General features: G+C 35.7%; 3 protein-coding genes across 8 annotated transcripts; 1 reads left to right on the top strand and 2 right to left on the bottom strand.

Annotated features, from left to right (window-relative positions):
• The first annotated feature begins 292 nt into the window (after positions 1 to 292).
• On the top strand, positions 293 to 40,308 carry LOC117342018. 4 transcript variants are annotated; one of them, XM_033903962.1, is made up of 12 exons: positions 293 to 479; positions 5,355 to 5,444; positions 22,024 to 22,065; positions 25,950 to 26,051; positions 26,351 to 26,474; positions 26,904 to 27,254; positions 28,177 to 28,512; positions 29,345 to 29,665; positions 30,831 to 31,190; positions 35,409 to 35,560; positions 36,586 to 36,757; positions 37,244 to 40,308. In XM_033903962.1, exons 1-10 carry the CDS (start codon positions 477 to 479, stop codon positions 35,522 to 35,524), a joined length of 1,845 nt encoding a protein of 614 aa, XP_033759853.1. In that variant the 5' UTR covers positions 293 to 476; the 3' UTR covers positions 35,525 to 35,560; positions 36,586 to 36,757; positions 37,244 to 40,308. The 4 variants fall into 4 exon arrangements, with proteins under 4 accessions (XP_033759853.1, XP_033759855.1, XP_033759852.1 ...); XM_033903961.1 differs by lacking the exon at positions 293 to 479 and adding an exon at positions 504 to 619; XM_033903964.1 differs by lacking the exon at positions 22,024 to 22,065 and having other exon boundaries at positions 294 to 479.
• Positions 40,309 to 44,335: 4,027 nt separating this feature from the next.
• On the bottom strand, positions 44,336 to 47,888 carry LOC117342019 (G-protein coupled receptor 4-like). The gene is made up of 2 exons (XM_033903965.1): positions 47,018 to 47,888; positions 44,336 to 45,846 (listed from the first exon to the last, which is right to left on the bottom strand). The coding sequence occupies exon 2, from the start codon at positions 45,785 to 45,787 to the stop codon at positions 44,681 to 44,683; it is 1,107 nt and encodes a 368-aa protein (XP_033759856.1). The 5' UTR covers positions 45,788 to 45,846; positions 47,018 to 47,888; the 3' UTR covers positions 44,336 to 44,680.
• A 2,917-nt stretch (positions 47,889 to 50,805) lies between these two features.
• Positions 50,806 to 60,163, bottom strand: LOC117342343 (2'-deoxynucleoside 5'-phosphate N-hydrolase 1-like). Of its 3 annotated transcripts, XR_004535794.1 has the most exons (6): positions 60,098 to 60,163; positions 58,247 to 58,398; positions 56,646 to 56,714; positions 55,179 to 55,289; positions 51,829 to 53,544; positions 50,806 to 51,728 (listed from the first exon to the last, which is right to left on the bottom strand). XR_004535794.1 is itself a non-coding variant. In XM_033904483.1 (5 exons), the coding sequence occupies exons 2-5, from the start codon at positions 58,377 to 58,379 to the stop codon at positions 53,438 to 53,440; spliced, it is 420 nt and encodes a 139-aa protein (XP_033760374.1). In that variant the 5' UTR covers positions 58,380 to 58,398; positions 60,098 to 60,163; the 3' UTR covers positions 50,806 to 53,437. The 3 variants fall into 3 exon arrangements, 2 of the variants coding, with proteins under 2 accessions (XP_033760374.1, XP_033760375.1); XM_033904483.1 differs by having other exon boundaries at positions 50,806 to 53,544; XM_033904484.1 differs by having other exon boundaries at positions 50,806 to 53,544; positions 56,646 to 56,711.
• Between the last annotated feature and the right edge of the window lie 785 nt (positions 60,164 to 60,948).

Raw genomic sequence — 60,948 nt, 5'->3', positions numbered from 1 at the left:
CACAAAATCGTTTAACTTTTGTTATTGAAAACCGGTACCGTCGTAATATGCATTTAACAGTGTAGGACTTCTCATTAGGCCATATATACACACACATGTGTACAGAACAACCATAGCTTCATAGCTACAACCGCAGTCACCCGTAACGCGCTGTCTTTACTTAGGTAGCTTAACATAACACTAATATACAAACATTCTATAAGTTTGAGGTACCACAGACGAAATCTACCCCACTTTTAGAGATTCATAATCATAATCATGTTATAGAAAAACAGATAAATAGTCGTTTCCAGGTTTTGTACTGTTATCACTTCTGTAGGTAAAGCTAACACGTGTTATAACAAATAACTGTATACTGATTGGTTAGACAAGACTATCATGTTCTTTGTGATGATATTCACTTCCTTGTTCGGTGCTGTGTGTGTAGACCATTTTTTTGGAGTCTTTGTACAGTTGGAGCGCACTGGGTATTCTGAATGGTACGTAGGTATATATACAATAGAAATAGATTGTATATAACAAACTCGCTCGGGTAAGACGACACTAGGGTGGATTAAACACATGCAGAACCATTTACATGGTGTGCATACCCGGTGTCTGTTCTGGGTGTTTATGTGAGGTAAGTGTTCTATTAGCATTATATACAACGTAGAAACAGGAATTACGGGTAGAAATGGCGTATTACTGTAGTATAATCGACAGTTAAAAATTAATGTAAGTAATGGTGTTTGGCTAACCTGTACATGCCCCCGTCTGATTTTGTCTTACAATGACAGTTTTTTCTCGTATAGTTTATGATCTACATTGCATATCTCTTTAAATTACCAACACTCCAATTGTACTAGTGCAAGAACTCCTTTGTTTCCTTGTTTTATGCATTATATGTTCTTGTCATGTAATAGCAGTGTTAAAGACAAATGCCTGTAATGTTGTTTGCACAGCAGATAGTAATTGAACGTTATAGTTTACATGTTAATTATTTCAAGGAATTTCCGGTTGTATGACCACATATAGGCATGATTCCCAATCTCGATCCATAAACATATGCTATACGTATGATAATTATGATACATATAAAATAATATATACATGTATGTAGTATGCTATACGTATGATAATTATGATACATATAAAATAATATATACATGTATGTAGTATGCTATACGTATGATAATTATGATACATATAAACTAATATATACATGTATGTAGTATGCTATACGTATGATAATTATGATACATATAAAATAATATATACATGTTTGTAGTATGCTATACGTATGATAATTATGGTACATATAAAATAATATATACATGTATGTAGTATGCTATACGTATGATAATTATGGTACATATAAAATAATATATATACATGTATGTAGTATGCTATACGTATGATAATTATGATACATATAAAATAATATATACATGTACGGACTGTAGGTTGGGAATTGTGGTGCTGATCCATTTTGTGATCAACTGTTGGATTTTAATACTAGGAATTGTTTCTATATATTACATGCATATGTATGTTTGGACAGTGTTTCTCTTAACAATGGATTTTAATACTGGGAATTGTTGCTATATTGTGTATGTATGTTTGGACAGTGTTTCTCTTACCAATGTCAAAATAGGCCAACTAAACCTGTCCTCGGTTAACAACAAGTATATAGTGAATATGTGTATGTAATAATATAGTTATATACAATTAGTCGATTCTTTAGTGCTGTTTGTGACGATGATATAACCAGGAAGTAAATGCCTAGTAGGGGATAGTCATGCAGCCATTGTAAATGAAAACTGACTTTTGTATGTAAGAGCACGTATCAAACTGATGATTTTACTTCCTTGTACATGTACATTGCAACCCTTTTAGATTGACCTCTCGTGGTAAAATTGTAAAACACATGAAGGACACACATTATTGTATCATACTTTTTAATTGTTAGATGGAAATACCCTCCATGTTTAAAACTCTCTTTAACTCAGTATTGCTCAATACCACATTTTAGTCCAATCCTGTCATCTTTCACAGTTTTGTAGGTGGCCACCTGAGTGTAGTCTTACACTATCAAACTATCAAATTGCGTCCAACTCGAGATTGTATCGTATTAGAAGGATGATCATGATTTCAAGATAGTTTTTTATATGTATTTTGAGAAATTTATTCACAAAACAATTAAACGTTTACGTATGTTGAATCGTTACATGACACTTCCGGGTAGATAGTCATTATATTTATTCGTTGGATGACGAACACACCCAATTGACGTCGGAGATGGTTTGTATTGATAGATAGTTTCTCAATACTTTCCTGTTGTTTTATATCAGTTTAGATTTGAATTCTACTGTAGGTTAAGTATTGTTATTTTCTGTTGTTTTATATAAGTTTAGATTTGAATCATGCTGTAGGTTAAGTATTGTTATTTTCCTGTTAGGTTTAGATATGAATCATGCCGTAGTTGAAGTATTGTTATTTTCCTGTTGTTTTATATAAGTTTAGATTTAATCATGCTGTAGGTTAAGTATTGTTATTTTCCTGTTGTTTTATATAAGTTTAGATTTGAATTATACTGTAGGTTAAGTATTGTTATTTTCCTGTTGTTTTATATAAGTTTAGATTTAAATCATGCTGTAGGTTAAGTATTGTTATTTTCTGTTGTTTTATATAAGTTTAGATTTGAATTCTATTGTAGGTTATAAGTATTGTTATTTTCTGTTGTTTTATATAAGTTTAGATTTGAATCATGCTGTAGGTTAAGTATTGTTATTTTCCTGTTGTGTCAACACCTCTGTATGTCGGTTACATTAGTACACAAAGTAATGTTTAACTTAGGATCTCATTCTAAAAAAACATTTGGGAGACTTTGACAGTTGACCAGTTTTTAGTCTCTCAAAGCAAGCTATTCTATTTAATTATCAATACAATGTTTTATATATAATTATACAAACCATTCTATTTAATTACAGTATCAATACAGTGTTTTATATATAATTTTATGACGCATTTGTGACTGAAATGGTGATACATTAGTATTGAGGTAAAATCAACTGAATGAGGGACTGGAAAAGGGGTCGGTGTAAAATCGCTATTGCCATCGTTTAGGTTAACGATGCAAGCAAAATCTGTTACTATTTCAACATGCCTATATAGGTAATATCACATATAGTCATCATGAAGAGCTCAGAAATCCAACGCTCTGGATTGCAAGGTTTTTCTGTAGGAATAAGGCATAGCAAGCGATACAAATCCCCTCGCGCACAAGCAGTGTACTCGTTTTAAAATTCTTCAGTTAATTTGATCCGAGTCCTAATTGTTCAGAGTGTTAAATATACTCGCCCAGTATATGATGTTTGATATAGATTTGTCCAAAGTGGAGTTACCAGAGCACAATTGTACACACGAACGCAAGACCCCACGAACGGAACAACATGCATGTATCTCATTCCTGACTTTGTAGCGATGGGATATTTAACCTGAGATTCTTTCATTCCTTTATAACGACAAACAACTGTGTAAAGAAAATGTGTTACATAAAATTATAAAATTATACAATGATGAAATAAGGGTGGTTTGATCTGACGTTACATATTGTTTTGTTGTGCGAACAGTTACCTTACTATTTCAGTTATAAAGGATGTCAGTATGTTATGGCATTTATTCATCGAGCTATGATAATCCAGTACTTAAAACAATATGCAAGATATCTTTTTTGAATTAAATAAGATGTCTTATATACTGTATGCGATATCGTATAGACTAAATGAGATATCTTAAATAATTAATTAAATAACTTATCTTCTTTTTTAAAGATATATTGTAAATGATATCGCATAAAATAGATAAAATATCCTATTTATTATAAAATATATCATAAGGTTCACAACATATATACCTTATAAAGAAAATTCAATGATATGTCTGATATAATAAATAATATATCTTATATAAGTTGGTTAAGTACTGGGTCAACCATGAATAACAACTTGGTTTGTAGTAACACATTTACACCTAGTACTCTTTATCATCCTGCCTTACAAAGAATATCCTTTTATGAGATATCTTATATAATGTAAAATCTAATGCGAAATTTCATGAAAGATTGGTCTCATAGACTCTTAATGTGCTATCTTATATAGACATAATATACCTTATATGATTAATAACGGCGTCAACATCACCGTACCATTATCCATTAATGACACCCAAAAGTACTAAATAAACTGCCAATATGGACTGAATATACCCATACATGTACTTTACTCCTCCATGTCTCATTACAACAGTGTTATCTCCCCTGATCTACTTAAATCTACAAGAAATCAAAACAATTAAATGTAATAAATGGATACTTCACATGTATTAATAAGCGTTATATACAATGAACCATGTCTGCCAGGATTTGTGAAATCACTTAAATAAAAAAAAATAAAAAATCCAATTGCGTTGATAAGTTATTTATAACACAGTGGCTGAGCTCAATTGTTTAAAGACATAAGACGAACAATTTTCCTATATGAACCATCTCGTTTCTGACAAATGTTGTGAATTTAAGATGAATGCCTTATCATTAACACGAGAACTAAGTAATTGATGTCGGTTATAGTCAGTTAGAATTTAAAACCAAATATTTCTGATTTATTAACCTCCGTATTTGATCTGTAATCCCCAATCATGTCTGTGACGTCATGGTTATAAAGGTGTATTGAATGTAAATACAAACGCATGTAAGTAAACATGTCATAAATGTTATTGAATGTCGCTAACTGCAGTACACCTATACAAATACTCTGGAACACGAACAACCCACAGAGTCAGACAAATACTCTGGAACACGAACAACCCACAGAGTCAAAGACAGTCAATCCGAATTCTATCGCGTTCTCTTTCATACACTCGCATGTACAAGTGCATGTTTCTTCATTAAAAAAAGGTCGGACACAATAAGCTCAGATAACAGTATGCCGATGTAAAATTAATATAGACTTGTACACCATGTCTAGTTTATACCTGGCTAAACATTATCACTTGGTCTGTACCTAGCCAAATTATTTGATGACTAGACATGCCAAAGTACATAAAAAATAAGTAAATCTAGTTTGATTGATGGTGAAAAGGTAAAATATGAAAACAGCATTAAAGCTAGATAAATCTATTATGATTTCAAAGCGATATGTTTCTGTATTGTCAGTTGTTAAACAATAACAATAAAGTTTATTTTAATTGATAGTTGAATTTGTTTTAGACGTCGTAGACTGACGATGTATCCCAAATCTAACTACAGATTTGTATGGCTTCAAACTAGATGTATACATAGTAATAAAATGTCCATGTTACTTTTTGTTTTATTCCAGGACAAGCCTTATTCTATACTAAGAGGAGTATCGTATGCTAATAGCCACAGACAACTACATCACGCGTCCTCCTCGGATATGGCAACCATGGTACGTATTAACCGTTTATAAGTCCATTGGATGTTAGGGGACCGTTAAGGAATAAATCTTACATGGCTCTGTACTGTGGGCAAGTATATTTCAACCTAAGAGTACCGCGGACAGCGATATCTTAACATGAGATTACCACGGACATGGATATCTCAACATAAGAGCTTGGCTGACCCTTACACGAGGGTTGAGATGTCCGTGTCAGCAGTATAGGTCCAGATAAGAGTTAACAGTTTGGCTGACCCTTACACGAGGGTTGAGATGTCCGTATCCACGGTTTAGGTCCAGATAAGAATTAACAGTTTGGCTGACCCTTACACGAGGGTTGAGATGTCCGTATCCACGGTTTAGGTCCAGATAAGAGTTAACAGTTTGGCTGACCCTTACACGAGGGTTGAGATGTCCGTATCCACGGTTTAGGTCCAGATTAGAGTTAACAGTTTGGCTGACACTTACACGAGGATTGAGATATCCCGTCCACGGTTTAGGTCCAGATTAGAGTTAACAATTTGGCTGACCCTTACACGAGGATTGAGATGTCCGTATCCACGGTTTAGGTCCAGATTAGAGTTAACAGTTTGGCTGACCCTTACACGAGGGTTGAGATGTCCGTATCCACGGTTTAGGTCCAGATAAGAGTTAACAGTTTGGCTGACCCTTACACGAGGGTTGTGATGTCCGTATCCACGGTTTAGGTCCAGATTAGAGTTAACAATTTGGCTGACCCTTACACGAGGGTTGAGATGTCTGTATCCACGGTTTAGGTCCAGATTAGAGTTAACAGTTTGGCTGACCCTTACACGAGGGTTGAGATGTCTGTATCCACGGTTTAGGTCCAGATTAGAGTTAACAATTTGGCTGACCCTTACACGAGGATTGAGATGTCCGTATCCACGGTTTAGGTCCAGATTAGAGTTAACAATTTGGCTGACCCTTACACGAGGGTTGAGATGTCTGTATCCACGGTTTAGGTCCAGATTAGAGTTAACAGTTTGGCTGACCCTTACACGAGGGTTGAGATGTCCGTATCCACGGTTTAGGTCCAGATTAGAGTTAACAATTTGGCTGACCCTTACACGAGGGTTGAGATGTCTGTATCCACGGTTTAGGTCCAGATTAGAGTTAACAGTTTGGCTGACCCTTACACGAGGGTTGAGATGTCTGTATCCACGGTTTAGGTCCAGATTAGAGTTAACAATTTGGCTGACCCTTACACGAGGATTGAGATGTCCGTATCCACGGTTTAGGTCCAGATTAGAGTTAACAGTTTGGCTGACCCTTACACGAGGGTTGAGATGTCTGTATCCACGGTTTAGGTCCAGATTAGAGTTAACAATTTGGCTGACCCTTACACGAGGATTGAGATGTCCGTATCCACGGTTTAGGTCCAGATTAGAGTTAACAATTTGGCTGACCCTTACACGAGGGTTGAGATGTCCGTGTCCACGGTTTAGGTCCAGATAAGAGTTAACAATTTGGCTGACCCTTACACGAGGGTTGTGATGTCCGTATCCACAGTTTAGGTCCAGATTAGAGTTAAGATTTTGGCTGACACTTACACGAGGGTTGAGATGTCCGTGTCAGCAGTATAGGTCTAGATAAGAGTTAAGATTTTGGCTGACCCTTACACGAGGGTTGAGATGTCCGTATCCACGGTTTATGTCCAGATAAGAGTTAAGAGTTTGGCTGACACTTACACGAGGGTTGTGATGTCCGTATCCACGGTTTAGGTCCAGATTAGAGTTAAGATTTTGGCTGACCCTTACACGAGGGTTGAGATATCCCGTCCATGGTTTAGGTCCAGATTAGAGTTAAGATTTTGGCTGACACTTACACGAGGGTTGAGATGTCCGTGTCAGCAGTATAGGTCCAGATAAGAGTTGAGATTTTGGCTGACCCTTACACGAGGGTTGAGATGTCCGTATCCACGGTTTATGTCCAGATAAGAGTTAACAGTTTGGCTGACCCTTACACGAGGGTTGAGATGTCCGTATCCACGGTTTAGGTCCAGATTAGAGTTAACAATTTGGCTGACCCTTACACGAGGGTTGAGATGTCCGTATCCACGGTTTAGGTCCAGATTAGAGTTAACAGTTTGGCTGACCCTTACACGAGGGTTGAGATGTCCGTATCCACAGTTTAGGTCCAGATTAGAGTTAACAGTTTGGCTGACCCTTACACGAGGGTTGAGATGTCCGTATCCACGGTTTAGGTCCAGATAAGAGTTAACAGTTTGGCTGACCCTTACACGAGGGTTGAGATGTCCGTATCCACGGTTTAGGTCCAGATAAGAGTTAAGATTTTGGCTGACCCTTACACGAGGGTTGAGATGTCCGTATCCACGGTTTAGGTCCAGATAAGAGTTAAGATTTTGGCTGACCCTTACACGAGGGTTGAGATGTCCGTATCCACGGTTTAGGTCCAGATTAGGGTTAACAGTTTGGCTGACCCTTACACGAGGGTTGAGATGTCCGTATCCACGGTTTAGGTCCAGGTAAGAGTTAAGATTTTGGCTGACACTTACACGAGGGTTGAGATGTCCGTATCCACGGTTTAGGTCCAGATAAGAGTTAACAGTTTGGCTGACCCTTACACGAGGGTTGAGATGTCCGTATCCACGGTTTAGGTCCAGGTAAGAGTTAAGATTTTGGCTGACCCTTACACGAGGGTTGAGATGTCCGTGTCCACGGTTTAGGTCCAGATTAGAGTTCACAGTTTGGCTGACCCTTACACGAGGGTTGAGATGTCCGTATCCACGGTTTAGTTCCAGATTAGAGTTCACAGTTCGGCTGACCCTTACACGAGGGTTGAGATGTCCGTATCCACGGTTTAGGTCCAGATTAGAGTTAAGATTTTGGCTGACCCTTACACGAGGGTTGAGATGTCCGTATCCACGGTATAGGTCCAGATAAGAGTTAACAGTTTGGCTGACCCTTACACGAGGGTTGAGATGTCCGTGTCAGCAGTATAGGTCCAGATTAGAGTTAAGATTTTGGCTGACCCTTACACGAGGTTTGAGATATCCCGTCCACGGTTTAGGTCCAGATAAGAGTTAACAGTTTGGCTGACCCTTACACGAGGGTTGAGATGTCCGTATCCACGGTTTAGGTCCAGATTAGAGTTAAGATTTTGGCTGACCCTTACACGAGGGTTGAGATATCCCGTCCACGGTATAGGCCATGTTTGATTATTTTTTTTACATGCTGCACTTAATCATAGCGTTATCATGAAAATGTTCGTCGAAATTGATAACTTATCAATTTGCGACGTGGTTAGGCTACATAGAATGATGACGTTACGCTATTGTGAGTGGTGTTATAGTGCGTGTCAGCTGTCTTTACTTACCCTTTATAAGACCGATTTATCCCATCCTTAGCAACCACGGGATCTTCATGGGAAGTGAGAAATCGCTATCCAACTCTATAAAGCCTAATGGTTATAGTCCCGGAAAACAAACGAAGGACATATACTTTCAATCTATTGTTCTATGACGACTTCTGTGTTAATAAATAATTGATAAGTTAACGAATAACATAAACTAAACATACAGACTGTAGAACGATGGCTTCGGTGTCTCAGCCAGTATATCAGTATAAATGTCAGTCACAGCCAGTATATCCGTATAAATGTTAGTCACAGCCAGTATATCAGTATAATGTCAGTCACAGACAGTATATCTGTATAAATGTCAGTCACAGCCAGTATATCAGTATAATGTCAGTCACAGACAGTATATTCGTATTAATGTCAGTCACAGCCAGTATATCTGTATAAATGTCAGTCAAAGTCAGTTATCGGTATAAATGTCAGTCACAGCCAGTATATCAGTATAATGTCAGTCACAGACAGTATATCTGTATAAATGTCAGTCACAGCCAGTATATCAGTATAATGTCAGTCACAGACAGTATATTCGTATTAATGTCAGTCACAGCCAGTATATCTGTATAAATGTCAGTCAAAGTCAGTTATCGGTATAAATGTCAGTCACAGCCAGTATATCCGTACAATGTCAGTCACAGCCAGTATATCAGTATAATGTCAGTCACAGACAGTATATCTGTATAAATGTCAGTCACAGCCAGTATATCAGTATAATGTCAGTCACAGCCAGTATATCTGTATAAATGTCAGTCACAACCAGTATATCTGTATAAATGTCAGTCACAGCCAGTATATCTGTACAATGTCAGTCACAGCCAGTATATCTGTATAATGTCAGTCACAGCCAGTATATCCGTACAATGTCAGTCACAGCCAGTATATCTGTATAAATGTCAGTCACAACCAGTATATCTGTATAAATGTCAGTCACAGCCAGTATGTCCGTACAATGTCAGTCACAACCAGTATATCTGTATAAATGTCAGTCACAGCCAGTATATCTGTATAAATGTCAGTCACAGCCAGTATATCAGTATAAATGTCAGTCACAGCCAGTATATCCGTACAATGTCAGTCACAGTCAGTATATCAGTATAATGTCAGTCACAGACAGTATATCTGTATAAATGTCAGTCACAGCCAGTATATCAGTATAATGTCAGTCACAGCCAGTATATCAGTATAATGTCAGTCACAGACAGTATATCTGTATAAATGTCAGTCACAGCCAGTATATCAGTATAATGTCAGTCACAGCCAGTATATCAGTATAATGTCAGTCACAGACAGTATATCTGTATAAATGTCAGTCACAGCCAGTATATCTGTATAAATGTCAGTCACAGCCAGTATATCAGTATAAATGTCAGTCACAGCCAGTATATCCGTACAATGTCAGTCACAGTCAGTATATCAGTATAATGTCAGTCACAGACAGTATATCTGTATAAATGTCAGTCACAGCCAGTATATCAGTATAATGTCAGTCACAGCCAGTATATCAGTATAATGTCAGTCACAGACAGTATATCTGTATAAATGTCAGTCACAGCCAGTATATCAGTACAATGTCAGTCACAGTCAGTATATCAGTATAATGTCAGTCACAGACAGTATATCTGTATAAATGTCAGTCACAGCCAGTATATCAGTATAATGTCAGTCACAGCCAGTATATCTGTATAAATGTCAGTCACAACCAGTATATCTGTATAAATGTCAGTCACAGCCAGTATGTCCGTACAATGTCAGTCACAGCCAGTATATCTGTATAAATGTCAGTCACAGCCAGTATGTCCGTACAATGTCAGTCACAACCAGTATATCTGTATAAATGTCAGTCACAGCCAGTATATCTGTATAAATGTCAGTCACAGCCAGTATATCAGTATAAATGTCAGTCACAGCCAGTATATCCGTACAATGTCAGTCACAGTCAGTATATCCGTGTAAATGTCAGTCACAGCCAGTATATCGGTATAAATGTCAGTCACAGCCAGTATATCCGTGTAAATTGTCAGTCACAGCCAGTATATCTGTATAAATGTCAGTCTCGGTCAGTATATCTGTATAAATGTCAGTCACAACACGTATATCTGTATAAATGTCAGTCACAACCAGTATATCCGTATAAATGTCAGTCACAACACGTATATCCGTATAAATGTTAGTCACAGCCAGTATATCAGTATAATGTCAGTCACAGCCAGTATATCTGTATAAATGTCAGTCACAGCCAGTATATCCGTATAAAAGTTAGTCACAGCCAGTATATCGGTACAATGTCAGTCAGAGCCAGTATATCCGTACAATGTCAGTCACAGCCAGTATATCTGTATAAATGTCAGTCTCGGTACGTATATTCTTATAAATGTCAATCACAGCCAGTATATTCGTAAATTGTCAGTCACAGCCAGTATATCTGTATAAATGTCAGTCACAGCCAGTATAACCGTACAATGTCAGTCACAGCCAGTATATCCGTATAAATGTCAGTCACAACACGTATATTCTTATAAATGTCAATCACAGCCAGTATATTCGTAAATTCTCAGTCACAACCAGTATATCAGTATAATGTCAGTCACAGCCAGTATATCTGTATAAATGTCAGTCACAACACGTTTATCCGTATAAATGTCAGTCACAGCCAGTATATCGGTACAATGTCAGTCAGAGCCAGTATATCCGTACAATGTCAGTCACAACACGTATACATGTATTCTTATAAATGTCAATCACAGCCAGTATATTCGTAAATTGTCAGTCACAGCCAGTATATCTGTATAAATGTCAGTCTCGGTCAGTATATCTGTATAAATGTCAGTCACAACACGTATATCTCTATAAATGTCAGTCACAACCAGTATATCTGTATAAATGTCAGTCACAACCAGTATATCTGTATAAATGTCAGTCACAACACGTATATCTGTATAAATGTCAGTCACAACCAGTATATCTGTATAAATGTCACTCTCGGTCAGTATATCTGTATAAATGTCAGTCACAACACATATATCAGTATAAATGTCAGTCTCGGTCAGTATATCTGTATAAATGTCAGTCACAACACGTATATCAGTATAAATGTCAGTCACAGCCAGTATATCAGTATAAATGTCAGTCTCGGTCAGTATATCTGTATAAATGTCAGTCACAACACGTATATCAGTATAAATGTCAGTCACAGTCAGTTTATCCGTATAATGTCAGTCACAACACGTATATCAGTATAAATGTCAGTCACAGTCAGTATATCCGTATAATGTCAGTCACAACACGTATATCCGTATAAATGTTAGTCACAGCCAGTATATCCGTATAAATGTTAGTCACAGACAGTATATCCGTACAATGTCAGTCACAGCCAGTATATCAGTATAATGTCAGTCACAGTCAGTATATCTGTATAAATGTCAGTCACAGCCAGTATATACGTATAAATGTCAGTCACAGCCAGTATATCTGTATAAATGTCAGTCACAGCCAGTATATCCGTACAATGTCAGTCACTGTCAGTATATCCGTACAATGTCAGTCACTGTCAGTATATCCGTACAATGTCAGTCACAGCCAGTTTATCTGTATAAATGTCAGTCACAACCAGTATATCTGTATAAATGTCAGTCACAGCCAGTATATCCGTATAATGTCAGTCACAACCAGTATATCTGTATAAATGTCAGTCACAACCAGTATATCTGTATAAATGTCAGTCACAGCCAGTACATGTATGTCTGTATAAATGTCAGTCACAACACGGATATGCGTATAAATGTCAGTCACAACCAGTATATCTTTAGAAATGTCACTCTCGGTCAGTATATCTGTATAAATGTCAGTCTCGGTCAGTATATCTGTATAAATGTCAGTCACAACACATATATCAGTATAAATGTCAGTTTCGGTCAGTATATCCGTATATATGTCAGTCACAGCCAGTATATCCCTACAATGTCAGTCACAGCCAGTATATCTGTATAAATGTCAGTCACAGCCAGTATATCTGTATAAATGTCAGTCACAGCCAGTATATCTGTATAAATGTCAGTCACAGCCAGTATATCTGTATAAATGTCAGTCACAGCCAGTATATCTGTATAAATGTCAGTCACAGCCAGTATATTCGTATACATGTCAGTCACAGCCAGTATATCCGTATAATGTCAGTCACAGCCAGCATATCCGTAGAAATGTCAGTCACAGCCAGTATATCCGTATAAATGTCAGTCACAGCCAGTATATCCGTAGAAATGTCAGTCACAGCCAGTATATCCGTATAATGTCAGTCACAGCCAGTATATCTGTATAAATGTCAGTCACAGCCAGTATATCTGTATAAATGTCAGTCACAGCCAGTATATCTGTATAAATGTCAGTCACAGTCAGTATATCCGTATAATGTCAGTCACAGCCAGTATATCCGTATAAATGCATGTCAGTCACAGCCAGTATATCTGTATAAATGTCAGTCACAGCCAGTATATCTGTATAAATGTCAGTCACAGCCAGTATATCTGTATAAATGTCAGTCACAGCCAGTATATTCGTATAAATGTCAGTCACAGCCAGTATATCCGTATAAATGTCAGTCACAGCCAGTATATCTGTATAAATGTCAGTCACAGCCAGTATATCTGTATAAATGTCAGTCACAGCCAGTATATCTGTATAAATGTCAGTCACAGCCAGTATAGCTGTATAAATGTCAGTCACAGCCAGTATATCTGTATAAATGTCAGTCACAGCCAGTATATCTGTATAAATGTCAGTCACAGCCAGTATATCTGTATAAATGTCAGTCACAGCCAGTATAGCTGTATAAATGTCAGTCACAGCCAGTATATCCGTATAAATGTCAGTCACAGCCAGTATATCTGTATAAATGTCAGTCACAGCCAGTATATCTGTATAATGTCAGTCACAGCCAGTATATCAGTATAAATGTCAGTCACAGCCAGTATATCTGTATAAATGTCAGTCACAGCCAGTATATCAGTATAAATGTCAGTCACAGCCAGTATATCTGTATAAATGTCAGTCACAGCCAGTATATCTGTATAAATGTCAGTCACAGCCAGTATATTCGTATTAATGTCAGTCACAGCCAGTATATCTGTATAAATGTCAGTCACAGCCAGTATATCTGTATAAATGTCAGTCACAGCCAGTACATCCGGACAATGTCAGTCACAGCCAGTATATTCGTATTAATGTCAGTCACAGCCAGTATATCTGTATAAATGTCAGTCACAGCCAGTATATCTGTATAAATGTCAGTCACAGCCAGTATATTCGTATTAATGTCAGTCACAGCCAGTATATCTGTATAAATGTCAGTCAAAGTCAGTATATCCGTATAAATGTCAGTCACAGCCAGTATATCAGTATAAATGTCAGTCACAACACGTATATCTGTATAAATGTCAGTAACAGCCAGTATATCTGTATAATGTCAGTCACAGCCAGTATATCTGTATAAATGTCAGTCACAGCCAGTATATCCGTATAAATGCCAGTCACAGACAGTATATCTGTATAAATGTCAGTCACAGCCAGTATATCAGTATAATGTCAGTCACAGACAGTATATCCGTACAATGTCAGTCACAGTCAGTATATCTGTATAAATGTCAGTCACAACCAGTATATCCGTACAATGTTAGTCACAGCCAGTATATCCGTACAATGTCAGTCACAACCAGTATATCCGTATAAATGTCAGTCACAGCCAGTATATCCGTACAATGTCAGTCACAGCTAGTATATCTGTATAAATGTCAGTCAAAGTCAGTATATCTGTATAAATGTCAGTCACAGCCAGTATATCTGTATAAATGTCAGTCACAGCCAGTATATCCGTATAAATGCCAGTCACAGACAGTATATCTGTATAAATGTCAGTCACAGCCAGTATATCCGTACAATGTCAGTCACAACCAGTATATCCGTATAAATGTCAGTCACAGCCAGTATATCCGTACAATGTCAGTCACAGCTAGTATATCTGTATAAATGTCAGTCAAAGTCAGTATATCGGTATAAATGTCAGTCACAGCCAGTATATCTGTATAAATGTCAGTCACAGCCAGTATATCTGTATAAATGTCAGTCACAGCCAGTATATCAGTATAAATGTCAGTCACAGCCAGTATATCCGTATAATGTCAGTCACAACCAGAATATCTGTATAAATGTCAGTCACAGCCAGTATATCAGTATAATGTCAGTCACAGACAGTATATCTGTATAAATGTCAGTCACAGCCAGTATATCTGTATAAATGTCAGTCACAGCCAGTATATCTGTATAAATGTCAGTCACAGCCAGTATATCAGTATAATGTCAGTCACAGCCAGTATATCTGTATAAATGTCAGTCACAGCCAGTATATCCGTATAAATGTCAGTCACAGCCAGTATATCAGTATAATGTCAGTCACAGCCAGTATATCCGTATAAATGTCAGTCACAGCCAGTATATCTGTATAAATGTCAGTCACAGCCAGTATATCCGTATAAATGTCAGTCACAGACAGTATATCTGTATAAATGTCAGTCACAGCCAGTATATCTGTATAAATGTCAGTCACAGCCAGTATATCCGTACAATGTCAGTCACAGCCAGTATATCTGTATAAATGTCAGTCAAAGTCAGTATATCGGTATAAATGTCAGTCACAGCCAGTATATCTGTATAAATGTCAGTCACAGCCAGTATATCTGTATAAATGTCAGTCACAGCCAGTATATCTGTATAAATGTCAGTCACAGCCAGTATATCAGTATAATGTCAGTCACAGACAGTATATCTGTATAAATGTCAGTCACAACACGTATATCCGTATAAATGTTAGTCACAGCCAGTATATCAGTATAATGTCAGTCACAGACAGTATATCTGTATAAATGTCAGTCACAACACGTATATCCGTATAAATGTTAGTCACAGCCAGTATATCAGTATAATGTCAGTCACAGCCAGTATATCTGTATAAATGTCAGTCACAGCCAGTATATCTGTATAAATGTCAGTCACAGTCAGTATATCCGTAAAATGTCAGTCACAGCCAGTATATCCGTATAAATGTCAGTCACAGCCAGTATATCTGTATAAATGTCAGTCACAGCCAGTATATCCGTACAATGTTAGTCACAGCCAGTATATCTGTATAAATGTCAGTCACAGTCAGTATATCTGTATAAATGCCAGTCACAGTCAGTATATCTGTATAAATGTCAGTCACAGCCAGTATATTCGTATAAATGTCAGTCACAGCCAGTATATCTGTATAAATGTCAGTCACAGCCAGTATATCAGTATAATGTCAGTCACAGTCAGTATATCCGTAAAATGTCAGTCACAGCCAGTATATCTGTATAAATGTCAGTCACAGACAGTATATCCGTATAAATGTCAGTCACAGCCAGTATATCTGTATAAATGTCAGTCACAGCCAGTATGTCAGTATAATGTCAGTCACAGCCAGTATATCTGTATAAATGTCAGTCACAGCCAGTATATCTGTATAAATGTCAGTCACAGACAGTATGTCAGTATAATGTCAGTCACAGCCAGTATATCCGTATAAATGTCAGTCACAGCCAGTATATCTGTATAAATGTCAGTCACAGCCAGTATATCCGTATAATGTCAGTCACAGCCAGTATATCTGTATAAATGTCAGTCACAGCCAGTATATCCGTATAAATGTCAGTCACAGCCAGTATATCCGTATAAATGTCAGTCACAACCAGTATATCCGTATAAATGTCAGTCACAGCCAGTATATCTGTATAATGTCAGTCACAGCCAGTATATCCGTATAAATGTCAGTCACAGCCAGTATATCAGTATAAATGTCAGTCACAGCCAGTATATCCGTATAAATGTCAGTCACAGCCAGTATATCCGTAAAATGTCAGTCACAGCCAGTATATCTGTATAAATGTCAGTCACAGCCAGTATATCTGTATAAATGTCAGTCACAGCCAGTATATCTGTATAAATGTCAGTCACAACACGTATATCTGTATAAATGTCAGTCACAGCCAGTATTTCCGTATAATGTCAGTCACAGCCAGTATATCTGTATAAATGTCAGTCACAGCCAGTATATCTGTATAAATGTCAGTCACAGCCAGTATATCTGTATAATGTCAGTCACAGCCAGTATATCTGTATAAATGTCAGTCACAGCCAATATATCTGTATAAATGTCAGTCACAGCCAGTATATCTGTATAAATGTCAGTCACAGCCAGTATATCTGTATAAATGCCAGTCACAGTCAGTATATCCGTATAATGTCAGTCACAGCCAGTATATCTGTATAAATGTCAGTCACAGCCAATATATCTGTATAAATGTCAGTCACAGCCAGTATATCTGTATAAATGTCAGTCACAGCCAATATATCTGTATAAATGTCAGTCACAGCCAATATATCTGTATAAATGTCAGTCACAGCCAGTATATCTGTATAAATGTCAGTCACAGCCAATATATCTGTATAAATGTCAGTCACAGCCAATATATCTGTATAAATGTCAGTCACAGCCAGTATATCTGTATAAATGTCAGTCACAGCCAGTATATCTGTATAAATGCCAGTCACAGTCAGTATATCCGTATAATGTCAGTCACAGCCAGTATATCTGTATAAATGTCAGTCACAGCCAATATATCTGTATAAATGTCAGTCACAGCCAGTATATCTGTATAAATGTCAGTCACAGCCAATATATCTGTATAAATGTCAGTCACAGCCAATATATCTGTATAAATGTCAGTCACAGCCAGTATATCTGTATAAATGTCAGTAACAGCCAGTATATTCGTATTAATGTCAGTCACAGCCAGTATATCTGTATAAATGTCAGTCACAGCCAGTATATCCGTACAATGTCAGTCACAGCCAGTATATTCGTATAAATGTCAGTCACAGCCAGTATATCCGTATAAATGTCAGTCACAGCCAGTATATCTGTATAAATGTCAGTCACAGCCAGTATATTCGTATTAATGTCAGTCACAGCCAGTATATCTGTATAAATGTCAGTAACAGCCAGTATATTCGTATTAACGTCAGCCACAGCCAGTATATCTGTATAAATGTCAGTCACAGCCAGTATATCCGTATAAATGCCAGTCAGAGTCAGTATATCTGTATAAATGTCAGTCACAGCCAGTTTATCTGTATAAATGTCAGTCACAGCCAGTATATCCGTACAATGTCAGTCACAACCAGTATATCCGTATAAATGTCAGTCACAGCCAGTATATTTGTATAAATGCCAGTCACAACCAGTATATCCGTATAAATGTCAGTCACAACCAGTATATCCGTATAAATGTTAGTCACAGCCAGTATATCCGTATAAATGTCAGTCACAGCCAGTATATTCGTACAATGTCAGTCACAGCCAGTATATCCGTATAAATGTTAGTCACAGCCAGTATATCCGTATAAATGTTAGTCACAGCCAATATATCTGTATAAATGTTAGTCACAGCCAGTATATCTGTATAAATGTCAGTCACAGCCAGTATATTCGTACAATGTCAGTCACAGCCAGTATATCCGTATAAATGTCAGTCACAGCCAGTATATCAGTATAAATGTCAGTCACAGCCAGTATATCTGTATAAATGTCAGTCACAGACAGTATATCTGTATAAATGTCAGTCACAGCCAGTATATCTGTATAAATGTCAGTCACAGCCAGTATGTCCGTACAATGTCAGTCACAGCCAGTATATCCGTATAATGTCAGTCACAGCCAGTATATCCGTATAAATGTCAGTCACAACACGTATATCCGTATAAATGTTAGTCACAGCCAGTATATCAGTATAATGTCAGTCACAGACAGTATATCTGTATAAATGTCAGTCACAACACGTATATCCGTATAAATGTTAGTCACAGCCAGTATATCAGTATAATGTCAGTCACAGCCAGTATATCTGTATAAATGTCAGTCACAACCAGTATATCTGTATAAATGTCAGTCACAACCAGTATATCTGTATAAATGTCAGTCACAGCCAGTATGTCCGTATAAATGTTAGTCACAGCCAGTATATCAGTATAATGTCAGTCTCAGCCAGTATATCTGTATAAATGTCAGTCACAGCCAGTATATCCGTACAATGTCAGTCACAGCCGGTATATCCGTACAATGTCAGTCACAGCCAGTATATCCGTATAAATGTCAATCACAGCCAGTATATCCGTATAAATGTCAGTCACAGCCAGTATATCTGTATAAATGTCAGTCTCGGTACGTATATCTGTATCAATGTCAGTCACAACCAGTATATCTGTATAAATGTCAGTCACAGCCAGTATGTCTGTATAAATGTCAGTCACAACACGTATATGCGTATAAATGTCAGTCACAACCAGTATATCTTTAGAAATGTCACTCTCGGTCAGTATATCTGTATAAATGTCAGTCTTGGTCAGTATATCTGTATAAATGTCAGTCACAACACGTATATCTGTATAAATGTCAGTCACAACACGTATATGCGTATAAATGTCAGTCACAACCAGTATATCTTTAGAAATGTCACTCTCGGTCAGTATATCTGTATAAATGTCAGTCTCGGTCAGTATATCTGTATAAATGTCAGTCACAACACATATATCAGTATAAATGTCAGTTTCGGTCAGTATATCCGTATAAATGTTCGTCACAGCCAGTATATCCGTATAAATGTCAGTCACAACCAGTATATCCGTATAAATGTCAGTCACAGCCAGTATATCTGTATAAATGTCAGTCACAACCAGTATATCAGTACAATGTCAGTCACAGCCAGTATATCCGTACAATGTCAGTCACAGCCAGTATATCTGTATAAATGTCAGTCACAGCCAGTATATCTGTATAAATGTCAGTCACAGCCAGTATATCCGTATAAATGTCAGTCACAGCCAGTATATCCGTATAAATGTCAGTCACAGACAGTATATCTGTATAAATGTCAGTCACAGCAAGTATATCCGTAAATTGTCAGTCACAGCCAGTATATCTGTATAAATGTCAGTCACAGCCAGTATATCTGTATAAATGTCAGTCACAGCCAGTATATCTGTATAAATGTCAGTCACAGCCAGTATATCTGTATAAATGTCAGTCACAACCAGTATATTCGTATAATGTCAGTCACAACCAGTATATTCGTATTAACGTCAGCCACAACCAGTATATCTGTATACAATTCGGTCACAGTCTGTATCCGTATAAATCTTTCTCAGATGAATTTTGCTAAACAGGCATCGGACTGTCGGAATGAACAAGTAAGCTGAAATATGTGAATGGTGTCAACAAGTTAAATTATAATATGGGATACTTACGAAGTCAGTATAAACATTATTTATTTCGAAATAACTGTAATATACATGTATGTACATTGCGATCCAGATATTCATATAATCTATTATACGATTTGTCTCTAAGATCATGCCGGTATCAGGCCGACCATCACTGCGCCATTGAAACATTCTTTTGATGAACTTGGATGTGGCGCAGTGGTATAAGCTGTGAGTACATGCTTTCCGGCTTGGCAATTGGATGTCGTAGATCGTAAATTCAAAGCCCGGTTTGGGCACGAGTCATAAAATTGTCTTTCTTCGTCATTTATGTTACTATGTGATAAATATATATATATATATATATGTGTGTGTGTCAAGTAGTAATAACGACAGTACAGACAAGTAAATTGTCAAATTTTCGAGGCAATCTGCCCCTTTATCAAGACACAGGTAAATTACATACGATCACATATAGACATAATACATGGAACAGTTACACAAATATAGTAGGTATAAACAACAAAAAGTATCATAATGTTGTAAAAATGACCCCCCTCGGTCGATACTAAATTCGCCGATGGCCTATCATGATTAATAAGGAAACATCTTTGTTGGTGTACAGATGCTAAAAGTAAATGAATGAATGAATGAATGAATGAATGAATGAATGAACAAATAAATAAATAGATAAATAAATAATATAACTTAAAGGTTTAACAGAAAAGCATCGCGGGTCGATTCGATGTGATGGCAGCGCGTGTTATGTCATGAGTGTTTTTGTTATTGTTTTTTTCCCTCGATATGTACATTTCGGTTTTCTGTTAAACCTTTAAGTTATATTATTTATTTATTTATTTATTTATGTGTTCATTCATTCATTCATTCATTTACTTTTAGCATCTGTACACCACCAAAGATGTTTCCTTATTAATCATGATAGGCCCTCGGCGAATTTAGTATCGACCGAGGGGGGTCATTTTTACAACATTATGATACTTTGTGTTGTTTATACCTACTATATTTGTGTAACTGTTCCATGTATTATGTCTATATGTGATCGTATGTAATTTACCTGTGTCTTGATAAAGGGGCAGATTGCCTCGAAAATTTGACAATTTACTTGTCTGTACTGTCGTTATTACTACTTGACATATATCTATTTCTAGTAATACGCATCCAACATTTGTTTGTTAGGATCCAGTACCTATATTGGTTTATACCGTCGTTATTACTTACTAGACCCTATATATATATATATATATATATGTATAGGGTCTAGTAAGTAATAACGACGGTATAAATAATATATATAATATACAATGTATATATATTAGAATAATACAAACGCAAGTAGCATTTCATTTGGGAATAACGTTACACTGAAATATCGAATAATGAATTGTTATCACCTAAAACAAAACAGCCGCGTATCTGATTAAAATACATATCTTCGATACGCTTACGATATAGCGTAAACGTAGTGAAGGTATGTATCTTAATCAGATTGGTCGAGTAGATTAATAAAATAGGAGAATAGAGTAACTCGAATAAGTTCGTGTACTTCACCAAGCCTCGATCGACTGTAGAGGGGCCTTCAATTGATATCGTAAATAAAATCTTTTATCATTCTTGCAAACCAAACATATCATGTTGTATAGACTTTACATGAACGTGTGTGTTGTAAATATGTCAGCGTTTGTATGCAGTGACTCAACTACAAAAAGGTACAAAGTCTGTTTTAGGTAACAAATAATGTAGTCGATGTCGATTCTATAATTTAGGTAATATGTTTTCATGATAACCAAGACAAAATTTATTTGAACTAACATCTGTGAAATGTATACTAAGCATACGTACGTTCATTAAGATACCAACCTTAGAAGCCAGATTGGCTGACCAACGTCTCCAGGTAAGACATTCTTAAGCTTCAATTTTGCATTTCATAGGATTTTATTCTTTTTGCCTGTTTTATCACTTCTGTTACCTCGTATTCTTTTGGTTGTTTACTTTTAACTTGTTAAAAACTTTTTAAAATAATATTGTTGTGTCTATATATATTATCTAATAACACAATATACAAAGCTATAACAACTGCATGTATATTGCCTGTCATAATTGCATAAGATGTCTCGCGACGTATACTACATTGGTCATGCGTCACAATATTTCGAATGTACATGATACAAGAAACTTCATATAACGTCTCATACAAAATAATGTACATATAAACAAAGAACATTAGCTTGTGCGAGCTATTATTGCGACAAACATAAGTATGTTAACAAATTCAGACAACGTACATATACAACAAACACTATTTTAAGAGATGTCACTGATAAATAAAAGAATATTAAAGTTCCCCATACATTAAATCATTTGAAATAAACACTTAAATATATCACAAGTATCATTTCAGACTAGAGTTTATACAATATAAGTAAGAGCATTACCCTTGAAATGGAAAATCATTTCACTAGATAAAAGGAATCAAATGTTATCTTGAATGCTTTAAAACAGTTAATTTCTAATTATAAATTAAGATTGTAAAATTAATAGCACAGGGAGCAGGTGATTGGTAATACCCTTTCTATTAAACTCACTTTCCTTATTCTATTCTATAGTCAATAATCTGGCACCTACTTCTCTTATCGACCTACTACATGTACCAATGTATATTGGCAACATAGCTCCTTATAATTTACGAAATGCAGATTTATTTAGGGAACAACACTTTCGTCTACAACTATCAAAAAACTCTTTCTTTCCTTCTACTTCAAAACTGTGGAATGACTTAAATAACACTATAAGAAACTCGCCTACTTTAAGTTCCTTTAAATCTAATCTAAAAAAATCTATGACAGTAAACAGTATATATGACAAGCATTTTATCAGCTATGGTCCTCGAAAACTAAATATTCTACACAACAGAATAGGAAATCGAGCAAGTGCACTAAGCTATGATCTTTTTAGAGCCAATCTCGTTGATTCACCTGCTTGTCAATGTGGAAATCCCTGTGAAGATTCCCATAATTTTTTCCTTAACTGTCCCCTGTACAACAACTTAAGAGGAACTCTTATTGCTGATTTAACCTGGTACGGTCCTGTTAATGTAGATGTACTTTGCAATGGTGACACGAATATTTCCTCAGCGCCAAAAATCGTCAAAGTTGTGCAAAACTTCTCGAGAAGGTCGGGAAGATTCGACTAATTATCTCTTGGTAGAACTTGCTGACTAATCCCTTTGTCATTTTTGTATGTCAATAAATGTTTAAACTAAACTGGCCTATGCACACTAAAATTAAAATAAAGTAATAAATTCAATATAAAAAAAGTTTTCATCTAAATTAATTTATTTACTAATTACAAGTTTAGATAGAATAATTAGTAGCTCAAAAAGCAGGTGATGAAATCTCCTATCTACCAGACTCTCTGACGTAATAGATAAATAATTACATTATTAAATGAATTATTAATTGAACATTTTCTTTATGAGATAAGATGTAGAAAGTGAAAATGTAAAAAAATGAAATGTCCACAAGCTTTCTGGTATAATTTTCAAGATTGAGAGGATTGTTTCTGATACAATTCAGATCAATACAACTTAAGTATCACTATTACACAATAACACAATTATATTTGTACTTAATTTAGATTATATAAACATAAACACAACTAAAAAAGCAATGTATAATTTGTAAACAAGTAGAACCACATAACACTAAATACATGCCTGTCTTCCTCAGTTTGATCAATAAGCAGGTCTTACGTATGAGGTTCGTATTGGTTTAGTTTAGTATTGTTTTGGGAGGCTGTGGTATGTTTGTGCTTTGGTTGTGTCAGCGCGGAACTGATGTCGACTTTAAAATGCCATCTCAATGAAGTATCCTGCCGAAGACATCCAGCAGGAACCCCACCCAGTCACATTATACTGACAACAGGTGGACCAGTCGTCCAACTCCTAAAACTGTTGAGCGCTAAGAAGGAGCAGCAACTACCATCTTTATAGTCTCCGGTATGTCCCGCATGGGGACAGAACCCAAAGCCTTCCTCACAGGGGCGAACGCTCAACTAAAGGCCAAAAGTGAGGCAGTGTCAAGGGAGACATTAGGAGAATAATGTTACTAGACAGAAGAGAAAAGATAAGATTTCAAATGTAGTCGCCTTTTACGATATCATGCAATGGGGGCAGCAGGTAGGGCTACCATTTTACACCCTACCTGCAGGACAGATGTAGGACAGTTTTGTATTGGATGACGACTTGACATTTGTAAACTTTGTGAGATCACTTAAAATTGGAGGTAGAAAACAACAATTACAATGTAAATAAGATTTTAAATCACATTAAAGGTTGACAGGTATGATAACATTTGATGTACCACACAGGAAAACAGTTTCAATTTAACATTATGATTATATCATCAATTTCCCTAGCACGTAGTTTGCTCATTGTGGTATGTATCACCAAGCTTCTAGTATTTTTAGTTTGCTTGCAGTTTGGTTACTTTTATATGAATACAATTGTTATTCTATATAAGCTGAAATATATCTAGCTAATATGCTCATAACCATGCATGTAGTTATTAAAATACGGCAACACGCACCGTGTTTGTTGATCGTCATATGATTGTGCATATTTTATTTCACATTCGCTCACATATATACTTGCACACCTGTGGATATATTTTACACATTAATACACCCGTATATATTCTACATACGCACACACACGCGTGTTAGTTTAGTTAATATATATATATTACAGACGTAGTTATTGAAATATAGATATATTTAACCACATATTCAGTGGATACGTCGATATGTAATCGTTAACCTGATCAGCTGGTGTAGGAACAATATAATATGTAATCGAGAACCTAATCAGCTGGCGTAGGAACAATATAATATGTAATCGAGAACCTAATCAGCTGGTGTAGGAACAACATAATATGTAAATCGTTAACCTAATCAGCTGGTGTAGGAACAATATAATATGTAAATCGTTAACCTGATCAGCTGGTGTAGGAACAACATAAAATGTAAATCGTTAACCTGATCAGCTGGTGTAGAAACAGCAGAATATATAAATCGTTAACCTGATCAGCTGGTGTAGAAACAACATAATATGTAAATCGTTAACTTAATCAGTTGGTGTAGGAACAACACAATATGTCATCGCTAACCTAATCAGCTGGTGTAGGGACAACATAATATGTCATCGCTAACCTAATCAGCTGGTGTAGGGACAACAGTATGTCATCGTTAACCTCATCAGCTGGTGTAGGAACAACACAATATGTCATCGTTAACCTCATCAGCTGGTGTAGGAACAACACAATATGTCATCGCTAACCTAACCAGCTGGTGTAGGAACAAAAACAATGTAATCGTTAACCAGATCAGCTGGTGTAGGATAACAGAATATGTAAATCGTATAAGGATTCTCGGGTATTAGATTCAGGTTGTATTTTATTATAACCCGAACTTAAGACGTAGAAGGAACACCGATGCTATACGGGGACCCTAGGTTAGCCGCCTCCCGTTATTACCCCATGCGATTAATATGATCGATATTGGTATCAAGCTGTATTTCCGTTTGTTTAATCCTCGTTGTTCTTCATATTTAGTGACATGGAAATAAAATGTGTTCATATACTTAGTTTAGTATGACCTGCGTGTTAAATATATAATCTTTAAGAATATCTTAGTAGAAAGTATGGTGGAAAACCGAATATGAGAAGGTAGTTTTATATTTTATTTATGCTAATTCATAATTATTATATTTTGTTATATTAGCAATTTAGCGGGGCAGCAACAGGTGGTTCACCAATCGAGATGAACGAGAGAGACAGGGGACCGATATTGTCAGACGATACCCCACCTCCAAAGGAAGAAGAGGTCGGTCGTAAACGCTATGGCTAATTATATATAAAGTTCTGGAAATTATAAATCCAGATTAGAATCAAACATCTTTTTTTGTTTTCTTTAATTTTCTGAGTTAATCATCAAGTACCATCCCTGTTATGTATTTTTCGTGGTCCGTTATAACACGGTTTACATGTAAACAGATGTCTAGGGTAACAAATAGAAGATACAGATAATACTCAAGGCTATAGGAATGACATTATGGTGTATTTTAAAACGCAGTGTATCTAAAGCGGTTTATTCGTAACAATATTTGTTCTTTCTTTTTACAGGGAATGTCCTGTCGGAGAGTGTGTTCATTTGTAGTTATCATACCAATGATTTTTGGAGTTATCGCCCTTGTCGTCATTGGGATTATATATTTACCTGAGCCGACCAACCCGCCACCCACACAAAGTATGAAACGTTTACGTTATCTTTAATGTCACCTATAACTCCCCTTGTCGTAATACCGTTTTCCCTTTCCTTATTTGGTATGCGATCGTCAAGCTGACATTAAATGTGAGTTTGAACCTAATTAGAAAGTAGAAAGAGTTCTCATTGGTGTTTTTCCTGGAAATTATGAAACGGATACCCATTAACAATTTCTCTATTAAATGCATTTTCAAAGATTTTTCTATACTCACAAATAAAAAAAAAACGGAAACCCTTACAGTATCATTGTGGCATTATAGCACTACACGTTTTTATCACCATGTGGATTGAAAGCTAAATAAGCTATAAATCACTCGATTATCACGTCAAATGTTAGGTTGCACATGTTTATGTATATGTATGTATAAATCCATTCATTTTAGATATTTAATGCTTCCGGGAAATATTTAGTTCCAGAAACTATGCCATTTTGTCTTGGATCCATCTCCCCGAATTCTACCTCTTCCGCACAGTCCGACTGCCCACGTCTAGCAGCGAGTGTCGCCCTTGACGTGTCTAAAGTAATGATATACTCTCCCGGAAATCTGACAGTGGTCAATTCGTCCCTCTCTCTGTCCGGAATCACCAACACCACTGTGGCCGGGCTGTGGACTATCAACTGGTCGGATACTACAGGGAAACTGATCGTTTCACCAATTCAAACGGCTTTGACTTGTAACATGGAAGGAACATATTTATTTCAGTACCTTAGCCGTTCGGACGACCTAAAATACTACCAGCAGTTATCTCTTACTTATTTGGGTAAGTCAGTTCAGACGACCTAAATACTACCAGTAGTTATCTCTTACTTATTTGGGTAAGTAAGTTCAGACGACCTAAAATACTACCAGCAGTTATCTCTTACTTATTTGGGTAAGTAAGTTCAGACGACCTAAAATACTACCAGTAGTTATCTCTTACTTATTTGGGTAAGTAAGTTCAGACGACCTAAAATACTACCAGCAGTTATCTCTTACTTATTTGGGTAAGTAAGTTCAGACGACCTAAAATACTACCAGTAGTTATCTCTTACTTATTTGGGTGAGTCCTTTCAGACGACCTAAATACTACCAGCAGTTATCTCTTACTTATTTGGGTGAGTCAGTTCAGACGACCTAAAATACTACCAGCAGTTATCTCTTACTTATTTTGGTGAGTTAGTTCGGACGACCTAAAATACTACCAGCAGTTATCTCTTACTTATTTGGGTAAGTAAGTTCAGACGACCTAAAATACTACCAGCAGTTATCTCTTACTTATTTGGGTGAGTCAGTTCAGACGACCTAAAATATTACCAGCAGTTATCTCTTACTTATTTGGGTGAGTCAGTTCAGACGATCTAAAATATTACCAGCATTTATCTCTTACTTAATTGGGTGAGTCAGTTCAGACGACCTAAATACTACCAGCAGTTATCTCTTACTTAATTGGGTGAGTCAGTTCAGACGACCCAAATACTACCAGTAGTTATCTCTTACTTATTTGGGTGATTAACTCAACAGTTTCATTGTTGGAATTCGTGAAATTCCATGGAATGTTTTTAACGTTGGATTGCTTCAAAAACTTAATTTGGTTCAATTTTCTGTGGACACACATTACATTGATTTCTATATATATGCTATAAAATTACTGTATTTCTGCATCTGTTTACTTTATAACGATACCTTTGACGTATAATTTGTAGGTAATCTAGCGGATGTACAGATAACCGCACAACCATATTTGGAAGGAAATGGTGCCAGCAAATCCATATATCTCCGTTGTTCAATGAGAACCGGATGTCATCACGGAGTTATTGTCCCGGAACTTAATAAAGGAACCGATACGTTGTTTATTGAGGACGCGTCGTGCAGCTATAAGTTCAATAACTCCATTGGAGGTGAGGTCACTTGTACGACGATTATTGACGAAGACGTGTGGGTCTCCAAAGATGAAGTTGTATGTGCCTTGAAGCCAGAAGACGGAGTGCACAAACAAGTCCAAGCAGGGAGAATTATAACTAGTGATGTAGACCTCACAAGTAAGTTGGAAAACTGTAATAAAATTAACAAGAAATATCTTTAAAAAAGATAAACGGCATAGTTTTAATGGCGGTTATAATGTAAATCTACTGTTGAAATAAATCAACGAACTAATGCGTTTAAGCACGGATAATAAAATTATATCAGTTTGAATCATTTTTGGTGATAATAAGACTGCATTTGAATCAGGAATATAATGTTATCAATGTGTCATTTGAAAAGATACATCCACTTATTCAGCTTGCATTCGATCTTAACTTTGTTTCGTTTTTAACTGCATATCTGCATTTTGCATTTACCGCTATATTGACCAATCACATACTTCATATTGACCTGTAATGCCACCTGTCGCGTCATATCCGGGGCAAAAAGAATATTATACGGCTATGCCTAAAAATATATAACTCATTTTGTTTAAATATCGAGTCAATGAATCTTCTCACAATATTTACAGCCAGATTAAGATCCATGCCTTATGTGGAGGAAACAATAGATCAAATTGATTAAATCACTGCAATATTCAGTACGCTACATAGAAAGTGGTTACACAACGAGTGGACGATGTACAGTGTAAATAGTATTTCTGTCACTCAAGTTAGATATTTTTCATAAGTTACAAAATAAGAGCTTTAGCGCACTCAACCATCGTGTCAGCCAATGAAAACAAGTTTAGAGTTTACCACGTGGAGTACAAGACGTCTGTTATTCAACAGTTGTAATGTACATTTTTACTATATAATGTGCCTAGTTACGTATTTTATCTAACTTGATAATGATTTAAGTATTTCCACTTTTATTTGGTTTTAATCCGTCCTTTGTTTTCTATGTCAGATTATTGCAGTGCGGTTTCATTCACGATCGGCGAGTCTGGGCATATCAACTGTCGGAAGATAACAGACGGAAATATTGACATCGTGCTGTCGAGGAAAGGACACTATTTTGGTGACTGGACAAAACTGGTTACTATTTCTGGAGAGGGAAGCGGCAAAGCTCTCGATGACCGCCTGACATTCAGTGCAGTTAAATCTGCGGACATTATTGATATCAATATCACGATATCAGAGGTTCACTGCGGTGATAAAGGACAGCTAGCCCTGAACTACTCCGACGGCTCGAGTACTAATATAGATATTGATGTTAGTCCCAAGTCAGGTAAGAAAAAATGCAAATTGAACAAACGAAATACATGTGTATATATATTTTAAATGGCTTCATAAACTTTATTCCTTTCTAAATAATATTCAACAGATCAATAGTTTTTCCTGACCTATAGCATCTATGAGTATCATTGCGTACAAAAATCTACATGAACAAAGATGAATTGATAGCCAAGCGATAGCTTACCGAAATTGACCATATTTTAGTTTAAATGAGTACATGTACGTACGTACGGGTTTTTTTGGCTTTTAAACACATTTTGATTATATACAGAAAAAAAATCATGTACAAAACACTTTTTTGTCTGAGAATGAAACAGGGGAACACAAAACACTACTGTGTACTGGTACATGGTCATCAAAATAGGTTGGGTGTTCAGAAAGTAAGAGGCCGTATTATAGATTTTACTGCTTCGTGCGAGTAAAAACTCGTACTTAGACGGTTCTATAAATAACGAGGCACGTGTTTAACGAGCATCGTTAAAAAAGATATCCATGTAGGACATGTCATCGCTGGTACACTGTTAATATTGTAACCGCAAGAAAGTATGCAACCATCATGTTATGTTGACATTTGGATTTCTCTTCTTTGTCATTTTTTACACGGTGTTTAATCGAAATAGTTAGAAACCCGGATTCGGCCTTAATTAACATCACGGGTGTCGTCAATGAAGCATGACTCGCTTACTCTTTAGGAGCACCTGGTCGTATTCTCGTTGTACTTTTTCAAGGTTTCCATGTAAACCACTTTTTCACATTTTGACCTCGTTTTTTTCTATATCGGGTTAGAATAAGGGTTTCGTCATCTTGTCGGTACTCTCAGTTGTTTTTATCTTCGTTTTATCGCTTTTGAGATAGAATAAGGGTTTCGTCATCTTGTTGGTATTTTTACCTTCGTTTTACAGCTTTTGAGATAGAATAAGGGTTTCGTCATCTTACCGGTATTTTTACCTTCGTTTTACAGCTTTTGAGATAGAATAAGGGTTTCGTTGTTATGTCGGTATTTTTACCTTTGTTTTACAGCTTTTGAGATAGAATAAGGGTTTCGTCATCTTGTCGGTATTTTTACCTTCGTTTTACAGCTTTTGAGATAGAATAAGGGTTTCGTTGTTATGTCAGTATTACAGTATGTACATATAATGTTATTACGTCTATACCAGGTGTTATTTCACAAAATTGTCCAGCATCAGTGACTGCCCAACTCCATGCCGCCAACAACCTCCAACTAGTCTGCTCCTGGTGTCCCGGTCATAAGGTCGATGAGGTTATTGTGAATCACACGAAGACGACCGAGGGCGTTACATCAGAATTACAGCCATTCCCAATCTCCTTCTATTTGGATCAACTACAAGTATACAAAACACAGAACCTGACAATACAATTTACTCAGGAGTATGGTGTAATGAGAGTGGTTATAAACCGACTTAAAGGAGTTGGATGTAAATATGGAGACGACTACACCGTCACCCTCCGCTCACCTGAAGGATCATCTACCAGGAATATACGTGTTAACATCACAGGTAAATATTATATATTATAGGTGTTCATTTAGCATCAAGGATGTAAGATCGCGCATAGGGGGACACAGAGGATGTTATCCACAAATATAGATATTGTGGTATACAAGTGTTAAACTAGTGTTAAACTAGAGTAGTAGTGTTGTCGGTATACAAGTGTTACACAAGTGTGGTAGTGTTGTCGGTATACAAGTGTTTAACAAGTGTGGTAGTGTTGTCGGTATACAAGTGTTTAACAAGTGTGGTAGTGTTGTCGGTATACAAGTGTTACACAAGTGTGGTAGTGTTATGGGTATACAAGTGTCAAACAAGTGTGGTAGTGTTGTAGGTATACAAGTGTTAAACAAGTGTGGTAGTGTTGTCGGTATACAAGTGTTAAACAAGTGTGGTAGTGTTGTCGGTATACAAGTGTTAAACAAGTGTAATAGTGTTGTCGGTATACAAGTGTTAAACAAGTGTAGTAGTGTTGTCGGTATATAAGTGTTAAACAAGTGTGGTAGTGGTGTCGGTATACAAGTGTTAAACAAGTGTGGTAGTGGTGTCGGTATACAAGTGTTTAACAAGTGTAGTAGTGTTGTCGGTATACAAGTGTTAAACAAGTGTGGTAGTGTTGTCGGTATACAAGTGTTAAACAAGTGTGGTAGTATTGTCGGTATACAAGTGTTTAACAAGTGTAGTAGTGTTGTCGGTATACAAGTGTTAAACAAGTGTGGTAGTGTTGTCGGTATACAAGTGTTAAACAAGTGTGGTAGTGGTGTCGGTATATAAATGTTAAACAAGTGTGGTAGTGTTATGGGTATACAAGTGTCAAACAAGTGTGGTAGTGTTGTCGGTATACAAGTGTTAAACAAGTGTAGTAGTGTTGTCGGTATACAAGTGTTAAACAAGTGTGGTAGTGGTGTCGGTATACAAGTGTTAAACAAGTGTGGTAGTGTTGTAGGTATACACATGTTAAACAAGTGTGGTAGTGGTGTCGGTATACAAGTGTTAAACAAGTGTGGTAGTGTTGTCGGTATACAAGTGTTAAACAAGTGTGGTAGTGTTATGGGTATACAAGTGTTAAAACAGTGTGGTAGTGTTGTCGGTATTCAAGTGTTAAACAAGTGTGGTAGTGTTGTCGGTATACAAGTGTTAAAAAAGTGTAGTAGTGTTGTCGGTATACAAGTGTTAAACAAGTGTGGTAGTGGTGTCGGTATACAAGTGTTAAACAAGTGTGGTAGTGTTGTCGGTATACAAGTGTTAAACAAGTGTGGTAGTGTTGTCGGTATACAAGTGTTAAACAAGTGTGGTAGTGGTGTCGGTATACAAGTGTTAAACAAGTGTAGTAGTGTTGTCGGTATACAAGTGTGGTAGTGTTGTCGGTATACAAGTGTTAAACAAGTGTGGTAGTGTTGTCGGTATACAAGTGTGGTAGTGTTGTCGGTATACAAGTGTTAAACAAGTGTGGTAGTGTTGTCGGTATACAAGTGTGGTAGTGTTGTAGGTATACAAGTGTTAAACAAGTGTGGTAGTGGTGTCGGTATACAAGTGTTAAACAAGTGTGGTAGTGTTGTCGGTATACAAGTGTTAAACAAGTGTGGTAGTGTTGTCGGTATACAAGTGTTAAACAAGTGTGGTAGTGTTGTCGGTATACAAGTGTTAAACAAGTGTGGTAGTGTTGTCGGTATACAAGTGTTAAACAAGTGTGGTAGTGTTGTCGGTATACAAGTGTTAAACAAGTGTAGTAGTGTTATGGGTATACAAGTGTGGTAGTGTTGTAGGTATACAAGTGTTAAACAAGTGTGGTAGTGTTGTCGGTATACAAGTGTGGTAGTGTTGTCGGTATACAAGTGTTAAACAAGTGTGGTAGTGTTGTCGGTATACAAGTGAGTGTTGTAGGTATACAAGTGTTAAACAAGTGTGGTGGTGGTGTCGGTATACAAGTGTTAAACAAGTGTAGTAGTGTTGTCGGTATACAAGTGTGGTAGTGTTGTCGGTATACAAGTGTTAAACAAGTGTAGTAGTGTTGTCGGTATACAAGTGTGGTAGTGTGGTCGGTATACAAGTGTTAAACAAGTGTGGTCGGTATACAAGTGTTAAACAAGTGTGGTAGTGTTGTCGGTATACAAGTGTTAAACAAGTGTGGTAGTGTTATGGGTATACAAGTGTTAAACAAGTGTGGTAGTGTTGTCGGTATACAAGTGTTAAACAAGTGCGGTAGTGTTGTCGGTATACAAGTGTTAAACAAGTGTGGTAGTGTTGTCGGTATACAAGTGTTAAACAAGTGTGGTAGTGTTATGGGTATACAAGTGTTAAACAAGTGTGGTAGTGTTGTCGGTATACAAGTGTTAAACAAGTGTGGTAGTGTTGTCGGTATACAAGTGTGGTAGTGTTGTCGGTATACAAGTGTTAAACAAGTGTTTGTAGTGTTGTCGGTATACAAGTGTTAAACAAGTGTGGTAGTGTTGTCGGTATACAAGTGTTAAACAAGTGTGGTAGTGTTGTCGGTATACAAGTGTTAAACAAGTGTGGTAGTGTTGTCGGTATACAAGTGTTAAACAAGTGTGGTCGTGTTGTCGTTATACAAGTGTTAAACAAGTGTGGTAGTGTTGTAGGTATACAAGTGTTAAACAAGTGTTTGTAGTGTTGTCGGTATACAAGTGTTAAACAAGTGTGGTAGTGTTGTCGGTATACAAGTGTTAAACAAGTGTGGTAGTGTTGTAGGTATACAAGTGTTAAACAAGTGTTTGTAGTGTTGTCGGTATACAAGTGTTAAACAAGTGTGGTAGTGTTGTCGGTATACAAGTGTTAAACAAGTGTGGTAGTATTGTCGGTATACAAGTGTTAAACAAGTGTGGTAGTGTTATGGGTATACAAGTGTTAAACAAGTGTGGTAGTGTTGTCGGTATACAATTGTTAAACAAGTGTGGTAGTGTTATGGGTATACAAGTGTTAAACAAGTGTAGTAGTGTTATGGGTATACAAGTGTTAAACAAGTGTGGTAGTGTTATGGGTATACAAGTGTTAAACAAGTGTGGTAGTGTTGTCGGTATACAAGTGTGGTAGTGTTGTCGGTATACAAGTGTGGTAGAGTTGTCGGTATACAAGTGTTAAACAAGTGTGGTAGTGTTGTCGGTATACAAGTGTTAAACAAGTGTGGTAGTGTTGTCGGTATACAAGTATTAAACAAGTGTGGTAGTGTTATGGGTATACAAGTGTTAAACAAGTGTGGTAGTGTTGTCGGTATACAAGTGTTAAACACGTGTGGTAGTGTTATGGGTATACAAGTGTTAAACAAGTGTGGTAGTGTTGTCGGTATACAAGTGTTAAACAAGTGTGGTAGTGTTATGGGTATACAATTGTTAAACAAGTGTGGTAGTGTTATGGGTATACAAGTGTTAAACAAGTGTAGTAGTGTTATGGGTATACAAGTGTTAAACAAGTGTGGTAGTGTTATGGGTATACAAGTGTTAAACAAGTGTGGTAGTGTTGTCGGTATACAAGTGTGGTAGTGTTGTCGGTATACAAGTGTGGTAGTGTTGTCGGTATACAAGTGTTAAACAAGTGTGGTAGTGTTGTCGGTATACAAGTGTTAAGCAAGTGTGGTAGTGTTGTCGGTATACAAGTATTTAACAAGTGTGGTAGTGTTGTCGGTATACAAGTGTTAAACAAGTGTGGTAGTGTTGTCGGTATACAAGTGTTAAACAAGTGTAGTAGTGTGATCAGTATACAAATGTAAACTAGTGGTATAGAATTCGAAGTGTTAAATTAGTGAAGTAGTGTGATTGATATACAAATCGTAAACGCTTTTTGTGGATATGTTGATCATCTTTGGGTAAATCAGATCCGAGTGATTTTGCTTTTATTGAGTAGCTTAGTATTTTACACATTTTTTTTTTCTGATTTGTACCACAATATTTCTAACATGTTTCTCACATGTTTCATAACCCACAGGCCATTATCAATAGGTTTTTTTGCGTATGAAATAGTAAAAGTAGGATGACTGGAGTTGAAATGGCTTCATTTACGTTTCCTCATTTCGTATAGAGGACTCGATTCATTCTGTAATTTTTTCTCTCTTTTTTTTGTATGTCAATCAAATAAATATCAGTTGATAATATATTTTCGAAATAAGCGATTAAAAACTTTTTGAAAGGTATATATAACAGAGTAACTATTCCAATTGTATATATACATATACAATTAAGGATAATAAAGCGTGCCCTTCTTTGTTTTCACTAGTTCCCGAAAGTTTGTATACATATACCTTTACCAACCCCCCTGTGATTGCCAACCAGGATTTAGAAATTGAGTTCAAGGGATTCATAGGCTGTGCTGTTACGTCATTAACTGCCTAGAAGAACGGTATTTCACTTCTGGCAGACTCCGTTAAGGTAAAGTATTTAGTCAAATAACGACATACAATGTTGACTGTAATATACTTAGTTTACACGAATAACGACATACAATATGTCGACTGTAATAATTAGTCTACACGAATAACGACACACAATGTTGACTGTAATAAACCTAGTCTACACGAATAACGACATACAATGTTGACTGTAATAAACATAGTCTACACGAATAACGACATACAATGTTGACTGTAATATACTTAGTCTACACGAATAACGACATACAATATGTCGACTGTAATAATTAGTCTACACGAATAACGACATACAATGTTGACTGTAATAAACCTAGTCTACACGAATAACGACATACAATGTTGACTGTAATAAACCTAGTCTACACGAATAACGACATACAATGTTGACTGTAATAAACATAGTCTACACGAATAACGACATACAATGTTGACTGTAATATACCTAGTCTACACGAATAACGACATACAATGTTGACTGTAATATACTTTGTCTACACGAATAACGACACACAATGTTGACTGTAATAAACCTAGTCTACACGAATAACGACATACAATGTTGACTGTAATAAACCTAGTCTACACGAATAACGACATACAATGTTGACTGTAATAAACCTAGTCTACACGAATAACGACATACAATGTTGACTGTAATATACTTAGTCTACACGAATAACGACATACAATGTTGACTGTAATAAACCTAGTCTACACGAATAACGAATACAATGTTGACTGTAATATTATTAGTCTACACGAATAACGACATACAATGTTGACTGTAATATACTTAGTCTACACGAACAACGAATACAATGTTGACTTTAATATTATTAGTCTACACGAATAACGACATACAATGTTGACTGTAATATACTTAGTCTACACGAATAACGACATATAATACTGTCTGTAATGATATTTTCTGATGTTGCATCTAACGATACATTTTGATATGATGACAGCGACATTGCACCAGTGATAGGATTTAACAAATAGTTGTTGTTTACTGGAATGTAGACCGCGGATGAGGATATCAAGGCTGCCCTTGCTTTCAAGATCGTGTGGTCGTATAATCCTGTAGAGTCCTCTATGAACAACAGGATTATCAATGCGTCCGTTTCCTTTACCCCGCTGGGAGAGACATCACCCAGGGAATATGATGTGAGACAGAGACTAATTGTGCTCCCAGGTGAGGCTTGTTGTAGTTATAACATTAAAGTGCTTTCTTATTTATAACACAGGCTTGTTGTAGTTATAACTACTAAAGTGTTATCTTATTTATAACACAGGCTTGTTGCAGTTATAACAATTAACTCAGGCAGTCATCTGGTCAAATATACCAAGTATATGGTACTGTTTAGTAAAGGCATGCCTTACTGTCGGCGTCCTGATCTAAGTATCAGTATTGTATTACGGTGTGTGATATGATATGTGATGTGTGATATGATTTTATATATGATATGATGTGATATGATATATGATATGATATGATATGATATGATATGATGTGATATGATATATGATATGATATATGATATGTGATATGACATACAGTGGTAGTCGTATGTGAATATGAAATTAGAATGGAAAAACGTCAAAATATGTCTACCCAACGATTTGACGACACCGTGATTAATTTCGATAATATCTAATGACATTCTTTTGTTAATTTCAGATAATATTTGTACTAACTCTCCATTGTGTAACGTGCAACACCCGTCTGATCCGAACCTGTATGTCTCGTGTTCCGCTGCTTCCACCGTAGCGGCTGTAGCTAAATGTCCTGCCGGCCTCAGTATTACATTTTCAGATTCAGACACTTGCTTCGGACAATGCTTATAAGATAGCTCAGCTATTTCTATTGTCATCAAGGTCGCAATGGACGCTGTATCAACTTCTCTGGTGTCAGCTTACCTATATCCAAGGTTAAAGAAAATGATTTGTATTGGAAACGTCACACAGAAAGACCAAAGTATTCCTCTATTAATACGATGTGAAACTCGTGTGAATTTGACGTCTTGTTGAAGAAGTATGAAAGGTTTTGTATAATGTATATGTGTGATATATGTTATTTGATCGTGTTAATTACTGCACATTCCCCGTCGTTGTAGTTTCTTTTTAGAAATAAATATTTAGAAAGCATATTATCTACGTAAAGTAGTATGTAAAGATTGTAGTCATGGCATGAAAGGGGGGTGGGGTGGGTTCGGACAATTTACGTTGGAGGTAAAGTATGTTTTGTATCTAAATCACTTCAAAAAACATATCAGGATGAAGGGAAAACCTAGACAAATGTACTTGTATCTTTCGTATATTTGACAAAAGGTTCATACACTGTAAACATATAGGAAAAACATAGAATGACATTTTTTTACAACCACATTATTTTCTAGGTAGTTTTTGTGAATATTTTAATTGTATTTCAAATACTTGTACTCAATCACATTAGGATGGCGGAAGAGTCTTTATGTTGATACAGTATTTGCAGAGTCCGTTTAGGAAAATTGCATATTATAGCTAGATTAAGTTCACATTTGATAATTCATTCTGACATTATAAATCCATCACAAAAGATTTATTTAAATGAAATTTAACTAAAACTTAATATCATACAATTTCTGTAGTATTTATGAATATGTACTAATACTAACTAGTATTTAAATGTGTTAGTGATTTGTTTATACTTAGTTAAATAGAGCAGTCAATTTTGTGGACGCACTGTGTTATATCGGATTCATTATGTCGCATATAATAGCACAATATATTCAATAGTTTGTGTATGTATATTTATATATATAACATTGTCTCATTTTTATATATTTCACCATAAATATATAGCATTGCCTCATTTTTATATGATATTTCGCCATAAATATATATAGCATTGCCTCATTTTTACATAATATTTAATCATAGATACATACTTAACTTTGCCTCATTTTTATATATTTCACCATAAATATATGTAGCATTGTCTTATTCATATAGTATTTTACCACGAATATATATCGCGTTACCTCATTTTCATATATTTCACCATAAATATATATAGCATTGCCTCATTTTTATATAATATTTAATCATAGATATATATAGCATTGTCTTATTCATGTAATATTTCACCATAAATATATATAGCATTGCCTCATTTTTATATAATATTTCACCAGATTGTCTTTCACTTATGACAGGTTGTAGCTTATAATATCCTATTTATGCAAGCACATGTACAGTTGTGCACGCTGCTATATATTTATAATTTCGTTTTTGTTGAATAGAAGGTGAGCGCGATAAACAAGACAGAACTACTGGTATTAACATGAAGACAACTTTTGTACTATCAATAGACTGAAGATTACATTTTGATGTTATTTTACAGACTGTATTAGCCCTTTACTGCGTTGTTACCGGTAGAAACTGCACTGTGTTGAATGTCCACTCCCCCACTGCTTAATGTGTCCACACCCAAACAGTATGATGTACCACAGCGTCAATCATCCTGGTGGGGCGATTTTTCGCGAATCCCGTATGATGTACCTTTTTTTTAGATCCCTCGTTGGTCGGATAGACCATAGCTGTCGTGCAGACATGGTCATGTGGTTTCAGTGTTTCCGTTGGAGGGGTCACTACTCTTTGTCAAAAACTTCCGATCTAAGGAATAGTCAATGAAAAATGACATTCGAAATTTTGATACTTGCTTGTCACACGAATCATTAAAGTTTAAGTAAATTAGTAATTGTTTGTTTGTTGTACTTACAATGAAACAAACGCGAATAAATACCAGCAAAAAAAGCCAAATTAACATATTAATACACCGTTCATGACTTCCGGTTGGTGTGTGTCGTCTGCTACAAATTGTCCTATTCTCTTTGTACTTGTGCGTTTGGTAGGACGTTGATAATATTGGTCATAAATGATCTGTGGTAAAGTCAAAATTAGATAATTCAGTTTAATATGGTATATTGGTATTAAGAGTTAGTAATCAACTAATCATGTCATGGGTCTGAAGCGAGATTCATTACATTGTATACACGTACGTACTAGGCTAGCTAGTGCAACAGTGTGGGTTTGTTAGAGTGCGGGAACCTGCCTTATCACCTCGAAAAACATTAATTTCAATTTGGAACACTGTCCCTGAATAACATTCCGGGCTAACTGCTACTGGTGTCAAGATACGTTAACTCGTGTACGATGTAACTAAATTGAACCAAGGCTACAACTGCACAGTGTATACGTATGAAACTTGTCATACAGCGACATTAATAATAGATATAATTATTGATAAACTATTTGTCAATTTACGAAATCGGTGAATCGCTAATATTGTATTTATTTAATTATGTATTATTGATCGGATAATATGTAGAGTATAATGTAATGAAACAACTACATATACATGTATTTTGGTGAAGTTTGCTAGGTACATTCATTTGAACCACATGGAAAGCATGCCGTCCAATTCAAATAACAGCAACAATTTATGAAATTGACATGTGCTTATAAAGATTAATCACTAGGATATAAATACTGCATTATTTATTGTCAATTTAATGCAAAAAGGCAATTGTGAAGCAAAGCATATTTGGAACTGCTTGAATATTATATACATCTATATAAATTGCCAAGGCTGTATTGGATTTTTGATCTTTTAAGGATAATTAGTATATGTAAGTAATGAATAATAATCCGTTTTGATGCATCTCCCTTTTAATCAATATATCAATAAATAATGTTGTTGAATCTATTGTCTTCATTATCTGTATAGCTTTCATTAAATAGAGCAGTTATTGCTCAATCATTCCTTACAAGTCTGTCATTTCGAATTTTGAATTGTGAATTTCTGTTAACATAATTCTGATTGTTGTTTGGAAGTTTTATGAAGTTATATTAACAGCTGTGGTCATTTACGGTAAGTCTATCCGACCAACAAGCCTTTCAGGCCTTTGATTTAATTTTAGTGTCTATTAGATCCCGGCCTCAAAAATACGTTGGCGCTGTGGTATATTAAGGGTCATCTATATAGCAGAATAATGTTGATTTTCAAACACGAATAAATATCTTAAAATTTGCACAAAAATAGTCATGTAATATACCAAAATGTTTGTTTGGACATGTAGTGTCTTAAAATCACAAATACTTTGATGTAGATGCTAACAATTTCTTCTATAGAGTTACTTTGTGGTAAGTTGTAGCATGGAATAATTCTAAGCCACAAAAATAACCAAACCTGAAAAATAGCCCAGATGTCATGCTCACAGGTATCTATAGCACAGGGTAGGAGCATTTGTTTGACCGGATTTGACTTTATGTAGGTATAAACACATATTTAGTTTTGACCTTGAAATGCAAATGGCGGCTGTGGATGCTATTACACAAATATGGCATAAAGGGAGGCATTTCAGCCATTAAAAATGCTCCTATATAATACATTTAAGACATCTGATTATAGTAAAAATGACCATTTTAAGACAAATTGTCATACTGGTGAGTTTTGGACCTTTTTCAGAAATATATATCTTTTACCCCAAACTCAACGGATGAACATTTTTTCCTACAAACAGTCTTCCTGCCATGTCTTGAGTTCTCTATAGTATCTAATATGAGCATTTTTGACGTTTGAAATACCTTCTTATATGCCATAATGTTCTGATCTTATTCACAACCGCCATTTGCATTTCAAGGTCTAAATAAAATCAGTGTTAATACATATCATAAAGTCAAATCTAGTCAAACCAATGCTCCTATTTTGTGCTTTAGACCCTTGTGAGCAAAACGACATGACTGTTTTGCACAATAAATGAGATACAAATGAGTTAATTATATCCCCCTGAAACATGCATTTTTCTCATGTTTTGTTGAAATTTACGAACTACTGAACAAATTGAATGTCAACAGCAAGGCCCACAGTTTGACATGATACATATCAAAATTTTATCAAGTTATTTCTATTAAATAACACCCTAGTAGGGATGTATAGCCTAGTAAAATATCAACTGTTTTCGCTGGATTTGCTGTTTAGATGCCCCTTAACCTTTATTCCGATAATTTATTGCAAGGACATGCAAATGTAATATGTAAAATATCTGGTCAATGTGAATGCCATGAATAGAAAAAATAAAGATTCACATGCTTTTCCTGCCGGCTCATCTGAGTTATTTATTGTGAAAGTATTAGTATCCTAGCACTGATGAATATAGCAAAACTCCATTTTCAACTAAAATGTGTATCTATTTGCTCTGTTGACAGCCATGTGTAAAACTTTAATCAAGGAACCTTCCTTCAATTCTGTAACGCTATCCTATGGACATGTTTAAGCTATAGAATGTCCTAAAAGTTAAGGACAGTTGACGAAACCTGGGCCAGGTTTAGTTTTGGGCAAGTCTCCTCGTAGACGTTTGTGGCTACCTTACACCATACGACAGACTTGTTATCCAAAACAAATGAGGTAAATCAATAGTATTCTGCTCTTTGACTGTAGAGGGCGGTCTGTAATCTCGGATTCCCGAGGAACGAACTCGCTCACGGATTAAAAAACAGACAAATGATCTTCCTCTGAAGTTCATAAACCGATGCCCTATCGAACCTGACCTAAAATTGTACCAAAGTAATTATTTTTTATTAAACCATTCGGATGCCAAATCTACGGTTAGGAATGAAAACCACTTGTCTTAGCGGTAATGCTTTTTCACTCTGGGATCAAATTATAAATTTATGATTGCGTTAATCAACTACACTTTCTTCTTACAATCTATAGAAAATGTGTGGGTTCGTCAATTCTCCATCCAAAATTCAATAATGTGGGTTCGTCAATTCTCCATCACAATTCAATAATGTGGGTTCGTCAATTCTCCATCACAATTCAATAATGTGGGTTCGTCAATTCTCCTTCTCAATTCAATAATGTGGGTTCGTCAATTCTCCATCATAATTTGATAATGTGGGTTCGTCAATTCTCCATCTCAATTCAATAATGTGGGTTCGTCAATTCTCCATCATAATTTGATAATGTTTGTTCGTAAATTCTCCATCATAATTTGAAAATGTGGGTTCGTCAATTCTCCATCATAATTTGAAAATGTGGGTTTGTCAATTCTCCATCATAATTCACCAATGTAGGTTCGTCAATTCTCCATCATAATTTGAAAATGTGGGTTCGTCAATTCTCCATCATAATTTGATAATGTTTGTTCGTAAATTCTCCATCATAATTTGATAATGTTTGTTCGTCAATTCGCCATCATAATTTGAAAATGTGGGTTCGTCAATTTTTCATATAAATTGACAATGTTGGTCGTCACATCAAATCATTATCTGTTATTTTGCAGTTTCATGTGCCTTTTTGTTCTGATTTATTTTAATATCTAGTGATAGGCTTAATGTCATACTCAAAAGTGTAATGTTCATTGAATAAATCGATATGTATTCCTTTAGCAAAAACAGAATAATCAGATTCACAAATATCCTAGCTCATCTGCCCCAGTTGTATGTCGTCCTACATGGGATAACATACAGTTAAGCTGTTAGATGATCGTGATGATTTCAAATTTCCAATTGCTAATTTTTCATTTCTAGATGGCAGCATTTCCTGCTTCCCCTATCTATGGTGTTTATCTGTCACAGTTAGATTCGATATTCAGGGAATTCCCACTATCACGATTTCTGTGATAGATGTGAATTACCGACGAAAAAATTAACAACACAGGGTTTCGAGAGGTGCAAGTTGATTGAGACTATGGAGGCATTTTATGGTCGACCTCATGATCTCATTTGGAAATATCCTATTTGTTCGCCGCATACCCTCCCGGGACGCTTGGTCTTATTCTCCTTGTTCTTTTTAAACGTTCAAGTCTATATTTTGGTTGATATTTTGTCCTCGTTTAATCGATTTGAGCTGGATTGATGGTTTCGTTACTATGATGGTATTATCTATATAATCTCGTCGTAACTATATGACATGTTCCCCACCATATCCTCACTGATATTAAGGTAAAAGTTAATAACTGATGTTTCAAATAGGATTACGTGAACCAGTAAACCATTGATATCAAATCCACACACACACACAAAAAAAAAAAAAAAAAAAAGAAAAAAACTAAATAAATAAATAGAAAGAAAATAGCATACAATCCGCATTATTAAATCAATAACGGAATCTTTGAAATTAAGTTTCGTTCGCAGTCTACAATGAATTTATCTACCCCCTCCCCCCAAATCCACTAGTAGTGCTTGTTTTCATTAATATAACAGATTAATTTCTACATTATACCGCTAAAGGCTTTACTCCTCTGGTGTTTAAATCACGTTCAAGTCTCGTTTTAATCTTGTGGATTTTTGTAACATTTGATAAAATATGGTCAATCTTATTTGCAAACACGAATCTGAAAAAAAACAAATAAACGATCTAAATGTCTGTTGTTCATTGAACTTTTTTTCACGGGAGTTTAAATAAATTACCAACTCGCGATCGGCAGCCACTTTGGAAATGTGTTTCTTGTCCTTTATGAAAAATCCAAATTTCACCTTCTTAAAACTCTTGATTGATCACACGAATCATCAGTGTATGGCAATTTTAATTGTAGCAAGTTCACATTTGCTGTTCAACTTTGTATTGTTCATTATAATGAAAATAAAATTCGAAAGATTATACATTTTTGATATATTTTTTATGCATTTCTGATGTAACTTTAGCACTTTGGATTTTTGGAAAATAACACAAATAATTATTCCCATTTTCAAAAATGTATGCATGAAAAAGGTTTAATACCGATTTTTTTTTACATCACAGAGGTGTACATCCTTAATATAGCTCAGTTCCTGATACATGTTCGGTCATTGGTTGACACCACAGGGGTATACCTCCTTAATATAGCTCAGTTCATGATACCTGTTCGGTCATTGGTTGACATCACAGGGGTATACCTCCTTAATATAGCTCAGTTCCTGATACCTGTTCGGTCATTGGTTGACACCACAGGGGTATACCTCCTTAATATAGCTCAGTTCCTGATACCTGTTCGGTCATTGGTTGACACCACAGGGGTATACCTCCTTAATATAGCTCAGTTCCTGATACCTGTTCAGTCATTGGTTGACATCACGGGGGTATACCTCCTTAATATAGCTCAGTTCCTGATACTTGTTCGGTCATTGTCACTCTGTTGCTTTTGTTGAACATAGCTTTTAATTCCCGTCGGAATTTCGGTCCCGTCAGACAGTAGATAAAGAAGTGGATGGAGTTGTTGAGGTATTGCATCATATTGCAGAAACACCATAATAAGTTCATTTTCGCACGTGCATGGTCGGATGCGTCCACATACCACTTCATGTACCCAATAAGGTAGATGACAATGGGAGCGGTCAGAAGTAAAAACAAACAGTTCACGGACAGTAACATTATCGTAACGTTAGAGATTTTCCCCATTCGTTGCCGAATCGTATTCCGTCCACTTCCGGTTTGGGACGAACTATTTGATGTCAATCGAATTCGAGTTGTAGAGGAATATGTATCCGGTTTAATGGTAGCAATATCGGACCTTTCTGAGTTACAACCAGCCCGGTCCGACATTCTATGAGCCTCTAGCCGCCGTGACGATCGGCATAGCTGCCGAACTATGATGATATTGCTAGTAATCATAATGCTAAACGGCATGGCGCTAAATACACTGAAGTCCATCCAGGGCCATATCGTATTACCAAAGTCTGTTACGGCAGTACACTGGATTTCATCAGCGAGGTCTAAAATGGCGAGGGACCAAAACAGGTGACCATTAATTGCTATGAGCGTACCCAAAATAACACAAACTATTACTTTCGCCACCTTGCGAGTGCAAACAATTTTAGCTTTAAAAGGGTGACAAATTGCAAAACATCTGTCTGCAGTAACAGCAACTAATATCCACGCTGTGAAGTCTAAAGACACGTAAACAAGGAAACCATGGAACTTACAAGAAGCGTTTGAAATTAGTCGGATATCTTTATCGAATCCAAACTTCAGCCAGTAGCGTAGAAGGCCCGTATACAGCACAAATATATCACCAACAGACAGGACCAGGAGATAGAACATCGTGTTTGATGTCCTCATCGGCTTCCGAAGGAGTACAACAATCGAACAGAAGTTGGCGACGGTACCGACGATGATCAAAAATGGCGGGAAATACGTCCATATCATCAATGCCGTTTTGAATTCTGGGAAATGATGGAATGTGGTGTCATTTACCATGATGATGGTGACACGTGATTGTAAATGGTTGTGACGTCACATGGATGGATATCCCGCTTCTAAAACAGGAAACATACTTACATTTTACGCTAATGTAAGAAAATGTTCAGAATATAGTCCATATTGAATTGATTCATAACAACATACATCAAGCAAATATTAAAATTCCCAAATTAATTAAAGATAAACGCAAACATGTGAAAAATTTTAAATCCTTTCATAGATGTAAAACAGAAAAATGATTCACATAAAGGTTGGAAAAAGGACCTGATGTTAGCACCTTTCAAAACATTTGAGAGTTAGATATAATAGAGCAAAACTAAATTAGACAGCATTACTCATCTAGTTCTAGTCGATGATTGTAAAGCCTATAGATTGTTTACAATATTGTTTAATCATTTTCAATATTGAGTTTCAAAAAACGTTAAGAGCATATGTATATTCTGAACTCTGTCACTATTCAAATGATTCAAACATGACAAGCTGGTAACGGTAGACATCGACATCTGAGTGATTGACAAAAGACACGCAAGATATTAGTATCTACAATAGAGCCGAAATTCAGGTGTGCCTCCCGTAATTGTTGAAATTGATCAATTGTCTTCTTTTTTTGTGAAAAGAGATTGTCAACACGTACTGTTAAACTACAAAGCGTTTATATGTTAATGAGGAAATATGCGATAGCACTTTATACCAAATTATGAATTCTTTGATGTCCACGATTAAAATGTGATTTATGTAACTGGCGCTTTTAGCCTTGGTAAGAACTTTATAATAGTAAATGTAAACACACCTAAACATTGCAATTATAATGCGAACCATTTGAAGACAACAACAATCACGATTTAAGCAAAGCCGATATAACGACTTTGTTTGACTATTTCTCCTATGTCATGAATATATCTATTTCTAAATTCTAAACACGGCAGGAAAATCTCTAAAGGAAGAATAAAACAAAATGCAAACACTTTATTGGCAAAATTCATTAACAGTGGAAATTTCTAAAAGGTGTATAAATATATAATTAATACAGTAAGTTATATGTGCATTAATGTATGTAGTGCAAACAACCGGGGTCGTTAAATTAGAAAATAAATTTAAAAAAAAAACAACATACAATCAGAAAATGAAAATATAACCCGTTAATATTATAACGAAAGTAAAATGAAAAAAGAGTGAAAGAAAAAAGAAACCGAATATTAAATGCACAGATAATTCAATAAAACTTACTTGCTCCGATCGCATTTATCATACGTTTCCTACGGTATCACCATGAATGTATCTACATATCAAACTGTATTCCATCCACAGCAGTCTAATTAGCCAGTGTCACAGCTGTCTTATTCGGGATGGAATTAAAACACTGGGTATTCTAATAACTTCAGTTATTTTGATTTCACATTTCCATCTAGACAGGCAGACGTAGATAAAGCACTGACTCAGTGATCAGATATAACCATCGTGTTGGAAGGCAGTCAGGTTCATCTGAAATACGACAGAGGTTAAAACTCGGTGACCTAGTTCCTGAAGATCCAGATGTCAACATAATCCATGTGTATTGGTGTTACGCGCTGCACGTACATGAACCAAACCACATGCATGTCAGTGAAAACGTCGTTAAATATGTTTCATCAAATATCGCTTTGACCATTTGATAAAATATTCGGTTTACTCCAGTCAAGATGCAAAGACCTAATTAGTATTCTAATGTATCATAGCTTGATAACAGAACCACTGAAATTTATTTTCGGATGCAGACATATAACTATTGTTGCTATTCGTTTGCACAGCCATTGTGTGAGGAGGTTCTAAGTCCTGTACGTATAGCATTGTCAGCATGACAGAATATTATATCATCCGAAATCAGATCATTATATTATCCAAAATCAAGGTATTTTCTTGTGATATTTCACCAAAAACATTACATTGATATCAGTATTTGATAGATCGTCGATGACACTAGAATTATCGTATCCACATGTTGTTGTATATATTACAACACCAGCTTGTCTGTCATCGACATCCATCACCTGACGCCATGCCTATTTATTACGCGTTATAAAAGCCAACTGGTCAAACGATACGGCGCCGAGGGTTGCTTGGTCGGTTAAGTGACCGGCTTGTCAAGTATCCACGATAAACTGTTCATATCAACCTCGAGATGTCAGTAACGAGCAGGTGTTTCTGGCAAGGCGATCACGTGATTTGATGAAATATTAGTTGTAGTCCGTGAAATTCGTTTGGGTATTTGATTGAAGACCAAATAGACAGAATGTAATTAATACCTTTGCATCAACGACCTCTGGAACCAATTTCATAATTCATCGAATAGTTTTTGTCGATGCTAGATCGAGGTCGGGGTTAGTGAAATACATTAGCAAACTTTCCTATCATACCTTAAGGATTTAGATCAATTACAAAATGCACCACCAATAGTTCTATCGCTTCCTACATATCATTTATCTCCATTATATAGTCTTCTGTTCGGTAGTGATAGATGGCAAAATTATTGGCGTATCGTATCCACCAACAATCTATCTTTATTTGATCCTGGATCGTCTGGTGGGGTGAGAGACAGAGGAGAGATATGTTTATGAAATATATCTTTCAACAACAGAAGCATCGCATCTACTTCGTTTTGTATTTGGTATGTAAATACTAATGTGAGAGACGAAGAACAGTGTTTGGAAAAAATACCAGGCTTTACAACATCTAAAACGTAGAAGTATAAAGTGAAGAAATTAAGATTATTGATTCGATAACGTGTGATATCACCTGTTATTTCTTTTGATCGAGAAGGTTGCTGAGGAATTAAGCTTTCTCTTCCATCTGTTTGCATCAGGATTCAGATCCTTTCCAACGAGATGATCTGAACGAATACGGGAGGAGTGAGGATGACCTAGTCTGTGATGATAAATGAGTTGATGCCTTGCTAATTTGACAAGGAGGACGAGTTTTGATTAAGTATCCCGAAGCCTCTCTATGTTTTCGTATCATATTTATTTTGACAAAATTATAAAAATGTGTTAAATTATAGAATGTATACCCTATGATGATATCATGCGAGAGCCCATGCCTTCGTTCTTCATAATTACAATTACAACCGGGAAACTACCCATTAGTTACTATAAGTAAATGATCTGTGGAAAAATATATCTTGCACGTATGCGCAACTGGTTTCTTTTGAAGAATGATGGACTTGCAACCAAAGCCACGAACCAGAAACCCAAAGTCGACCAGACGCATGAGTTGCTGTAGCGAAGGCGAAGGAATGGATTGGGTAAAATCACATCCTTTACGACCTACAGAGTCAACGTGAGATATGTTTAATGAACTGGCTGCGAAACTTTTCGGCAATGGATAAACAAACTCATGCTTTCCTGTTTATCATCCGTGGAAGTAACTCGGCGCGCGCAGGGTTGATTCGTGTTATATTTTAAGATGTTTATTACATACCTTACCTATGAATTGTTGACGTAACAGCATAATGGAAGGGAATTGAATAAAGATAATTCTATAAGGGATTACGAAGTTTAGCTTTATTAAGTTTTATATCTGTTAACAAAATCATAGAGAGGCTTTAATACAAAAAGTGCAAGTGAAGACTGACCATCAAACATATCACCTATTAACACCAAGGGTATGTTCGTCAGGTTTCGGCAATAACAGTTTCTTTTCCAACAAAGGCGGACAACGATACAATGTAAGTACATACATTTGTAAAATATACGGGATCATATTTTGTAGAACATAAGACTTGGGCTGGAAGAAAATACCCCGAAAATGGAATCGTGAGAATGATTTAATTTCTGATAGACTTCTTGGTTAAATTTGGTGACCAAATCTCCCAAGGACTCTTGGCATATTAATGGAAACAAACTACGCCCCTCGGTCGGCGGACTCCTTTTAACATGCGAAGCGGATCATATTGAAGAGCTTATCAGACTCTTTAATACTCAACGTAATCAACATGGACAGCTTACAAGTAAGGAAGCTGTATGGTAAACATGATTTCAATGTCCAAAATTTGAATTTTAGATTTCTAGAGAGCAACATCCCTGCATCCCATACACAATGGCGTGTCCAAGTCTCAGTTGATTCAACATTCAAGGATGTGTTCCAATTATCGTGATTCCCGCCACAGATGTCGATAACTGACGGGAAATTAACATTATAAGGTTTCGAAAAATGCAGTTTTATGAAGACCATGGGAAAATTTAATGGTTGACATCATGTTCTGGAAAAAAAATCTCTTCTTTTATGCGATATGACGTCAGTCGTGTTTGATGCTTGTTTTACCCCGGAGTTGACCTACAATGTATATATGTGTGGTTGGTGTCGTCGTGACCTATATTTGTGTGGTTGGTGTCGTCATGACTTACATGTAGATTTGTGGTTGGTGTCGTCGTTACCTATATTTGTGGTTGGTGTCGTCGTGGCCTATATTTGGGTGGTTGGTGTCGTCGTGACCTATATTTGTGTGGTTGGTGTATTCGTGACCTAGATCTGTGGTTGGTGTCGTCGTTACCTATATTTGTGCGGTTGGTGACCTATATTTGTGTGGTTTGTGTCGTCGTGGCCTATATTTGTGTGGTTTGTGTCGTCGTGGCCTATATTTTTGTGGTTGGTGTCGTCGTGACCAAGATTTGTGGTTGGTGTCGTCGTGATCTAGATTTGTGTTTGGTGTCGTTGTGACCTAGGTTTGTGTAGTTGGTGTCGTCGTGACCTATATTTGTGTGGTTGGTGTCATCGTGACCTATATTTGTGTGGTTGGTGTCGTTGTGACCTATATTTGTGTGGCTGGTGTGTTTGTGACCTAGATTTGTGTGGTTGCTGTAATCGTTACCTATATTTGTGTGGTTGGTGTCGTCGTGACCTAAATTTGTGTGGTTGGTGTCATCGTAGAAGCAGAAGACGCTTACCGTTCTGGAACACATGGTCCTTTTGGTATTTAAGTAGCTTGTTTAAATTTTGATCAAAACCATACGAAACTGAACGAAAATATAAGGATTACAATGCATCATTTGAACATTTATTGAAACGCATTTCCTTACATATATACATGCATGATAGTTTGCAAAACCGATCCGATCAAACATTATGCTCTAGAAGTTTTCAATATTTATATAAAGCAAATGATAGGTATATCTTAGTCTTTACTTCATCTATTCCAATTTCCATATGCTTATAATGCCCTGTTATAACAAATTGTATATGATTAATTAAAAGATCTCTGATTTCATAATTTCTACAGTTGCTGATCCATTCAGACATCTCCTGCCATAAAGATTGGATTGTTACATGTATCCGATCTGGTAGCTATCAAACTCACACAAAACCAAACCGTCATATTGGATATTTGGTTACAGTCCCTGATGTAGTGATGATGGTACATATGACACAGACGCACTTTACTAATTGATACAGGGTAATTTATAACGTGTGGGTATACCGCTATTAGTATGTACGTGGTAAGTAAATGAGTAATACTAAAAAAACTCATCCGAGCGACAACTTGTAACAAAATCTGCAGTATAAAGTCTGGTGTGGGTACACATCACCACGACACAGACTATCATCAGCTTTGGATATTTACAACAAATGTCACCAATCAAAAAATTCATGACATTATCAAACAAACAACGACCTCCAAAACGATCAGTCAAACTAAGACCCGAGGGTGTGCATATTACAGATGAATATAAACAATCATATCGATGTGTGTAAACAATGAAACAACCAGAAAACAGTAATTCTTTTAAAGCAGAGCACCAAAAAGGCTTCTTAATATCATTTTATATCAGTATGTTTCTGCTCAACACATCATCAATACCAACCCACGTTTATCAAGTTTGACAAGCCTTGTCAGGTAGTTATCAATACCAACCCACTTTTATCAAGTTTGACAAGCCTTGTCAGGTAGTTATCGATACCTACCTACCTTTATCAAGTTTGACAAGCCTTGTCAGGTAGTTATCGATACCTACTCACTTTTATCAAGCTTGACAAGCCTTGTCAGGTAGTTATCGATACCTACCTACTTTTATCAAGACTTGCTCGCTACTTATGGATATCTTCCTATGTGTTTCCATGATGTCCTCTGTTTATATTTAAATTTCACTACAAGATAGCTACATACATGAACACATTTTAATTGGTATATCTACACTTTTTATATTTGTATTTATACTGGTAATATCAAATGAGATTATTTCCTTTGAAAATGCTGCTGGAGTCCCTTGAATAACAGAAAATGTACATTTATACATATATTTACTTATGTCACTAAGGCTAAAAAATAATTAATTGGTTCTTTTGCCAAATTTGATTCAAAGACATGATAGAGGCCGGCGTTAATTTGTTCTTCTTCATTTTATTGGTGAAAAAAACAGATGAGTTTTTTTTTTTTTTAAATAAAACTTCAACCCAATCATTATCCATTTTGATATAATCTGCTTGAAAATTTGGGCATCGATAATTTATAACAGTACTTTGTTTCACCTTAATGAACATTTGCTCTAATTTCATGGTAAAATATTATAAATATTGCTGGATATTAGTGATGCTTTTATCAACAAATTCTTCTCCCAAAGAATAAAGTGGATTTTTTTTTATTAAACAAGGAAAAATATATGAGATGAGGGTCTGTTTTTTACTTCAAAGCGGATGAGGGAGGGCCCGAGAACAAACTATTTTTATTTATCATCACTTAATTTAATTACTGGCACTACCACTATGTTAACATCTGAAAGTCAGGCATCTGTCTATAATATTTTGGTAAATTGTTTAATGAATTACAATAATTTAAGCATCCTCAACAGCAAGGAATGTCTATAATCTACTTTTGTTGATACATTATTATGTGGTATAAGAAATGTTAAGTAACATACAAGATCCTGGAATAATTCAAACATCATGATTAATTTGAAATAAAATAAAAACATTGAAATCCCTAGGTACTGTATTGGAGTATACAAACATGATAATGGGAAAAAGATTCTGAAATTTCTGGTGCAGATTTGGTCACATCTACTTGTGAATTAACATCTGGTAAAAACAATAACAGCTAGGTTGTCATTTTCATCTGGTTATAAGATGTAACATCTGTTATGATTTGACAAGACTTTTTTGCTATTGACAAATAAGGAATAAGGAATAAGCCAATCTATCAAAATGAAAACAAAATTTAAAAAAGGGTGAATTTGTTTTTCTTTTTTAAAGCACATGATACCGGTCTATAATGAATGTCGTATCTGGTTACCACTGTCTAGGATAATAGTACTCATCATATAATGGGCTTAGACTATTATGAAGTGTAAACATTAATGCCCAAATCGTAAATATCAGCTGTGTATCAGAACAATACAGCATCATCAATAAAAGACAGCAAATAGCAAGGTTATACATTTATAAGGGGAAATTAAACGTGTTAATTAATATGTATGCCCTAATTATCTAAAACATTTTATCAAATTTCATTCCAGAAACTGTTTAAATAATTCCCTATTAGCAGTTCACATTGCCACATGTATAGATCCCGAATATATTCATATACCAAAACCAGTAGTCTAATATATGTACAAGGTTCATCGCTGGAAATATGAACAGTAAGCACCATTAGTGAAATCTGAAAAATCTTTGCAGCTCCAATTAATTGAGAAAATTACTTAATATAGTTGGAACATCTTCCTCTTTGTAATTTTTCACCACAAATGTGGATGAACCAGTGTCTGCCCCAGCAATCATGGCCGATAAGCCTGGAAATGATACAAGATATTTATACAGAATCAGTCTGACAAGAGACAAGTCCATAAGATGAGCATATATGGTCATTTTAACACATTTTAGTGTATATCAAAAATAAATAGCCCATTCAAATTCAAGAAAATGGAACAACAGAAGGGCTAATTCTACTCGCAAAGGCTGATTATCTCCTCAAGGATTATTTCAAAATATGTGATATTATGATTAGACAAAATTATAGAAAGTTATATTGACTCGCAACAAGCATTATCAACTTAAGGTGCATGTGCATGCAGGTCTAATAAAAGACACCATATCATTTGGCCTATTTGCCGACATAAATTAAGACTTGTAACTTTAAGTACATGTACCTCCAGTCCCACTTCGTGGCAGAAGACAAACGGAACTGTATGTAACTTCGACTTTAGTAAAACTAGCATCATCATTAGGGTGTTTTTAATACTAGTAACACCTTGGGGGACATCATAAATAACAATTTTTAAACACATTTCCGGTATCATTTTCATATCAGAGTGACACTCTGTAAGATGCTTTCTCTAAATGAGAAGCATCTGGACCCATTTCATAATGTTCGTTAACTTAAGGAACTTAAAATTTCCAGATAAAAGCATTGATGGATTTAAAGAAAAAATCTTTGTTAAAGTACTTTCCTTAAATTCTGTTATGCTTTCCTATCAAAAATTCAAAGTTCAGAAATTTCCTTTAGTAAGGAATATTAATAAGAGGCCAGAATTTCTATATATGTACAATGTATAGCTCCCTACTGCAGCAGCAGATACAATGTATGTCTGGTTAAAGATCTAGTTAATCTTACTTCTCCAACATACACAGATTTGATCTTATATACAAGAGGCCCCGAGTTCTGATATATACACAGATAGATGATGTTTTGCTTTTCAAACAACACATTCCAACACCTGTGACCTTGAAAGTAGATCAAGGGCACTTATTGAAATTTGGTAGACCTTCATCCCAGCATCATACCCAATATCATCACCCTGGGTTTCTTGGGTATTTAGAAGAAGTTTTCCAAGATTTTAGCATATTTGACCCGTAACCTTGAAAGTAGGTCAGGGGCACTAATTCAAACAAACTTTGTAGCCTTCATCCCTGCATGCTTCAGACCCAATATCATCACCCTGGGCTTCTTGGGTATTTAGAAGAAACCTTCGAAGATTTTAACACAATTATCCCCCGGTAACCTTGAAAGAAGTTCAGGGGCATTAATTTAAACAAACTCTGTAGCCTTCACTTCAGCATTCTATTGATCTAATATCATCAATCTAAGCCTCTTGGTTATTAAAAGATGCCTGTGACAGTGAAAGTAGGTAAGTTCATTCATTTGAACATGTGTAATTAGCCCTTCAACCCAGCATGCTTTTTGCTCAATATCTTGGTTCTGGGTCTCTTGGTTACTGAGAAAAGTAATTCAAAACATCTTGGTTCTGGGTCTCTTGGTTACTGAGAAGAAGTAATTCAAAACATCTTAACACATTTGACCCCTGTGACCTTTAAAGTAGGCCAAGGTCATTGACTTGCACAAACTTTGTGTCCCTTCATCCCAACATGCAACTACTGTAGCTGCTTTTATTATTACAAGAAATGGCAAATTTCCAGCAATACTTACTTTTTCCAGAGTCTGGTCGAAACAAGCACAGTATCCTTTTATTTAATGTCAATGCTCGTCCAATTTCATAACCAACTCCAAGTGAGGGCTGGGTCACCTCTGCCACCAACACTGGGAAAGGTAATGTAAAATAAAATACAATTACATATCTGTCACATTATTATAGAGAACTGGACAGACCTAAGAATGAAATATAGAACTGGTTTTGTTGTTGATTATCAGTATCTAAATTGAAATTTAGATTGATTAAACCAGACCAGTTAAAGGTGGTCACCGTAAATCACAATTTCCTGATGAAATGGAACAAAGTACAAATTAAGTAATGTCTACTTCCTTTATCAATTTTCACATAATGCTGGGATGGGCTCTGTAAAAATGTGTGCATAATTATGGATTGAAATCCCTCAGGACAGATTTAAATTGTCAAGGAGGAGATGACATGCAAATGAGGCTCCCATGTAAGACTTCCCCAATCCCTAATGCAGCGTGAACGCTGATGTTCTGATGTTAACGAAAATGGCCGAATGAAAATGTGCTTGACAGAAAAACGCTTTGTTCATAGAATCTGCTAGTCTACAAGATCCCAAGATATCTTTTGGAGAGAATAGTTAATAAATTACCTTTGTGAATTTCTTCAAACAAGTAACAGAGAACCCAGCATCCTACATACCTGGTACAGGGTGGTGCATACTTTTTATATGCTATGCCCTGTCCCGTAACACTTTCTTATACACGCCCTATGAACTTAATATTTTTTATCTCAATGATGGCTTTATGAATGAAAGCCAAGTTTTCTATCAAAACTAAATTACGCTTATGATCTTTGATCGAGCCGATGTTGGAATGAAAAGAAAGCTCACAGTCCGGGTAATGGAATCTTGCCCCAGCCTGGTGTACAATTTAACAATTTTCACCTAAACCAACATTACATAGTAACCTATGTAACATTATTGCAACACTTACTCAAATATAGACTTTAGGTGGGGCTATTTATAGGACAGAATTTTCCTTGTTAAGCCAGACACTAGACTGCCCAATGAAGTCAAATGAAAGTAGGAATGGACATCTGGAGACAAAACGTATTTATTTATGAAATTCGTCTGATCTTCCTGATATTTTATTATGTGGGCAATGGCAACCTTTTAGAGATTGATACACATGTAGTTGGAAGGTTTCATTTTTATTCTCATCAATGTTCAAAATAAAAAAGAACAAAACAAAAAACAAAAAAACAATAAGATACATTCCAAAACAGAATTCTGACAGACTACACTTTATATTTGATGTTAATCTGATATTCACATCATGCATAACACTACTTTAAAGCTCTAATTGTGGAGCAGCAAACTTCTACTCCAGACAAGATTTTTTTTCTGGAAGAGATGCCTAGCAACATGCAACAATTCATGGATTTCTACTCCTTATCTGATCAGAAATGAAATAGTCAATGAAGAAAAGTTGACCTACCATCACAGTCTTGAAGCCATGCCATGTCACGATCATGAATCTCCTTTTCTGTCAAGTGTTGTTCACCTGCTGAAATTTTCATAAAACCAATATACATTCAAACCTGTCTATAATGGACACCCGAGGGACAGATAAAAAGTGTCCTTTATATACAGGTGTCCTTTATACAGAGGTTAATTATCTATTAACTATATAGTAGATTGGAAGGAGTGGGTCTGATGAGTCTGTCCTTTATAGACAAGTGACCTTTATATAGAGGTTAACTTTATAGTAAATTTGAAGGAGTGGGTTTGATGATAGAGTCTCTCCTTTATAGACAAGTGTCCATTATATACAGGTGTCCTTTATACAGAGGTTAACTTTATAGTAAATTTGAAGGATTGGGTTTGATGAGTCTGTCCTTTATAGACAAGTGTCTTTTATATAGAGGTGTCCTTTATACAGAGGTTAATAATATAGATTGGAAGGAGTGGGTCTGATGAGTCTGTCCTTTATAGACAAGTGTCCTTTATACAGAGGTTAACTATATAGTAGATTGGAAGGAGTGGGTCTGATGAGTCTGTCCTTATAGATAAGTGTCTTTTATATAGAGGTGTCCTTTATACAGATCGAGGTTAACTTTATAGTAAATTTGAAGGAGTGGTTCTGATGAGTCTGTTCTTTATAGACAAGTGTCCTATATATAGAGGTGTCCTTTATACAGATCGAGGTTAACTTTATAGTAAATTTGAAGGAGTGGGTTTGATGAGTCTGTCCTTTATAGACAAGTGTCCTATATATACAGGTGTCCTTTATAACAGGTTTGACTGTATATATACTGGTACATGAATTGTCTGACTGCTGTACTAATAATATACTGGCAGCATGTACAAAATATATCCTACCTCTGTTAGTTCAGTTTAAAATATGGTTAACTCAACACTGAACACATTTTATAATTTAATTGTGCTTGTAACAAGCATTTTCATTGGCTCGAAAAATTATGTTATCATCTCATAACATAAAAAAAATAAAAGGAACTACTTTCAGTTATACCGGAAGTAGCGGAGTAATCGTTGTTCACGGGATTTTGCATTTATCGATGTGTTTCTAAAATATCTGGAGCAAAATAAACATGTTAAACTTAATGAAAATGTTTCTTATCGTTGTTAATTGAATTATAAGGGTTAACTGTTATATTTTTTTTACGTTATTGAGCAATAACACAAAAAACTGGAGTGTACACTACTCATAAACCGCTTTGCGGTTTATTCAGAGTACACCCCAGTTTTTTGTGTTATTGCTCAATAATGTAAAAAAAATATTACAGTTGACCCTTAAATAAGTAAACTGTCAGTCAAGTGCATACCTGACAGGTGCAGTTCCATCATCTTCACTTCAAATGAACCATTACATTTGTTCTTTTTTCATGTAAATTAAGTAAATTTTGACTACATCCCTTCAGACTTAAATATATACTCGACACCAAGGACCTTGTGAGTTATAAGTGGGAATAAATCAGGACAATTTAATATTAAATTGGTCTGCATAACAAATCTGGATGTTCCTTTTATACAAGATTAGTTTTCATTAATTGTTATCAAATTTAAGATGACACTCACATTCTTTCAAATTTTGTGCACCAACATGTTCTGTGAGAACTGTACCATAGGACTCTAGCTTTCCTATAATTCTCAGGTAAAGCTCAGCATCCTGACGGCCGCCACGGATACTGCCAGCAAAATAGATCTTCATCTTCTTCAGCTCTGTCACACTAAAAGGAAGGCATCAAAGCAAAATGTTAATGAGTCATATATATTTAAAAGATCTTCTATATTTACTTTAAATGATTATTGTCGTATTGAGGCAAAACTTTTTGATTTTACGACCAGTATATGGCAAGCTGATTCAAATTTTACCTATTTTATTTAGATATCTCTATTTCTGACATCTATAAACACTGATACAGTACGTATACACTGTGTTTTTTTTTATAATTAAATCTTTAAAATACAGAAATAAGTATTTTAGATATCTGTATTTTGTATGATGTCAGAAATAGATGTCTGTAGATATCAATAAATATCAGAATTAAACGAATAAAACAAAAATAGCTTATCTTGTCAGAAATACAGATACCAATTTTGAATAATTATATAAGAGGTAAAATATATATCTTATTTCAAATACAGTATTTTTGTCCTGCTAAAGTTAAAGATTATAAAACAATATCTGGTCCATATTGTACAAAAATATGTCTATGAATAGACATTTGTTTTTTGTCCTGCTAAAATTAAAGATTATAAAACAATATCAACCTATCACATCTGCAGCTACACAATCTGGTCAATACACAGTGTACCTCGAGCTCTGTTTGCGCCAAAATCATAAAATATAAAATACGAAACAAGAAAAGAGAAAGAACATTATGCCTACACATGTATATGTACAGGAATGATTGAAGTAAGGACATTGATGTATATATTGCGACTTAGAAAAATGAAATTTATTTGAACCTAAAAAAAAAGAAAAAAAAAACAACAAAACAAACAAACAATATAAATGGCTGTAAAATCTTGGCATACCACTTGATGAAAGGGGCAGCCGTTTATTATTAACAATAATATTTCATATATTTTAGAATTAAAACATTATTTTTAGCAAAGGTGATGTATTTATATTTTTGTAAGAAATGAAAGACACATGTATGTTCAATATATGTCCAACACCATGTTGCCAGGGCCAGATGACACTCAGGCTCATGTGGGGAGGGTGCCTGGGGAAAACATTTCAAAGTTTACACAGGGTGCGACTGTTTTTCTACCACCTCAGTTCATCAGACGAATTCTGCCCTAAAATGAGTTGCAAACATAATGCAAGTTAACCAATATAAGTACCATATTCCATTAGGCAATTTTACAGATTTTGCTATACATGTTAGGTCTATTTCCAGCCTACTTCTTTTCTTTACTTACACAATTTCCATATACTTCATTGTATACACTTGTTTCCAATTATTAGTTCTTCAATTAGTGATTGGTTTTATTCAAGAATTGCCGACATAAGATGTTTTTGTTTACGGTATGAGGAAGAGGTCGGGTACGGGGGTGTCGTACATGTTCTTTCTTCACTGCATCGATAAGCCCAGTGGAGAATTAATTTTGACAGCTCGTAAAGAGGATAGCGATGCGAATACAAGGAAAGTGCAAAATATTATCTTTCAAAACTCAATCGATTTTAGTGCAGAAATTGTCCGATGGAGTTAAGTGGTAGAAAAATTCATGTCACACCTGGGGGAATATTTCCCGCCATCCGATCGAACACCGTATGGAGCAAACGCCTGTTGTAAATGTATGTAGGCCTTTATACGCTTATCCATGGCTTCATAGATATGTATGATATGTGCATGCGTCTTACATTACTGATGTAATTAAATGACATATTAACATGCAATACAAATAAACAAATATTACCTATGACCTGATCCAGTCTCGTCCTAGTTTCTGTTCGTCAACCCACGTGTTTTACTGGTCGGGACGAAAACTTGTACGACCGACCTAAACCCATCACACAAATTCGAGTTTACAAGGTTTTAAAATACGATCCTTTAACATATACTGTATATATTCCTGCGTTTTTAGAAATTATTTTTATTTCGTTTCAAACTTTTTAAATTTCTCTACAAATTTTATAGCTTTTGCTGAGAGATAAGATGTTGGTTGCTCAGCGCCGACAGCCAGTGCACTGCATGTCTAGACACTTATATATAATTAGTTGCGATAACGCAGCTCTGGACGACGAACGGACATACAGATGTACAATTTCAACAGTGTAGGCAGGCTATGAATATATTCGATCTATACATGTCAAGAAATGAATTGCACCCATGATATCAAAACTATATTATTAACACCAACAAATGAAAAAAAAAGTCCTAATAAGTATAGTATATCCTGTTGAATTTTACTTTTCTTTATTAGCATATACATGTACAGTTGAGTGTAGACTAAAGGTTACACCCAAGTGCACTCCATTTGGACTTGGAGTGCACTCCGTTTGGACTCCAGGTAAACTTGGAGTGCACTCCAAGTGGACTCCGAGTCTACCTGGAGTCCTATAAGACACCATGCCTATACCCCAGTTCTATAATCATATATCATATATACATGTATTAATACTTTGATGCTTTTAATATAATTTACATATAAATAAATAGATTTTTACAAATTACTTTTGTTCTCTTAATATTACTATCAACATTCGGAATATTTATTTTATTGTTAATACATGGTAAATTAATAATGCCTACATGTTAAATTTATAT

This window comes from Pecten maximus, chromosome 14 (genome assembly GCF_902652985.1).
Source record: "Pecten maximus chromosome 14, xPecMax1.1, whole genome shotgun sequence".
Classification (NCBI taxonomy): domain Eukaryota; kingdom Metazoa; phylum Mollusca; class Bivalvia; order Pectinida; family Pectinidae; genus Pecten; species Pecten maximus.
This window is presented reverse-complemented; position numbering and strand designations above follow the sequence as displayed.

Excerpts from the sequence above, each read along its gene's own strand:
- LOC117342018 (XM_033903961.1), top strand. The coding sequence starts at position 578 with ATGGTGTGCATACCCGGTGTCTGTTCTGGGTGTTTATGTGAG. Across the intron at positions 27,255-28,176 it reads GTTATCTCTTACTTATTTGG|GTAATCTAGCGGATGTACAG; the intron begins GTAAGTCAGTTC and ends TATAATTTGTAG. Across the intron at positions 31,191-35,408 it reads TATACGTGTTAACATCACAG|TTCCCGAAAGTTTGTATACA; the intron begins GTAAATATTATA and ends TGTTTTCACTAG.
- LOC117342019 (XM_033903965.1), bottom strand. The coding sequence starts at position 45,787 with ATGGTAAATGACACCACATTCCATCATTTCCCAGAATTCAAAACGGCA.
- LOC117342343 (XM_033904483.1), bottom strand. The coding sequence starts at position 58,379 with ATGAAGATCTATTTTGCTGGCAGTATCCGTGGCGGCCGTCAGGATGCT. Across the intron at positions 56,715-58,246 it reads TGCACAAAATTTGAAAGAAT|CAGGTGAACAACACTTGACA; the intron begins GTGAGTGTCATC and ends TGAAAATTTCAG. Across the intron at positions 55,290-56,645 it reads ATGGCTTCAAGACTGTGATG|TGTTGGTGGCAGAGGTGACC; the intron begins GTAGGTCAACTT and ends TACCTTTCCCAG.